Genomic DNA, 68873 nt, shown 5'->3' with positions numbered 1-68873 from the left:
GTCATTTTGGTGTGGTGGTGTACCTTATGTGTGAGAGGTCAGTTTGTATAATCATGTCATACAAAATGGTACTAATATGGTATTAATATGAATGGCCAGGATAAGATCTAATACTTATTAATAACAATTTGCAACAATTTGAGAACATTTTACAATACAGCATACAGAAAACTTGGACTTCAACATAATGTATGTCAAAGCAGCCACAGCTGCAACACAGTCAACAACATGGAACTGTTGCATTAGAACAGGAGAGACAGCGCTTGGACCTGGCCTAGATCAACATATTTTATGATACAGCAGTGCAGTGAGGATACAGATTTTTCACAGAGCATACAAGCATATAATGTGGATCTACCTGTCTGTCATCGTTAAAAGACTCCAGTCTGCAGAGTATGTCATACACTTAACTGATAAACATGCCTGTGAATATTCTCATTCATCCAGGTCATTGTAAGCTTTAGGGCATTCAATCGTTCTAGTCTCTAGTAGGACTAGAGCTGTCCTATCTAGTCTGGTTGCGTACGAACTGATGAAGCCTGCTCGGATGAGAGGCGAAACGTCTTCTGAGACAAACTGACGAGGTCCAGTTGCGAACGATTGAATGCCCTAAAGCTTAACTGATAAACCACAGAATTGTTGAGTAATGTTGGCCTTCATGATCAAAGATTTATTCTTACGATCCCTCTCCCTTGCTCATCCACATAAGTTCTCTCTCACTCTCTTTCACTCTCTCTATTAATTTATGGTTTTTATAATGCCTGATTACACAGGGTAAGCACCCTCAGCACCCCTGTCTCCCTGCATCTGTGGTTTTGATCAATGCCAAACCTGTGTGTTCCTATAAGCTTTGTAAGTAAATTTTATTTGTGTTTTCTGTCAGAATGTTAGGAAAGCAATAAGAACACACTGTTTTTATGTTTTGTTTTGTTTTTTAATTGAATTTTAGAGTTTAACTTTCTTTATGCATGACTACATTAGCACTTGCAAGTAATTTGGGGCCCCTTCCAGGTAAGTGTTCTAGCGCGGACATTGTGTAGGGAGTAGTGTGTTAAGATTAGCATGGATAGCCCCAAGTCTCAGAGGAGCTGTCAGATGACGAAGAGGACCTATCGCCACTCCTCTCTGACTTTGGTTTAACTCACATTTCAGTACAAGCTAGTTTTGACGAAAAAGCTGTTTTTGCATACAATACAGTAGTTGTTATCTAAATTTGCCCAAGTACACCATGACAAGGCCAATCCATGGCTGAGCCACACTGGGTCCCTGCTGCGTCTTTGGGTGGTTTGTGATCCCTCCTTGATGATATAGTGAACATGACACCGCTGCTTAACACCCTGAAGCACAATGTTAGGAAACCAGCTGCAATGATGGAAGCTGAAACTGTGTACTGGCATTAGACTGCAGTAGTGTGACCATTTTGCTTCATGTTTTTGCCCATCTGCACCTCACATTTTAACTGACAGCAGAATAGCTTCAACAGTAAACATGGCAACCATAGTATCCAATATAGTATCTAACTCTTGATATTTACTACCAACTCCACAGTAGACTTCCATCTGAAAAATGCAGCCTCCTTGGCAATTAGGGTCTTCCTTCCACATTAACAGAGGTAGCTTAGTTTATTTATTTTCACTGAGAAATACATATACCAGAAAGAGTATCTTTTTGTCTGCAAAGTTTGGTGTGGTGTGAGGTAGTGCTGTGGTTTCTTAGTTCCAGACACTTAAAAGTACCCCTCCAGTCTAAATTGAGTTTAGAGTTAAAAATGTCCATGGTTGACGTCTGCGTTTTGCCCATCACCTGGATGGCTGCTTAATAACCGAGTTGCCACCCTCATGGACTATAAACCCACATTTAACAAATCATTTACAGTGGTTTATGACTAGAATATAAAAATATTCAGTTTGTCTTGATACAGTAGTAAAAATCAACCAAATTAGACACAACAAAAAGGAAGTTAGCTTGACCACCTAAGCTAAGATAATGAGACAGCAGCTAATGATCTCATAAGCTTGACCACTACGGGACAGTAGGCGTTGCAAGCAACATGATTGTCAAGGTCTTAGCTGAGATTGAAGAAATGACAAAGGGCTTGATGGAAAGGTTGGACAAGATTGAAGAATCTCTGAACGGTGTGAATGAGCAAATATGGGGATGTGGACAAAGACCAGACAGGTCGATCAAAGAGTGCACAACATAGAGGATGTGTAAACAATGGCGTTCAGAAGCACACTGTAAAGAGAATGAAAATTGTTCAAGGATATGCTTGAATTCACAGCAAAATTACTGAGCGTGGCTGTCCAATTACCTGAGGAGGAACGATTGAGCAAGTGCACAGATTGCTTTGATCAAAACACACTAACCCCAATATTTCGAGTTTGATTGTGGTGAAATGACTTCACTTTCAAACAAAAAACAGAGCCTGTACAAAGGCTGAAACACAACAGACTTGCAGTTTAAAGTCAATCATATCACTTGCACCATGACTACTCCATCCCCTGCAGCATAGGTGCAGGGAGTGGGGAGATATTAAACATCAGCTGATGATTGAGCACATGGCTAAAATTCAGGTCATGACTGATCTTTTATGTTGTCAGCAGAGGCGAGCAGTTCATCACAACATGGATAGGTGGGAGGAACACTTCCATAGAAGGGACTCTAGGCTGACTTGAGTACCTATTACTCAAGCCAGTTGTAAAATAGAGCTGGGTTCCAAATAAAAGCCAGCTGGGGAAAAACAAAGGTGAATAACTCCTGTTGCAATTCCTTACTATCAGGCTGTCCCAATTCGTTGCTGAATACTCTCCAACTAATCCAGATGCTGCGGCACGTGTTCTGACAAAAAACAGGAAAGAGACCATATTTCTCTGATATTAGCCGCGCTGCACTGGCTCCCTGTAAAATCTCGAATAGAATTTAAAATCCTTCTCCTTACCTAGAAAGCATTAAATGTTCAGGCACCATTTATCTTAAAGAGCTCATAGCACCCTGTTACCCAAGTAGAACATCACGATCCCAGAACGCAGGCTTACTGGTGGTTCCTAAAGTCTCTAAAACCAGAATGGGAGCCAGAGCCTTTAGTTATCAAGCTCCTCTCATGTGGAACCATCTTCCAGCTATTATCCAGGAGGCAGACACCCTCTCTACATTTAAGAGCAGGTTTAAAACTTTCCTCTTTGATAAACAGTCAGGGCTGGCTCAGGCTTGCCTTGGACCAGCCCCTAGCTATGCTGCCATAGGATTAGGCTGCCGAGGGACTTCCAATGACACCCAAAACTATGTTCTTCTCTCCCTCTCCATCTGCATGCATTCCGGTCCTATCAAGGCATGTTACTGACTTTGCGTCTTCCCCAGAGTCTTTGTGCTTTCTCGTCTTGCAGATCCGAAGGTAGAGCGGCTGAGCCTGGACTACAGAGTTCACCTGCCAGACATCCACTGCAACCTTCATTGTTATTAGCTTTGTTACCATTATTATTAGATTATTAGTGCCGTACTATGTTCATATACTATCTGCTACTAACATGTTAATACATCACATACATAAATATTACACAAGCATATACCATGCCATATGTACTTCGTATACCTCTAAATCTATCACAGCTGTCAAAACTGTGATTTCTGTCAAACCCCAAACCTCTCTCGATATCTCTCTCTCTCTCTCTCTCTATCTCTTTCTCTCACCCAACCGGTTGAAGCAGATGGCCGCCCCCCCACCCCGGAGCCTGGTTCTGCTCGAGGTTTCTGCCTCCTAAAAGGAAGTTTTTTACTCACTACTGTCGCCAACTTCTTGCTCATGAGGGAATTGTTGTAGATAAAGAGTTTGGTCTGTACCTGCTCTAAGTGTAAAGTGTCCTGAGACAACTTCAGTTGTGATTTGGAGCTATATAAATAAAATTTAATTGAATTAAAGATAGATCCAATCTGTACAAAGTGCTTCCATGCTTAGTAAATACTTTCAACTGTAAGATAAATGCTTTTTCCTATATGGTAACACTTTGTGGGACTGCTTGTCGCTTATATATATGCCTTAAAATAAATGCAGATTTCACAGGACCATACTTATCTGTGGAGTGTAGGCTGGTCTTGCTGACGCAGATGCCCAGCCAACGTGATTTCTCACATGGGTGGCTCGCCATCTTCATACCCCAGCTTCGTGCGTCCTCACCCAGCGATCTTCATTACTACAACCTGGCTTGTTATACAACGGTGCAGTATACAAATATTTTTGGTCTTACAACAAAATTAGGTAGTTGAGGAGGACTAGCTCTTAGAGGCTAGTTGTTAATTGAATCTGAACCACACCCACCTTGTGTTACTAATGAGGCTAAACTTGGCCAGCCTGTTGCATTAAGCTTCTCAGTTTGCTTTACACAAAGAAAAAACACAAAATACACAACAAAAACTGATTTACACTATTACACTTCCAGCTTTACATTCATCTTGAAACAAGGAATTAACATGCTAATAGATATGTAAAGAATTGCTTTTATTCAGCAAATCCTTGTTCAAAACAAACTAACTAAAAATGTAGATTCGTATGCTGACAGACATATGCTGAACACAAAATCCTCCAAAAATTCACAAAGATTTCCTTTTCTCAAAACTTGCTTCTTCACTTTGTCCTCACTCATTTTTGATTTTAGTAGTTGCTAGACAAACAGCACTATTATTATCCTATCCTATCCATCTACAATTATCACTATTGCACTATTAGTAAACTACTATTATGACTGTTAATGTGAATTTAATTTAATAACTAATGTTATTTAATTATTTAATTACATTATATTTATTATTTGTTTAAGCTTTCATTCATTTTAGGCAGTATTAACCTCGGGTAGAAGGTGGTGGAATGTAAGTCAGTACATTAGCACAAGTACTGTACTTAAATACAGTTTTGAAATACTAATGTCAGTACTTGTGTATTTCCATTTTCTGCTACATTCCATTTCTACTTTAAAACATTTTGAAAGCAAATATTATGCTTCCACTGCGTTTATTTGCTAACTTTAGTAACAAGTTACCACATATTAACTTTTTGCTTTTTTTCCTCATTGAATTAGATATATGCCTAAATGTATTTCAATTAAGTGTGTTGGAGTTTGTATTATTCTAAGATTTTTATCATTACTGGAATTGTATTAGTCATTAATCATAATTATGATTCCTAATAATCAGTATTGGCCCTGAAAAAACATATTGGTCAGTTGATTATGTGGAACAATTGTGCAGAAATACATTTAAAGTAGTTTGAGTAGAGTAGGATTTGTCTGTTGCGGTTTATAAAACACAGCATTCAAAGTTCGCCTGTTCTCAGGTTCTTGGAAATGCACTTACCGTCTGGCGCCTGGTTGCGTCATTTTTACCTGCCATCTCACACTGCACACTGTTATTGGCTACACACTGACTGCTCAAAGGTTGACGCCCAGAAACGCAAGAAAATGTAGGGAGAGGGCAGGATCTCTCCAGATGCAGACACTGCCACACAGTTTCTAATGGGTCATAAGTGATGATTGAGACTTTGTGTTTATATGTTGATTCTTTTAGGATTGGAATCTTACTCCCTCTGCCTTAAATGCCTCTATAGTTTAGAGAGACTGATGTGACATAACTTCATAAGGTTTCGAGTAAAGGTTTTCTGATAGAAAAGATTTAAGTTTTATTGACCTTTGCAATTTACATAAAGAATTTGTTTACAGAGATGAAAACTAAATGAATACAGAACACACAATTTTCAGAATGCTATTTATTTGCAACTTCTCAGAATTAAAGGGATGCTTCACATCTGCACCTGTTCTCAGTGACACACTATCTCTCTCAGCTAGACATTCACCCCTTTAACTTTGTTACTGGTTTTCAACCTTTTTCAACGTAGTACAGTCATAGATTCTTCAAAGCCATGCATTTTGTGGGTTTTACCAGACTCCCCACAGCCTCTGAAACAGCTGACGTCCTCCTAATACATTTTAAGCCTTAATGGACTGCAATGCTGGGTGACATAGTCCCTGCCTGTTTGAGATTTATACTACATTCCATACTGCATTCGAAAGACAAATATTGTTCTTTTGACTCCACTACATCTAAATCAGCAGATTTTTTTCTTTTCTTTTCTGAATTGTCATATGTTATGTTTGTGGCAGGAAAAACACCTACATTTTTTTACAATCCAGTTTGAACTTGGTAATAATAGCTACAGTAGATAATGACAAGTAATGACCACCAGAGCATCCATGGCCATGTCGAAAATCCATGGTTGAAATTCATTGAAATGAAGACTCACATCATTTTTAGTGTTAACCACACACAAACTTCATTTGGCAAAATTTGCCGTCCAACCTATCAAAGCATATCGAGGTATGTAAACATTTGTTTGATTACAGAAACATTTTAAAGTTGTCTGTGCTTCCACTACTTGCAGTTTTTAAGCTTTGGTTGTTCATCTCAAATTACTTTCATGGATTTTTTGTATTTGGCCGGCAAGTTGTTGTATTGGGAAAAAAAATGCAGAGATAACATTACACTGTCCTCCACATACACGCGGAGCAAGGTCAGTGAGCGTCAGATTATTTTACAAGCTTTTTATTCTATAGGTTCTACTAGCAAGTCAATGAATTCAGTAGGTTGTTTGAGACAGTGAGTTTTGTAAATGCACTGTGGCAACAATACAATCGTGCGTTGACATTAACAAGAAAAAATACTAATGAATAAAAAGTATTTTAAAAGCAAGTACTCCAGCACGTTACTACGTGTGTTGCCTGGAGGACCCATTGAGGGTGTGGTACTGTTACAGCCAAGCCCATGCTGCAGTAGTTTTTCCTTGTGTTTTGCAGTTCCCTTGTGCTTCATGTTTGTCTCTGTGTGTTGGAGTTTCCATGGTACTCACTTTCCTGGATCCCTGCTCAACCAACACACTGGCCATTTATCAGCTCTTTGCCTCTCCTCTCTCTTAGCCAGATAATTGTCTCAACTACTGAGGATCGCCTCACATCTGCCTGCGTACGTGTCTACCTGCCTGTCTGCAAACACTAGTCCAACTTCAGTCTGAAATCCACCATCGCTCCTCTTTCCCTCTGTTTCAGCCAGCCATCTTTTCCTCTCTACTCCACCTCCATTATCCTACAATAAACCTTCCTAATTTCAGCCTATTCTTGCGTCTGTGTCCTGTGCTTGGGTTCACTTTGTAACACAGCATAGGGTGAACGTAGTCTCAATATCTGCTGATCTTGAAGTCTAATAAAGCTGAGTAATGTAGCCTTTCAGGTGGAACACAAGGGCTTCAATAAAGATGCTGCAACAACCAGTGTGGGTCATACACATGCCATTTATTTGATTAAAAACACAGGGAAGGAAAAAGAAGAGGACAGACAGTCGTACTACGGCTGGGATGCCAACCACTCACTGCCGGGACACTGGGAGTATACTACATGACCAAAGAAAGCAAAACTCAACACACTTCAAATAAAAACACCACACAATTAACAATGTGCCACCACAAACCGTATCACCATCTAAAGTGAACTCCCAGCATCAACCACACTGGCGAGTGGAGGACCCCACCAACCGCCGCACTAGAAACAAGAGAGGACAGTATTAAAAAGAGTATTAAAACTAAAACCTACACTAAAACAATAAAATAATACAATCGGTAAAAATAAAACACGTAATACAAAAACATAAAATAAACGGCAGCCAGTGCTTTGCCTGGAAATAAACAAAGCACAATTAATTAACTAGGTCAGACACAAGAGGTTTAAAATGCTGGCTGTTTTACATACCTCTGTGCTGCGTGACACTCGAGTTAGACCTAAAAACATGGTAGACCCACAAATCATTAAAATACAAATACCTCAGGGTGCAAGTACCCCTACTTTACCCTAACAATTAAAATACTAACATAACAATAAAACAATGTTAAAAACTCCACCCTACCAGAGTCAGAGGGAATCAAGCAGTCACAGCCACAGTGAGCACACACAATTTGAAGGCTGCCACTGCAGTCACACCTGCTGCCAATCAGCCCCTCCTTTCCCTCCTGATTGGTCTCTAGCCTCTGTTCTCTGCAGGGTCCTTGTGACCTACTGCTACAGTAACATAACCCATGGCTGGACTTCCAAAAAGCAATAAATGTAAAGGAAAACTTTCCCAGCTTCTATAAGTATAATGATGATAAATCCATTCATATTTAAAATCTTTTTGTGTACTTGAAAAGGCAGTTCAACAATGGACAAGAAATTTCCTTTGCCACTGTCCATTTAGGAAACCCAGGTATACATTGGTATTTGAAACTGACAGTTTTCTCCTGGCAAGTTCCAGAAGTTGAAGCCTCAGGTTGTTAATCCAGTCAACCACATGAGCAATCTTTCTAAGTGCTCTACAAAGGCAACTGGACTTGCTTTTGGTCAAGATGTCCCAGAGATTTATTTTTCTCGCAGGATTGCTGACCCATCCTGGCATCACGGGTCAACGATAGATTGAGGTGGAGGATAAATGCCTGAGCTTGAACATGCACATTAGCTAGTTGATGTTCTGCGACTCCTCAGACATTGGAAAAAACTTGTATCGTCTCTCAAGGGCACTATTAAAAATCAAGACCTACCAGTATGTTATGCCTTCTGCACTGAAAAAGAAGATTCTAAAAGGAGTGCATCATGAGATCACCAAGGGCATCGACAGATGCTTTACCTGTCTAAACAAAGGTTCTACTGGCATGGGATGGAGAAAGACAAGAAAGAGTATATATAGACATTGCATTGGTTCGCATAGACTTTTGATCATCTGAAGACTCTTGACGTACTTGTGGTTACTAAAGATTTTAAAACTAAATTGGCCTGGGTCTGCCACTGTCCCGACCAATAAGCTCAGGCTGTCATTCAACAACTCTGGAATAACTTCTTCTGTATCGAAGACTTTCCTGGGTGTGCACACTCAAATCAGGTTGCAATCTTTGAAGGCAGTTTGATTGGAGAAATGCGCCTAGTTACTGGTGTTCAAACATTGCATACAATATTATGCCACCCCACTGGCAACGGAGCTGTTGAGAGATTCAGTTGCACCCTTCCAAATAAGATCACTGCCATTCTACCAAAAGCTAAGCACAGATGGCCCCAGCTGCTGAGATCTGTTACCTTTTCCCATAATGCCATAGTGCATGAGACCACAGGGTTTGCTCCATTTCAACTGATGTTTGGAAGAACCCCAAGACTGCCTGTTGACTTGATGTTTGGGTCTGTCCTTCTGGATGATCAGGTGATGGACACTTATGTGCAGTGTCTCAGACGTGACTTGGCAGAGGCTATGAGAGTTGCTCAGATGTCTACCACAAACCAGCAGCAGACACAAACTGACCTTTACAACAGGAAGTTTAAGGGTGCTCCTGTGGATGTTGGTGACCGAGTACTGTTGGCTAACAAAGGTGAATGGCGAAAAAAGGAAACTGGCTGATCACTGGGAGAACCACCTCTACAGTGTTGTGGAGAAACACAGTAACACACATACCTTTAGGATCAGGAACTGCGCAACCAAGCAGGAGAAAGTGGTCCACGGGAATCTTATCATGCATGTGAACTTTCCGCCTGTTCTCACTGAGACTGAAGACAGTGGTTCCTGTGTCAGTAATCTGGCCACTGGAGCTACAGTCTAGTTACGACTACCTGTAGCATGATGGTGTTGCAGGGTCTGCTGCCTGAGCAGTACTGTATATCTTTTTTCTTTTTTTTCTATTTGGACATTTCTCTTGGTACCTGGTATGTTCTGTTTCATGGTGTGCTCCCACCATATGTCTCATCACATTAACTTGATTTTGGTTTACTGAATTTAATCTCTTATCTTCAAGATATGATAAAAATCTTGCAAATAAATCAAGGCATAAGACGTATGAATATGATGGGGAAGATTCTGGCTCATCAACTATCCCAAAAGAATTCAGATCAGTCAATAGTTGCAATAAACAACGAGATGGGCATTAAACTTACAGACCCCTCACATTAAAGGGTAAATACCCCATCTTTTACAGTATGTGGAGATCTTTTATGGTGTTCTTAGAGGGGAGGAAAGCATTGGAGGCATATTCCCCCTGTATGTAAATCTTCAACAAATGGAATTGCCATGTATTACTATACGTCTGTTTGTTCCCGCTTTGTTTTATTTGAAATGCTTTTCTCTAAGGTAAAGGACAATGTATGTTCTGCACTGCGCAGAATAATACATCTTATTGTCCTGTGATGTCTCTTATCGTAGATGAGCCTTACTGTGATTGTTCTGTATTGCACCTGTATTGTTTCTTGTTGTTGTATTGTGATTATTCAACCTGTAAATTAATAAACACACTTATACATAAATACATAAATCTTTGTTTGTTTCTTTTTTTAAGCAGCCTTCACGCTCCTGTAATTGATGAGGATACTGCCACAGATTTAGAAAGTCCATTCTCAGAAGAGGAACTTATTATTGCAACCAGGTCCATGTAAAATGGGAAATCCCCTGGACCGAATGGATATCCGAGTGAGTTCTTTAAAAAAAATTGCCACTGAACTTGCTCCTATCCTACCCTCTATGAGGAATCGTTTAATTCTGGTTCACTGCAAAACAATGAGACAAGCGGTCATGTCATTAATTCCTTAAAAGGATAAACCCCTCCTAGAGTGTGGCTCATTTCGCTGAGAAAGCATTTGATCGGGAGAATGGGAATGGGAGTATCTTTTCTATACCCAAAAAAGTGAAATTATGCCTATCAACCCTGCAGCCAATCAGATCATGTCAAGTAAAAATAAATTTAAATATTTCGGAATCTGGATCACGCATGATTTTAAACACCTTTACAAGGCTAATTTCCCACCACTTATATATTCTCTTAAATCAGATTGGAACTTATTATCATTATCATTAGAAGGTAGAAATAACACCATTAAAATGAATGTGCTACCTAGATTTTTATATTTGTTCCAATGTATACCTATCTTTTTTGACAAAATCCTTCTCTCTGCTCATTGATAAACTGATATCCTCATTCATGTGGAATAAGAAAAATCCACAAATACGTAAGAGTATTTTAAAGTGGCACCATGAGCAAGGAGGACTATAATAACCAAACTTTCAATACTATTATTGGGCAGCTAATATACACTGTACGCTATGTTATATTGGCTTAACCCATCACATGATAGCGGCCCAAAATGGTTACAGTTAGAGAACTTGCCATGTGGACCTGCCTATTTACATGCTTTGCTTTGCTCCAAGTTCCCACCCCCTGAACCTTTATCCAGTTACTCTATGAACCCAGTGTTTAGGCTTTCTTTGAAGGTCTGGACACAGTTCAGACAAACTTTGTCACTTAATAACATATCAATCAACACCCCTACATCAAGAAATAATATGCTTAAACCCTTGGTCATAGATGGATCCTTTGATACCTGGACTAAGAATGGATTAGTTACATTAAAAGACCTATATGTTGATGATATGTGATGATATCACATATGTTTTCGCTCTGTCAGATTTTTGGAAATCTATATTCAAATTCTTTTCTGACATATTAGTAATATCCATACAGCCTCTTGCCATAATAGCAATATTTGGCACGGTACCATGGGATCTCTGTCTCAACCAATACAGCAAAAACATGATAGCCTTTGCTACACTCCTGGCTAGGAGACTTATTCTTTTTAAATGGAAAGGAAGATTACCTCCAACTTTCAATCAATGGATTAAAAAGTTGTTATGCTACAAGAGGCTGTGCCCTCAACTTTGGCTTCAGCATTTGGCAACCAGTTCTGGATCAGGTAGTTGTACTAATTATGATTCTACTTGCCATTATTTGACATTGCTTTATCATTTTACTTTTACAATACTGTTTATAATTGATTAGTATTAGCTTTCCACTGGGATTGGTATGTCGTGTGTAACATGAGTGCCCTCTACTGGGTCCCGACAGACTTGAGGGGTAAATCCCACATACAATTTATCAATCTGCTGTACCCTGTTCCCGAGCGATTTCTGGACCTTATTACCACAAGGTTGGATGTGAGATACCTCATATTAATCTGTTCTTATAAGCGAATAAATGGCTGGTTGGAGCCAAACAAAAGTCATGGTTGTGTCTGATTTACCAAGTAGAAAATAATAGTTTTAACCCTCAAATTTCACTGTAGATATCCTCATATAGGTTATCATGTCCATTCTTTCACCATTGCCCAATCCATCATCCACAGGTCGATATTGACCTGTTCCACTCGAGTGTGATTATCAGTCAGTTCATTTATCCTCTGTTAGTAAATGCCAGTTTAATAAATTCTCATTTAGACTAAGTTGGTGTCCTGTGTATTCCTTTGAAGCGGAGGAGGACATCAATTTAATCAAGAAGTCATAACTTTCAGTATCAGACTGATTAAGTAAATTCACTGAATTAATTTGTTCATTAATTGTCCTCTTCAGAGGAAGTGCCTCAAACAAGTGTGAAACAAATAAATTATCATTTCCCTACAGGGGAGAAAGGAATATATATATAAGAATATTTCCAAAAAATCTTTGGAAGGTGTCACAATTCCTGATTCAAATCACTGTCTATTCTTTTTGGTTTGTTCATGGGAAACTGCAAAGTTACTATTGTTGTACCTGTTGCCATTACAACTGTTGGCATGTACTGTGCATTCCAGGTGCCCTGAGCAATTGTCCAGCCGACCTGTGCATGCACCGTCTCGTCTACACAACTGGCAATACTATGAACAGAGTACAGGTGAGGTAATGCAACAACAACCTGCAAAGTGTACATTATTCAGCACCATGGATAGTGCCTTATGCACATAGACATGAGAGGCGAGTTTATTCCAAGGCTATCGGGCTGTCAATTAAGAACGAGAATGGAATTGCTGGTGTACTTAGATTCTATTCATTTTGTTTCATTAACACTAGGAGCACTGAAACTGGTTACCTGACCGAAAGGGACATCTATCACATATAGAAATTAATTACAACCGTACATGTAGTCAATTTTTATAGAACATTATAAAAATAATAATAAAAACAATTATTATATCAAGGATAAAGTTATGCTTAATTATGGGCATGACTGCTTTGAGTGACAGCTAACTGCTAGGTTTCAGCAAGCTCACGTCAGCGTCAGGGACAGCAAAAAGATGGTGATGGCCGGAGCCACTGTCACTGAGCTCCACAATGGCCCTTCAGAAACCAAGGAGTGGAGTAGAGGCCCTCGTTGTCCATTTTTTATACATTCTTAAGTCTTCATCGTGCATCATGAGATTAATTAAGACAGAGCCTTAATAATTGCCTTGATTTTATTTCACACAAGTGGTGTTGAGAAAATCTGCTGTGTGAGAAAAAGCACAGTAATCAGTCAGCAGTTTTCACTCAGTGACTGTTAAATACAGGCCTATGGTAAATGGTATTCTGTACTTTAAAGGGCAACATAAGACACTAAACTCAGATGTGTCATGTCAATCAGCTCATTATCTACCCCTTTACAGTGCACTTCACAGATATGCTACAAGTCTCTCACTTTAAACTGAGATTACAAACACTGTTCAAAAAGTTTGAACCCCAACCTCCCCCTCAGAGGGGTATAAGTCAGTATAATGACTTATATTCTTTTCATGTAAACTAGCCATCTAAATATGTTATTTGGAAAAGAATAAATAATGCAATGGAAAGATATTTCTCCTACCCCATCTGGTCTGGCTAAATGCTGAGATGCTCACCGTGGCTCCTATAATGGTGCCTTGTCGTTTGTCAGTGCTTACTAACTTCTAACTTCTTCCTTCAGTGAGGTGTGTAATGAGGTTTTTGACTATTTTTGTCACAGTTGGGACAGAGAGGCTGACAGAATATGAACTGAGAATGGTCAACCAAAGGAGTGTTTTTACAAATGAGTACATCCACTGCAATTTCTTCCAACAGTGTTGTATGTCCTTGTTACGCAGTGTAAAAACTGTGCAGCTGTCTTTGCTTTAACGTGTGTTTGTGACTGCAGAGTTTATTTTCTTTATGCATATAAACTCTAACTCTAAACTCTCAGTGTTGATCTTTGTTGATGTCTTATTCTGTTAAAGTGGCAGTTAAATCAAGTCGACCATAAAATGTAATGATTTATGTTATGGGGACTTACATCCCATATGAGAGTAAACAGATATGTAAACAGATTTATGTCCCCACAGCATGAGTAACTCTCACTCACTCACTCACTCACTGTCACTCACTCACTCACTCCACTTTTGGGGATGTTGCATACTTACATTCTTTTCCTGGAAACTTAGCCCCTAACCCAAAAATACATTGTTTTCCAACTGGGGGCAAGGCTTTTGTACCCAAATGCACCAGCCATCCCCAATTACCTGCTATTGAGTCTGAAATGTGTCCCTGAAAGCACACACACACACACACGTCAAATTTAAGACTAAATTAATGACCTAGTTGAATATTTCTTGTGTGTCACAGTAGTCCTGAGTGTTGGGACAAGTAATAATTTGTAAGCTCCTTAGCGTACACTGTGTAGTGATAGTCATATCCATATGAAAAGTCTAGCATACAGAATGTTAAGTGATAAATTAGTGGATGCAAAGCTATTATTATTAAACACCATATTGAGCAAAACTTCAATGTGTGCTATGCTAATGTTAATTTCCATAGATATCTAAATACACATTTGTATCCTGGCCTTGAGAGAAAGACTTATCACATACAGTGGCTTGAAAAAGTATTCAGACAACTTGAACTTACCCACATTTTGTCACGTTCCGACCACACAAACATAGATATATTTTATTGGCATTTTATGTGAAAGACCAGCACAAAGCGCCACACAGTTGTGAAGTAGAAGGAAAATTGTACATGATTTTCCAAATTTTTTACAAATAAAAAACTGAAAAGTGTGGCATGCAAAAGTATGCAGCCCCCTTTTCTCTGAGTGCAACCAGTTGCCTTCAGAAGTTGCCTGATGATTTCTGAATGATCAAATGTTGACCAAATGATTAAATAGTCCACCTGTGTGTAATCTAACCTTAATCTAGCCATAAATATGGCTGTTCTCTGACGGCCTCAGAGGTTTGTTAAAGAGGACATTAGTCAGCAAACAGCATCATGAAGTCCAAGGAACACACCAGGCAGGTCAGGGATAAAGTTGTGGGGAAGTTTTAAGCACGGTTAGACTATAGAAAGATTTCCCAAGCTTTGAACATCTCACAGAGCATTGTGATCCAGAAATGGAAAGAGTATGGCACAACTGCAAACCTACCAAAACATGGCCGTCCACCTACACTTACACGCCGAACAAGGAGAGCACTGATCAGAGATGCAGCCAAGAGGCCCATGGTAACTCTGGAGGAGCTGCAGAGATCCACAGCTCAGGTGGGGGAATCTGTCCACAGGACAACAATTAGTCATAAATCCAATCGAGAACATGTGGCAAGATCTGAAAACTGCCGTTCACAAACGCTCTCCATTTAATCTGACTGAGCTTGAATTGTTTTGCAAAGAAGAATGGGCAAAAATGTCAGTCTCTAGATGTGCAAAGCTGGTAGAGACATAGCCCCAAAGACCTGCAGCTGTGTAATTACAGTGAGAGGCGGTTCCACCAAGTATTGACACAGGGGGGCTGAATACTTTTGCACGCCACACTTTTCAGTTTTCTTATTTATAACAAAAAATTTGAAAATCATTTATAATTTTCCTTCTACTTCACAATTGTGTGCCGCTTTGTGTTGGTCTTTCACATAAAATGGCAGTAAATATATGTTTGTGGTCGGAACGTGACAAAATGTGGAAGAGTTCAAGGGGCATGACTTTTTCAAGTCACTGTATACTTGTATTAAAAACAGCAAAAAATAAATAAAAATACAAGAGGCTACAAAAGAACACTTCCTTTCCCATACAGATAATGTGCAGGAGGTGAAATCAACTCTTATGTTCTCCAATGAAACAACTTTTAATCATTTATCATGCCTCATGCCCCTGTGTACACAAACATCTTAATGAAATGATAGAGAAACGTAACAAGGAACAGTCACTTTGTGTGTCTTCACAACATTACAACATTTTGTGACTGAATTAGCCTGAGTGTATAATGAGGAAGTGGCAATCAGGATTAGGGATAAATCAGGCCACTATTAGCCTGAAATTAAATTAGCCTGTACATGATGGAGCTTCCTCACTAACTGCATTCAAACAGTCTCAAAAACCTGATAGAAACCTTTATTTATATGTTGTATTAAGTCTATTATACATAAATAATGATTCTGTGCATAAATTCTTCAATTTAAAAAAAAAGTAATGTGACCTATTGTTCCCTTTACCACTGTCTGGATGCACTGGTTCACCCTGTGTTCAAGAGCTATTAACTACTTGGTTTGATGGACAGCTTTAGCATTACCAAAGTCCAGGCATGTCAAACCGATTCCTTAAAGGGCCGTGTGGCTGCAGGTTTCCGTTCCAACCAAGGAGGAGCACCTTGGTTGGAATGAAAACCTGCAGCCACACGGCCCTTTAAGGAATCGGTTTGACATGCCTGCCATAGTCCATTCTGTTGGGATGCTATTCCACGTTGAAAAAGGACATAATTATAAGGGACAGTAAAGGGAATAATTTATGAAAAGTATTTGGATTTACATATTAACTTAAATTAACCTGACCTAACCTAACATAACATGTGCCAGAGCTTTGGGGCTATGGGGAGGCAATGTCATGACAAAGTCTGGGTTTGGCTTTTAAGAGTGACAAAACCAGTGTGGATAATGCTGCAGGAGCTGCCACCTCGTGTAAAGGAGTAAGATACAACTTTTCAGAGAAGCCTTTAAAGACTGCACTGCAATTCTAGTTCAACAAAACAAAGACAGATCCAAATTGGTCCTGAGGATACAAATGCATGTCATTGATCCTGCACATTTCATACTTTCCATCCATTCCTTGTAATGATGATAAATGCAGATCAGAGACCTGCAGCAATACAATGGGAGTTTGCCTGAACTGATCATTTTGACCCAGCTTGCCTCATGTCCATTGACAGGTACCTGTGAAGAGCTCTACTACAGCAGATGACTGATATTTAAACCAGAGCTTCGGAGTAGTCCTATAAGCATTTGTTGGGTTTTAAATAGACTAAATTAGTGAATTTTGACTAAATTTGGGATAATGTTGGCAACTTCTTGGGAATATTGAGAAATTTAGCATTTAATGAAAAATAGTGAATCTGGTCGATTTCCTGTGAATGTCAAACATCTCCAAATGTCTGCCCTTTAAACTTCAGGGAATGGTCATTTAACTCTCTACTCACATATGATCCCGAAGGGCCCAGTGCAGAACATTTTTTCTAAACAGGTCCTCAGTGACCTAAGCATGGTCAAAGCATAAAAACAGAAACTCAACTGAAACAGATGGAATGGCTCTTATTGAAATAAATGTAGTGCAGTGGAAGATGTCTGGTCTTTAACTGGATTTTGGAAGTTGGGTAGAAAATAAGCAGCCCTGCAGCTGTCACTGTCTCTTTCTGTGAGCTACAGGCTCTCAGCCAGCTGCACTGTTTCCCTCCAGAGGGCAGCCGCCATGGCAGATGCCACACACATCAGGTCTGACCTGCTTTAGTGCGTTAAGTTTGTTGCATCCAGCATCCAGCTCCTTGGATTAGTTGACACGAATGCCTGAGATGAAGGGCAGCCCAGTGGGAACCTTCTTCTTGTACTCTACATAGTCCTCAGCAAAGAAATGAACAAGGGAGACCTCCTCCTCTTCAATCCGCTCCCGGAAGAACCGCCAGCTGGCTATCGTGTAGCCCAATATGCACACCGGGTTACACAGCATGACCTACGACAAGTCGGCAGTCTCATCAGTCAACAAAACAGAATATGTGGGAGCAGCAAACCATTACTATAATTATTTTCATCTAGCAATTTCTGTATTAGCGGTCTAAGAACCAACAGTACTGGGACAGTTCGGCTTTAATTTTGATCAATTTCAGCATGAAGTCATTCTGTGGCCAAAACCATTCAAGGAACTTATGTGACATTGCAAAGGCAGGTCATACCGGAGGAAATCTTGCAAACTACAACAATGACACATCAGCCATTACAGGGGATGCTTTAAATTAACAGACTTGTTATTAGTGATACAGGCCACAGCCTGAAGATTTGGCAGGATTCATGAATGTCATTATGATGACAGAGTGTTTGATAAATACCGACATGCATGATGTGAAACTATTAGACAGCAACACTGTATATGGAGAATGAATTGAACATGAGGCGAAGCAGTGTTGTTGTAGCTCACCTGTGTTCCTGTGCTCCAGTAGAACCAGCCCACATAAGAGGGGTGTCTGAAGTACGAGTACACACCGCTGGTGACCAGCACGTGGCTCTGGGCCTTCTCATTCTGTACAATGTGGTTGAAGTTGGACCCTGCCGTCAACATGGCAGCCTTACGCAGGCCCTCACCACATAGCACCATGAGCAGACCCACGAAGCTCAACCAGTTCAGCTGCTTCAGTTCTAAAGGGGAGGACATGCTGATAAAACACTGGTGGACAAATGAAAAGTCTCACGATGCAGGACCACAAGATTGTGTTTACGTCATCGTTGTATATCAAGATGAAGGTCGTGTAGACAGACAGACAGACAGACAGACACAGACACACACACAGACACACACACAGACACACACACACACACACACACACACACACACACACACACACACACACACACACACACACACACACTTTAGGGGCCACTACAAAATTATCAGCTTCTCTTCCTCTTCTTTACAATTTATAGGTGTTTAAGTAAAAACAACATTTTTGTTTTATTCTATAAATTCTGACAACATTTCTCCCAAATTCCAAATTTAAATATTGTCATTTAGAGCATTTATTTGCAGAAAATATCAGACCTCAAATACTGCAAAGAAAACAAGTTCAGAATCATTTCTAAACAACACAATACTAATGTTTAAACTTTAAACTTGATTCAGAAATCAATATTTGGTGGAATAACCCTGATTTTCACAGCTTTTATGTGTCTTGGCATGCTCTCCACCAGTCTTTCACATTGCTGTTGGGTGACTTTATGCCACTCCTGGTGCAAAAACTCAAGCAGCTCAGCTTTGTTTCATGGCTTGTGACCATCCATCTTCCTCTTGATTACATTCCAGAGGTTTTCAATGGGGTTCAGGTCTGGGGATTGGGCTGGCCATGACAGGGTCTTGATCTGGCGGTCCTTCATCCACACCTTGATTGACCTAGCTGTGTGGCATGGAGCATTGTCCTGCTGGAAAAACCAGTCCTCAGAGTTGGGGAACATTGTTAGAGCAGAGGGACGCAAGTTTTCTTCCAGGATAACCTTGTACATGGCATGATTCATGCGTCCTTCGCAAAGACGAATCTGCCCGATTCCAGCCTTGCTGAAGCACCCCCAGATCGTCACTGATCCTCCACCAAATTTCACAGTGGGCACGAGACACTGTGTCTTGGAGGCCTATCCAGGTCTCCGTCTAACCATTAGACGACCAGGTGTTGGGCAGAGCTGAAAATTGGACTCATCAGAGAAGATGACCTTACTCCAGTCCTCTATGGTCCAATCCTTATGGTCTTTTGCAAACCTCAGCCTGGCTCTTCTTTGCTTCTCATTGTTGAAGGACTTTTCACGACTTGAGCCCTGCCCCTAGAAGGCTGTTTCAAACTGTTCTCTCTGTGCACTCCACCCCAGCTGCCACTGGCCATTCTTTTTGTAGGTCACTTGATGTCATTCTGCGGGTGCTGAGTGGAATTCGAATGAACTGACGGTCATCCTGGTCAGTGGAGAGTCGTTTTCGCCCTCTGCCGGTCTGTAGCTTTGTTGTTCCCAATGTCTGCTGATTTACCTTGTTCTTATGAACGGCCATCTTAGAAATTTTAAGGAAGGAAGCAACCTGACGCTCACTGTATCGCTCTGTCAGTGAAGCCAGAATTGAACCCTTCTTTTCCTCACTCAAAACTTAGTTTGCTTTTTGCATGCCAGACACTACTGACTATTGCGTAGTGTCAAAAGAATCAGCCACTAAAACTAATAAACATCTGAAACTGATCATCTTCACTGTTGTGAATCAGGACCTTCTGTATTTGGATTAGATATGTTGTAAAAATAAGGCGTGGCTTAAGCAACAAGTTTCGACAATTACACTGTCAATATTACCCTAGTATTTCTGCCTTCTCAGAAAGTCAGTGCAGACCTAGAGATTGAAGAGGATGCTGCCCATGTTGGTTAACATTCCAAACAACATCTTCTACCTCCTCCATGACATGCTGGGTGAGAAGAGAAGCGTCTTTGGCCAAAAACTCAAACCCCCAAGGTATACCTCCAAACAGCACACAGCTTTTTAGCTCATCTCCAATCTGTTGCAGTGTGGACACCAGTGGACTGAAAGGCTGCTGGACTCAAACTGCGCGTACCTCATATGCCTGTACTCATGTTTTTGAAAATAGCTTTTTGAAATTTGTTGAATTGTGTGGTTTGTTTGTATACTGCTACCGTTTCACCCAGGTGGAAAATAAAGTATGCATGTACATACAGTTTCATGAAAACATTCGGCACTCCTGGTCGAGGTTTATGATATTGTGAAGAGTTAAGAGAATAGAATAGAAAAAGGGCATAAAGTTAAAGATGAGACAATCTCTTTCAACGTTTTAAGCACGATTACTGCTTTAACTTTATGTCATTTGGAAATCAGGTCATCTTTTACTGAAGGGCAGAAATTTAGACCAGGGGTTCCCAAACTTTTGCATGCCACTATATGTACATATCTACTGAATAAGATGAGTTTTAGTTACGTATAACTTAGGTTACTTGCAAATGTTAAAAGCTAATCCAAATTAAGTGCCTAAAGACTCTAAAAGAGGCTTGGGTAGCCACTGGGACATGTTCAGAAATTTCACAGACTCATAATGTGACTTAGCCTTTACGCTATTAACTCGTCCATGCTCTGCATGTCCAGTCTGCACATGTCATGAGCCACATGTTACTTCATCATAGGTTACACTGACAGGCAAACCTTTTGTGTGCCATTAACAAAATACACATGGCAGTTCCAAGTGGACTCTGTTATTAGTGATGAGAGCAATGACTGACCAACCTGGAACTGTCAGCTTCTCCACTGTGAACTCCACCCATGACGAGACAGCAGCCAGGGTGTACTCCACACTGTGGTTGAGCAGAAACGAATCCAGTGACAGGCTGCGAGGGTTGATGATGGCCGTCACCAGGTACTCAGAGTAATGGAAGAATGACAGGGAGCACATGTACCTGCAGAGAGGCGCATTACTACACACCTTCAACGGCAGCATGCCTGGGTTACATAACACACACTGCTGTCAAAATATGATACATTCCCTGATTCACCGTGTTTCTCTGTAGAGCTGAACAATTAACTAAACCCTATTTATCAATCAGACATTTCATTTAAATTTAATTCACTGTGATTCAGTGGTGTTATATTGTACAAAATAAAGAGACTGGTGAATAATATGGGGTGGGTACTGTTTCTTAACACTGATATAAATAAAGGCTAAACTTTAAAATACCAATTTAATAAAGAAAATAAAATGAAATATATATCAGCAACATCATGTCGCTTAAACTGATCATACTAAACAACAAGTGACATCTGAACATATTTACATACCAGCCAAAATGTGTCCAGGTGGTCTCAGAGAAGCTTATAATTAAGCCACAGCCAAAAGTAACCCCCAGAAAACAGGCTCTCACAGCAACCTAGAACGAGTTGGGACACTCAGGTCATCCCTGGTCAAACAGCCAACGTTCACAAAACCCAGCTTCTCTCCTGCTAACCAAAAGACCAGTTGGCCACGAAAAGCATGTTTCAGCGGCCTACACGGTGGATCCCCCTATCCAGTAACGCAGGCTTAATACCTGGCATTTTAATTATGTGCTACCTGTTGATAAAACTCCATACCTAGCATGTAAGATGTTTTACCTGAAGAGAATACTTTTAAATTCAGTTGCTTTTCCCACCAGCCACCAACAGCAATTTAGAGCAAACCAATTCCAGAAGTTTGACTACGTCAATTTGAGCTAATATGCGTCACTTGTGACTGTTTCATTCAGTGGATCAACACCGAATTTCTACCTTGCTTTATGCTGGTAAGTCAACTAATGTCACCTCAAGCCTCATTATACAAGCAATTAACATTCGGCACAAAGCAAGGCAACAATGAAACAATATTTTTTGAATTGGGTCAAATTCTTTCACAGCTCATCGAGAACCTGTCAGGGCTAATTATATAATTAAATTAAACATACAAAGAGGCAGGTAGGGAGTTAACGGGAGCCACTGCATCTTTACTTGGCTTAGGCTTCTATCTTTAATGCATCAACACCAGCTGTCTCAATCCTCTTTAGCTAATAAGATGAAGCAACGCAAACATAAATAGATAGCTAATGTTAGCTAGCTCGGGTATTCAGCTAGCCAACTTTAGCAGCACAACGTTCAAGTTTAAATGGCGAAATAAGTTGTGTCAGACTCAGCGAAATGAGTTTATGGTGGATAAAACACTTTACTGCTGTATAGCAACTTACTACAACTCGCGTTCGCTTTACTCAAAATGAGATCAAATCAGACATAAATCAAGAAATGCTTACCTTGTATAGAGGTCCCCTGTATATGATTAGCAAGAGGCCGTTGATAACGGCAATATGGACACAAATCGCTGTTTTCCCCGCAGTTTCCGTTAGATAATCAAAGACCCAGTCAAAATGTCCAAACCAGGTTCTGATCAATGGGATTAAAACCACGCTGAGCCCTAAAATAAACGCGTTTATACTTATTCTTCCTTCTAGCACCAACTTACCGCCTGCCATGATTAGAATACTGTGTTGAAGGAACTCTCGCGATACCTAAATGACAACCTTGTGACGTCATTTTATGGCTTTTTATAGTTTGCCAGCAACAATGCATAGTGACAGGATTCTTCGTGTTTGTATAGATTATTTTGGAAAAGGTCACGGTCACCAAGTGAAACCAATTAATTTTCTTAAATTAGATGGTTTGAACATGCATCAGTGAAAACCTCAGTGGATTTCTAACAACTCGGTCTGAGTACAGGGGCACTCCTCGTGGAACCTGCCCTGTAGTGTATGCGAGAGGATAAACTCCAGTGAAATGTCCTTATACTATAATTGGTGCTGAAATATTTTACCACTGTTCAATTACTTGTGGTGAAAATAGTGGCAAATAAACTTTTGTCCTGTCAGCCCCAACTGGGTTATTTCAGCCCTCAGTTTGGTGCAACATAGATGGGTGTGCAGGGTCATCAGAATACATGAAATTCAATCAATCAAACCTAATATTGAAGAGTATATGAAAATAAGGTGTTGCCTAGTTTGAAGGTGAGAAAACAAACACAAGTCTGTCAGTTTGGAAAAGGAAGATGCCTCTCATCCATAAATCGGCAGGCTAGATTATAGAGAGAGTAAAGCACTGTGGTTACAGAAGAAACTGAAGGCATATTTGTTCATCCTTTTTTTTATTTTATTCATTTAATTACCTTAAAACATTCATTAACATTTGATTTCGCCATAGTACATTTTCACTTTTCGTGACATTAATCCAACACAGAACAGGCTTTATTTAGCCATCACAGCCCTTGTGCCAAATTTCATCGTAAATTAGTGATCTACTGTTTTAATTGGGTTTACAGGGTGTCACCCTCTCTCAAAAACACACTCTTGAGTGTTGAGTTTATGAGACATCAATGTTACTTCAGGTTGCTTTGAAATAAGTTTTTCTGCAAGGATAGTGTGCAGGAGTTTTCTCCTCTCTTGTACCTGGATATTTCCTCCTATGCGCCTGTCTATAACAAACTGAAGGTATGCATGACTTTTAATGGTTAATATCATTATTTCAGAGTGCCAATGCACAGTCCATCCCAGTGTTCAGACACCTACACAGCCAGATCACTGCACCAGAACCAAGTCTAGCTAGTTAATGGTTTTGTCAGCATGAAAAGTTATAAACTTTTTAAAATACATAAACAATGAAGCTGCAGTTCAGATTCTACTTTCTTTGGCTGCTTGAGAAAAAACTGGAAATCTTGCTTTGCGTCTTTAAGGTTGAGGATGAAGCTGAAAAAAAAAACATGTAAAATTAGATGTAAGGTCTCATAGGTGTCATCATTGTTGTGTCTGTGGAAATTGAAACCTGTGAGAAATACATAATCTTCACTTTTTTCACCCCAAAAGTTGAAAATATCCAACTTTTGCCCCCAAGTGATAATGTAAAAGAAAACAGTGGCAGAAAGCAATGCAGGCTGATGTACAGTGCATCTGCAAAGTTTTCACAGTGCTTCACTTTTTCTACATTTTGTTATGCTACAATTTTATTTCAAAATGGAATAAATTCATTTTTTGCCTGGTGATGTGTGGTGCCTGCAGGCCTGAGATCCTCAGAGTCCTTTAGGTGCATTTTGGCAAACTCCAGACGGGCAGCCATGTGCTTTTTACAAAGGAGTGGCTTCTGTCTGGCCACTCTACCATACAGGCCAGATCGGTGGATTGCTGCAGAGATGGTTGTCCTTCTGGAAGGTTCTCTTCTCTCCACAGAGGAACCCTGCAGCTCTGGCAGAGTGACCATCGGGTTCTTTGTCAGCTCCCTGACTCTGGCCCTTCTCCCCCGACCGCTCAGTTTAGGAAGAGTCCTGGTGGTTCCAAACTTCTTCCATTTACGGATGATGGGGGGGGACCTTCAGAGCAGCACAAATTTTTCTGTACCCTTCCCCAGATTTGTGCCAGAGGTCTACAGACAATTCCTTTGACTTTACGCTTGGTTTGTGCTCTGACATGTGCTGTCAAGTGTGGGACCTTATCTAGACAGGTGTGTGCCTTTCCGAATCATGTCCAATCAACTGAATTTACCACAGGTGGACTCCAATTAAGCTGTAGGAACATCTCAAAAAAACTTTTTCACATCATCATTCTGGGGTATTGTGTTTAGAATTTTAAGGAAAAAAATAGAATTTAATACATTTTGGAATAAGGCTGTAATATAACCAAATGTGGAAAAAGTGAAGCACTGTGAATACTTTTCGGATGCACTGTATGTCTTTAAAAGGATACAGTAAATCTGGCTATTTTTCATATTTTTCTTTTTCTAAAAAATCTCTGGAAAAGACCCAAACCAACACTGAATGTATGTAATAGTAAGTATTGTGTGTGTATCAATGCCTGATATATCCCCTTCCTTTGTGGCATAGAGCTACATTGTTGTCCAAAACAATTAAAAAACATCAATGAGCCTGATGGTTTCAGTGACCTGTAGAGGCAGATACAAAGAGTAGTAGGCAAGATATGACAGAAATACAAAAATGTTTCTATCATACTATAATACATCAGGTTTACCATGTCTTTGCTGATCTTCACTCACAGCAGGAACATCAGCAGCAGAGACTGTCTGACCTACCAAAGCATCCAACATCTGTTTGTACTGCGTCTTATGGTGAGGACGAATAAACATGGCAAATCCTTAAGAAAAGAAAGATAAAAGATGTGTGTGAACAGTGACAACCACTGACAAGAAATTCTTGTTCAACTCTCCAAAACTAAACAGAATCTTAATATATAGAGTGATTTGAAAGAACGTACTGACTAGAAGGTTGAAGTCCTCATCTCTCTCTGTGAATAAGCTCACCACTATGGTCACCAGGTTTTCATAGTTGTCTGTCTTTTTGTAGCTGTAAATGGCCTGAAAGAGCTGAGCTGATTTTTCTTCCCCGAGGGATTTTTTCACATCAGCCAGAAAGGTAGCGTGGACTTCACTCTTTGGAGCAAAACCTAAAGTGAGTACTGGAGTTTATTTCATGCTTTATAACCATTCATTCAATACATGGAATAGACTTTGTCTTGGTATGCTAACAAAACTACATTATTCTTCAACCAAAGTATACTCAAAGTCACTAGTGCAAAGTAATGTGCATAGGCGTATTAATGTTGTGTGACATTAAACAATATGCCACGTGTAACACATTTTTTGGCTGTGTTCACTGTGCTTGCAAATATGCATCTGTATATAAAAGATCGACAAGACTTATTTCTTCATGCCTCAATAATATCCTTGTTATGTGCTCAGTATACTAATTTAGAACATGAGGAGGGAAGTTTAATTGTTTTTTGCCTTTATTCGCAATAGTGACAAGGCAATCAGGAAACAATGAGAGAGCAGGAGAGAGTAGTTTGATATCCAACACAGGTCCCAGGCCAGAATAGATCATGGACCATGGCCGTGTGGCATGCGCTGCAAGCATTTGGCCACCTGCATGGATGTTTAGTCTTTGATGTCAGTGTGTGTTCAGAGTGCATGTCCTTATCCAGACCACTACAAAATGGTAGTTCGCCAGTAGCGAATTTTCTCCATCTGTAGTGAGAGCCATGTCATCCAGCCAAGCAGGCAGACAAGTAGGTTTTCAGTTCTTTAAAATCAGTTTTCCAGTTGAAACAATTACAAGCATATAAGTTTTCTATGCATTAACAGGCAGCAACAAAGGAAAGAACCAATTCATAGTCAACCTTTATCTTTCTATCATATACATCAGATACAAGAACAGCAGTAAAAATGTCCTCCCAATATTTAAACAGGCACGTTAAGACATACAAGTATGTGTGCCTTTCAATGCTTGACCTATATCACAGATTGGCCATACTGAATATGTAAACAATGAACCACTTCGGGTAAGGTTAATTTAAACACAAGGTACTTGTGCTCAAAAAGAGGATTCATTCTCAGTGAAGAACCTTGGACCCCTAATCTGTCTCTATACATGCCTACATGAGCAGTGATTCCTAACACTTCAACTGTGTTTCGCCTACTTAGTCCCACGACACCTCCAGGAGGCTAGGCGGTGAATTCCGGCGCCCGAGAGTCACCCCCCCTAGTGCCAGTTCACACTGCTCCTACACAATCCAAACAGCACTGCCACTGCAAACAAAACAGGAAAACAACCAAAAAAAAAGAACTAAGAACAAGCCAACTCTGTATCTTACAACACAAACTCACCTGAGCAGGCCACATGGTCCCAAAGAGAGACTCTAGCTGGCCACACCCCCACCTTATCTACCTTTCCCCTTCCTGGATCTCTTCCTATTGGGAGAGGGAAGATGGGACGGGGAAAGCAGAGCAGAGGAGAGGTGTCTTGTTCAGACTTCTCCTGCCGGATTAGGCATGCTTGTCCTCTGCCCCCCCACCCTTCCTCACCGCCCCTATTTCACCCCCCAACTACTATTATTTCTCCTAATCCATATACACTGACTAGACCTAGCAGCCTCATCTGACATCTCCCTCACTGTCTTCCTTAAATTTTGCCCATGCATCCCCAGCTCCCTCAACAGTGAAACAGCTGACCCTGCAACAAAACCTCTACACCCCACTTCCACTGGGCAAACCCTGGTCTTCCATCCCCTCTGCTCAGATTCTGTCTTTAAATCTGCATACTTAGTCTTCTTCCTTTCATAAGCTGCCTCCACTGAATTTTCCCAAGGGACTGTTAGACAATGTCCAGCCTCAGATTACTATAAACTATTTCCTGGGGCACAACTAGCTTTCCTCCCAAGTCGACCTGCATTTGCCAATCATCAGCCCCTACCAGGCAGCCACCTACCTGCCTTCTCCCTGACTTAGCAACTCTATTTTTCTCCCCCTCTCGAACAAACTGCACACCTAACCTCTCCTTTCTAGAACTTCCAGAATTCACCTGCTTCCTTCTCTCTTCAATGCCTGTGGCTAAGCTTCTCAGCACCTGATTATGCCGCCATGTATACCGGCCTTGTGATAAGCTAATTCTACAACCTGACAAAATGTGCTTTAAACTTGCTGTACCTGAGCAGAGTGGGCACGATTGGTTGCCCTGTACCCAGAGACTTAGGTTCTGGTTCCTCTCTAAGGATCAAGCTGAGAAGTGCGACACAAATCCGATTCGAAAAGATTTCTGAGCTGATTTAGCATCGCACTCTTCCAACATTGCCTGACTCACGATGGACAGTGTAAAAACAGGATCAATGCAGCAGAAACGGAGTTCCCCTTCAAATTCTCGGCAGCTGGTAGCCTATATCTCAATTTGAACACCAACCACTTGAAATATAAAGATCAGTGTGTGGCAAGCCATTTCAACATTTAATGTTTAATAAATTTCAGACATCTACAAGTGCATCATACATCTGGACTAGTCAGAAATCTTTCGCAGATATTTATAAAAGAAACCATTGCATCATTTTATCTTTCGTTGGACTGACAGGATTTACATGACAGATTATCACTAGTCAAAACTTTATTATGAGACATCTCTAATTACATAGTGATATATATCTTTGTCATCTTTTATGATATCTCAAACTACAATAGCTTGAAGCTATAATCTGGCATGGTGCATAAAATGGTGACACTTACGTATGAGTTGTATGCTGTACCTTTTAAAACTGCTAAATCAATTCAAAGTGTAGACATCTGTTATGACAAGTAAAAACTACAATAGAAATACTTTGAATATAAGTTAGTGATAACTAAGTTATACTATGCATATTTTTCAGTGATCAAACAAACACTAAGAAATAAGGAGAATGTCTTCACTTGGTGAATGTCTTATGTTTACCTGCAAGTGCACTGAATACTTCATAATTTGGGAAATGTAAAGGAATAAGGATGTAATGCCCTACCAGTCTGAGGTTCTCTTAATCCTTGCTGGTTTAGGTGGTGTCCTCCTTTGTTGAGCTGCTGTGTATTCAGCTGACAGCAGGTAGACATCCCACCGGAGGATGTTAGATCCACAGCTGTCGGTCTGTCTGTAGCTTCAAGAAAACAAAGCATAACAGTAACAGAATTTGTCTTCCTTTCCTACTGTGCTGTCAGCTAACTCTTATGTCAACAGAAATCAGTTAAGAAGAGATAAGCCCTGTTAATCTGTTCTGCTTTTAACAATTAAGAATGTTCTATGTTCTACTATTCAAAATTAGCGACTAGGAAAATGACAGAAAATTCCAAAGCTTAACTTACAAGGCATGCAAATTCTACAACAACAATTCAATTCTCAACAACATACAACACTATGGATCTAACAATAATAATGGAAGTATATATATATATATATATATATCATTATATAAACATAGAACAAAAAGTAAGGAAATCTGTGTTTGGTAGATTATTTCAGAAGTGCTGAGTATGTGGGTTGCGCCCATGAAAATTTGCCAAATCTTCTCTGTCGATGTCAAACATCTTGCTGTTGACTGTTGTTGGATGATTCAAGTCTGAAGAAACAAGACATGTTGGCAATTTAACAATTTATTCATTTTACAAACCGGAGCCTCAGTAGCATGTGGGAGAACCATGATCATCCACAACAGCCTGGCACCTCCTCCTCATGCTGGTCACCAGCCTGGTCACACTCACTGGTCACTGCTGTGGGATGGCATCTCATTCTTCAACCAGCATGTGTCGCAAGTCATCAACACGTGGTTGTGTTGGTCACTCTGGCACGAACAGCATGCACAAGCTGATCCCACAAGTGTTCACTGGGGTTGAGGTCAGGACTGCTGGCAGGCCATTCCATCCTTTCCACTCCCAAATTCTGGAGGTAGTCTCTGATAAACTATGCTCTGTGGGAGTGATAGAGTTCAGTCCCAGACTGTGGAAATATGGGACTGCCACTGGTTGCAGAATCTTATCTCAATATCTTTGTGCGTCGAGATTGCCTCCAATGATGACAAGCCTTTTTTTTCCACACTATCACAGTACCTCCACAAAAGATGTTACTCTATCGGTGCAGCAATCAGCATAGCGTTCTCTGTATCTCTCCACACTTTGACCCTATGATCCACCTGCCGTAGGCAGAATCTTGACTCATCGCTGACATAACGTTCCTCCACATGTTCAGGTTCCAGTGCACATGTCGCCGACACTGGCGCAAACAGGCCTGATGGTGAAGGGCAGTCATGGCACGCCTCCTGGCAGCGAGACTGGAGGTTGGCTGCGTGCAGTCTGTTCCCGATTGTCTGGGCCTGTCTCTGACATCCCTCCTTATATGGAACTTGGCCTTCAGTTTGGAGATGGTACTAGGGCTCACTTCAAATAATACCGCAACTTGGTTTTGTGGAACAGCATCTTAAAGTTGTCGCATAATATAAAATAAGCCGTCTGGCAATGGCAAAGAAGATTGGCAAATTTTTCATGGGCACGACCCACATACTCAACTCTGCTGCTTATCCTGCAAATGCATGTTCCTTACAAACATGGCACCATTTAAAAGGGAAATAAACAGGCTTTCCAAAGGTGTAAGATTTATTGCCAAGAAGCAAGGTTACAACAAAGAAATAATCTACCAAACACAAAAATCAATTAAAAGTCAAACTTTCTCTGCAATGTGAGAATTTTCTCCTCTTCTGCGTTTTATATTATTGTATACTAAATATGATCATTAGAAATTAAATATGTTTGTTTTTGTATATGTTGTTAGGACAAAAGAAGTAACATTATAATATCATCAAAGACTTGATGAAGTAATGCTCATTGTTTACACATTTATGAAACTTTAAAGACTCAATTATTAGGAACTGAATTGAAGAATTAGCTGACAGATTACTACGTCTTTGAACCAATATTCCCTGTGAGACACATTTCTAACATATAAAGTTGAGTACAGCATTTCATACCACCGTGCAGCATGAGTGCTTTTTTCTTGTCCTTAGCCAGTGAGTGATCAGGTTTGTATCCACAGCCCTGCCCGGTCATCTCCTGGCATTTCTCATCAAACCTCTTCTTGTGATGTGGGCGAACAAACTGGTACATGCCTGACACATGACACAGTGGCAGAAGAGATCAACTAATGACAAAGTAAACATGGAAAGATGCACACACACTAAACATATCACTATTATTTTTAACCTGGAGAGGAGAGGCTCTGTGGGCACAAATACCAGGTAAGGTGTCCTCCCTGCTTCATATACCCATGTGAAAACTTCACACAGCCTGCCCATCTATCCATCGGAAACCACAAACCAATGTGCTCTGAAATCAATCCAACACAACAGACGAGGAGGCTCCTTGGCTGAATAACAGGCACAGTGTGGTACTGGGAGCTAAATGCTAACACATCTGAGTTTAGTGTCAGGCAGGCCAACACTGCAAGTATGAGTCTTAGTAGTCTGTTATTTATCACAATTTAAAGCTCATTGATTGATTTATAAGCACATGGTTTCTATCAAAGTGTAAAGGTGCATGTTACATACATCCTTACATACTGTATATACATATTGCGTTGTTGAGTAGAAGACTTACCCCGGAGCAGACTGTGAGTATTAGCATCTTCAGTTAAGACAGCTGTCTCAGTCAGCAGGACTTCCAGGATGTCAGTCTTCTTGTAGGTCTGCAGAGCCTGTACGATGCGGTCAAAGCTGACCTGGCTCAGTGACTTCTTCATCTCTACAAGGAAAGTCTTTGCCTGGCTGGCTTTACCTTCCTCAGACACATCCTCTGACCTGCTCATTTTCTTCAACAAGGAAGGAAAAAAATAAGCTTTTGCAATGGACATGTTTTTTATAGAAATAAAAATAATTAAAAATATATCTGTAGCACCACAAATATGAGTTATCACAGAAGATTATGCCAATTGTAATTTGATCAAGACCATAACCATTTCATGTTCCTTTAAACAACAAGGTACTAAATTATATAAAATGGAAAAATCATGCATATGTACATGAACTACACTGAAACAAACTTAAAATGTTTTCCTTGAAATTATTATATTTCTATATATACACTCAATAGGTCTGTCAGTGTCAAGTCAACCTAGCTAGAATTACATTTGGTTCAACAACATATAATCAAGAATCAGGGGCTTGTGACTTCATCTGATACATATAGTGTACAACACACATTCTTGTGCTAGCACGCAAGTGACAAAGTTAACTGAAGGAGCCACATGACTGTATGTGTTTCATAGAATCTTGGGCCTGTCTTTTACTGTGGGTTAAGGAAGACTGACAATTTGTGTTGGTTTGTGTTATAAAGTGAATTACATGCTTTGAATAATATAGTATTCTATAATACATTAATTTAATCACTGAAGCCCTGAGAGGCAAGTAAGAAAAGACATTTGGATGTTCAGTTTCAGATCTAAATTGTTTCCTCTCCTGTGTTTATGACTTAAGAACAAGTGAAAAAAGGGTTTTGCCATAATTATTTTCTCAGCGTTTGTTATTGTAATACTCATTTTAGCCAAAAGAGGCCGAAGTGCACTACTCTGCTGTGTTCTAAATAGGACTAAAGTATTCATTTTGTATTGGAAAGTTGTTTTATCTCTTGGGAAAGGATGTAAGGACAGCTTTGTAGATGATTGCAAGTGGCTGCAAGTTTTCATTCCAACCAAGGAGGAGCACACCAGGCTGGACTCATTTAATCAGCTGATCTCAGTCTTCAGCTGATAATTAGATTACCTCTTGACTGGTTGCAACAAAAAGTAGTTTGGACATGCCTTGATAACTTCCATGTATTCTAAATCGTTCCCCTGTGATACACATCCAAAGATGGCTGTATCATCAGAAAACTTCTGGAGGTGGCAGCTGGTTGTGTTGTGTCTGAAGTCCGATGTGGATGCATCAGTCTGTGGCTGAAGGAGTTGCTGAGGGCTACCCCAGTGTCATGCAGGGGTTGCCAATGATGGCTAATATCCTCCTCTTCCTATGCCTTTAATGTTATGCAGAGGGCAGTCCAGGACAGAGCCAGCTCTCCTGACTAGCTTGTTTAGTCTTTTTCCTGTCCCTCTCAGAGCTTTCACAGCCCCAGCAGACCACTGCCAAGAAGACTGCAGATGGAGATAACTTTGGCCCTTCTTGTACAGGGCATCTTTGTTGGTGGTTCAGTCCAGTTCGTTGCTGAGGTGAAGTTTCACAGTTTCTCTCAGCTGTATTGTATTAAAAAGGGACAGCTCATAACGCAACAAATAAACATAAACAAAGAAAAGAACAAGAGAGCAGAGTACCGAGGCAGCCATTCGTGGCGCCAGCTTGGATTTCAAATCAATAATATATTGAGGTTATATCATAGAATGCTATGTAAAGCATGTAACTCACTTATATCACACACGTAGAGGTGATTCCATATAATGACAGTTCTTAACTGAACTTCAAAAATGGATCAACAGATTTTTTTTCTCACTTGGGCTTCCACATTTAATTGTAAATAATTTAATCTAGTAATTATAGAGGATTACCATGGTAACACAATGGATGGAACACATTTGGACTTTTAATTTTAATATTGTAATTAACTAAACTTGTATTCAAACTAGGCAATAAAGTGGTATTCCAGTAACTTCATATTACACCTCCATATAGCTGTGGGTCTTTCATTAGATCGAAACTCCATGTTTGTAACTTAAACTTTGTGTTGGAAATATGTAGTCTTCAAAGATGACTTTCTACCACTGCCTTTATAGTTACAGAAGCTGGGTGGCACTCCTGATAACTAGTACAACTGACCTGTACTAGACTTTAATACACTCCCCATTAATGGAGAGTAAATCCAATATGCTAAAAATGTTATTAAATGTGTCAGTTATTATTATTAATTATCTTGAAATAGAATCAAATATAGATTCTAATGGGTTTGCCTACCGTGTTCCATCTCAGTTCATTTCTTTCCTGCTTTAACATTTACAGTTTCCATGTTGTGATCACTTTCATTACAAAAAGTAAATATGAGGTCCAGCCCACAAAGCAGAGAGGAGAGGAGCAGCAAAGAGCTATGATTGGCCAGCTGCTAGGCCACCAATCCAGTCACTATTACCACAGAAATTTTGTTCGACAAGTCAAATTTGAAGCTGAAATTGATACATAAATGTGCTCAGAAGTGAACATTTTCTTTCTGTGTGAGTAGAAATTTTGGCTTAATGATAACAAATTGGCTAATAGTTGTCAAGGTACCTGCATGTCATCTTCTTAACTCCATCATCTAAAACCAGGAAATTTAACACCACAAAAAACGGTTGCCCTTCGTTAACTTAATATGTACCTGTTCCTGAACCAATTTGATTTTACGTCTGACTCCCCGCAATTCATCATCCATCCTCTTGTCATGCTGAAGAGACAGTGTGGACAAACGATTTGCCTTCAAAAGAAAATGCACAATTGAACTTAACATTGTTGTTTCATGGCATCAATAAGAGTTGTATTGACCCACTTCACACATGGGCTCTTTATACACAGTATGAATCTTACTGAAAATGGGACTGTACCAGACATTTACCACAGTTAAATTGGCTACTGTGTATAGTACACAGGCCTTCTTTTTTCACAGACCCTCTCTTTTGCCGAGTACAAACAAGGGACATGTCAAGAAGAATGGACAGGCCACAGTGTCTCACAGATAACAAGCTACCTTCTCCTCTCCCACAACAGCATCATTGTCCTCTCCACTGCAATGGTCACCTCGCTCCAGAGCATCCAGCAGGTTGAATGGTTTCCTCTGACTCTCCTGTACCTCACACTCATACTCGAAACAGATCCTGGCCATCCCATGGTCTCCAGTGGGTTCATCTGACCACAGAGCCCAACATATCAATGAAGGACTAACATTTCCTTTTTTGAAAAGAAATTTCAAGGTGGTGTGGAAATGGTCACTTTATCTTTTTACTCACTGAGCCTCCTCCTCTTCAGGCTGGGAAGGTGGGCCTCCAGCACCTTGGCCTTCTTGGTATGGGAGCTTTGGGAGGATGAGCAGGTAGTTAAAACTGAGGATTGAGTGTCAGTCCCACAGGTCTCTGCTGCAGACTTCTTCTCTACCACAGGCCTCTGGCACAAACACAACCACAAACAGTAAGATGACAAATTAAATTGTAATCACCTTACATAATGCAGTGCCAACAGACAATCAGGTCTGATTTTTGGAGGGTTTTGTAGGCACACAGCTTTTCAGGTGCATATATGATACATTCTACCACAGATACTTGCAGTATTGATCAAACACAGGCGCCAAGCTTGGAGTCACACTTAACATTCTAATTCTAGTGTCTGCAGTGTACAACTCTCTCATTGCAAATACATTTTAGTGACAATTGTGTCAGTTTTACTAACAACACAACTGAAATTTGCGTGAGCAAAAAGGGAAAAAAAACAACAAAAAAAACATGAGTTTATCATTATTCTGCAGGTATCTCAATTACCTCAATCAGAGACAAAAATACAGCTGCACTGTATCAGAAAACAGTGATGGCAGAGATTTGCTGGATCTCATTTTCCCTTCAGGTATCTTACTCCTACTGTATTAATGGCATAACTAGTGCTAAAAAGACTATAGGATTATTATTATTTTTTAATGTTGGGGACACACCACATGGATAAACAAGGACAGGACTACATGTACAATCTGAAGATTCTGATCTGATTAAAAACCTCGACAACGAACAATCAGGCCTCGCAAATCACACCTAAGTGTCAGATTTGGCTTGCATCCAAGTCCTGGTTTCCCACTGGATGAGACCCAATGAGACTCAGAAGAATCCCTACGACACAGCCATGACATCATCAAGGATATAACAATCAGTGCTCCCTGCCACACCTTGCCTTCCCACTTGAGTTGCTGCAGAAGGTGCACAATTCTGCTGCTTGCTGCTTGTTTCTGATTTCTTGTTGTGTGTTGTGTTGTTTCTGACTGTGCCCCGTGCTGTCGTACTTTGTTTCGTTTAGTGTTAGTTTTGCCACTGCTGTAAAGCCAGTAAGATGCACTTTATCAGTTAAAAGACCAGAGCCACAGCTGACACTGAGCAGAGTTTGCTCGGCGGGTTTCTGTGTGATAAAGACACAGTTATTGTGTACACAACCAAGGACTTGAGACCAAATTGGACAAACAGGCACATGTATTTGTGTGCACAGGGATAAGGCAGTTGATGGGTGTACTTCACCCATCTGAGGGTCTCAGGATTATTCTAATAATCTCAACATATTACCGTAATTGTAATTTCAAGGTTGCCTATTTTATGTATTTCTTTTTGGCTCACCCTTTTGTAGTCACACGACCTGTGAGATGGCATTCATTTTATGACAAGAAGGGCTTCCATCTGAAACCTCACATTGTGGTATATTAATAAATAATACAATTTTCGCGGGAGCATTATCAATAAAGCATTATCTAGTGCGCAGACTATATTTTTCTGTTTTTCATGCGTACTTCTGTCCAACTCCTAGTAGTTACTGCATATGGATGGGCGTACTTTTGCCAACTTCAATTACTGTTGTAACAACAACATGATTTGTTGGAGCAGATGTTGATGCTGATGCACTAAAAAACAAATATAACAGTCCAATGATGTCACAGCACACATCAGCAACCCATGCAAAATCATGGCAAAAATATCCATTAGTTTTGTGTTGTTACAGCAGGACAGTAAGTTACAAAATAGTTCACATAAGGAATAAGTCAGCATTTTTGTCAACTGTGTGAGTCGAACCTACCATTTTCTGTGCAACCCTGAAGAACTGAGAGACATCACGGACAACATTCCCAAAGCTTTCATACAGACGCAGGTATGGTCTCACCCACAATGGAAGCTGAGCCCTGGCATCAGGGTTTTTAAACCTGAGGAAAAAGTCACATATTATTCTAGACATCTGAAGCTGTAAAGAAGTGGGCATTTAGGTGGCAGGACTGAGTGAAAGCCACTATCCAGTTGCACTGATGCAAATATAGGTTGCAATGACACACACAGCAATGACATCATGTCCAGAGTGATGGAAGTGCATCAGACTGGCAAAGCAAATTCTATTCTGCTACTACAAGAACGGTATGGATGACAAAACAGAGAACAACAGTCCATGGACCAATGCTGAAATTATTTGTTTGCTGGCACTTTGGGGGGAGAGTTTGTTTGGAGGCAAGATGATGGATCTCCATTTCACATGCTTCCATGTTGGAAATCCATGTCATAAACCTACATCATAGTAGGTATAGTAGCATCAGAGGAATATAACAAACAAAAGAACAATAAAAAATATTAATAGTAGTATGGCTGCCAATGACGTGTCATTAGGGCAGCGATGTACTGAAACAGACATAAAGAGGCAACAATCTGTTAGACGTTAAATGAGTAAAGCAAAGTGTTCTATGACTAATAGCAGAGGTGGTCATGTGACATGCACAGAGATATCAGGCTGTTGGTAATGACACTGGATAGAGACCTGCATAAAGACCCAGGACAGCCAGCTGATGGAGTGAGAGAACGTCCCTAACCACCACAGTGACTTGCCATGTCAAAATATGGTCATAAAATCATGAAATCAAAAACTAGTAAAACAGCAGCCATGATGATGATGATATGGTAAACAGAATATCAATTTTCAGTTATAGTTCCATATATATTAATTTCAGAATAATAATTAACCTAAATTCATTCAGATTAAGATATTATGATATCAGGTCAAATGAATGTTTTTTGCCCGTTTGTATCTGTAATCTGTTGGTAAGAGTGGTTCTTGCATGGGGCCTGAACTTCTATGAAATGCCTCAGGAGAAGTAAAAATATGACTGACAGCTCCATGTCTGACCTCTGATCACACAGGAAGATGGCTCCATAGTCCTCCTTGTGGCGAATGACTCTCCCGATGGCCTGGTTCACAGCTCGGAAAGCCTGCTGTCTGTACCACTGCTGCCCAGACAGGTACTGTATACACACACACACACACACATACACACATACACACACACACACACACACACACACACACACACACACACACACACAGAACCACAGCAACAACATCAGGTCTGTTCAGTAACTGGGTGAGCAGTTTCCCTTCACCTTCAGCCCAGGAGTTTTCTTCTTGCTCATCTCATCCAAGAACTGCATCTTCAGGATGACTCGTGGGTCCATCTTGGGAGGGTAAGGAAGGCCAGTGATAATGACACCCCGACCAAAGGCGTCTGCAAAATCCAGACCCTCGCTAGCCTGACACAGGAACACAATGACAGAAGTGCTATCAGAGGGTGGCATTTAAATAACCTTATATGTCATGCTGATGATGATATATATATTGTATTTATGTATTAATAGATGTATAAATAATATTGTTTATTGATACTGTGTGTCTGCAGTTTATCCTCATAAGCCATAAGTGAAGCCATAAACAATTAACCACAATAACTGTAATCATAACTCATAACCATAAAAAATAATAAACATAACAATAATCACACACACAATCATTGTGGTAATCACAATCTTAACAGTAACCATAACCACAACAATGATCTTAAATACAACCATGATCATAACCATAGCTGCAAGCAGGGATTCCCAGAGAACCAGGAGAAGGACGCAGCTCAATGGGTCAAAATTGACACAAGCAGCAACAAGCAGCTTTTAGACTTCACAAAGGTAAGTAAAATCAGTTCAGCTTGTTTAATGTTGTGAAACCAATCACACACATTTCAATAATTACATATTCAATGGAGTTTTTTTTTCCTTCATCAGATTGGCTTGAACCCCAATAATTTTTACCATAACTGTAACCATGACTACAACTATAAACATAACAATAACCAGAAACAGAACCATAATCCTAACAATAAACAGAATCCTAACAATAACCACAATCATAACAACAACCATAATCATTACCCCAACCATAACAACATAACCATGATTATAACAATAACAGAATAGTAATCATAACAATAACCGTTGTCATACCACAAGGAAAATAATAACTACAATCATAACAATGGCAATAATAAGAACCATAACCACAATCACAATCACACAGCCTACAATCAATCAGAAACTGTTGGATGAAAAATAGCATTGTGACAATCTTTGTGTACTTAAAGCCTGTCCAGAAGCAAAGCCAAAACAATGTTTAGCCTCATGGTGACATAAGTGACGGGACCACTCAAGACATGATGTCTTGAACTCTTATTTTGAATTTTTATTTTCCATTGCCTTTACTCTCGTTATTTTTTATTGATGCTACCTGTAACACCAAAAATCCCCAGCTTGGAATTAATAAAGCTGATCTGATCTTGTCTTAAAATGCTCCATCTGAACATGTTGGAGACTGACTTATCAGGAAACCTCTAATTTTTAAAAGATTTAAGACTTTTCCTGACTCCATGGACACACATTATCCTCACCTTCCCTCGACACACAGCAAAGAAGGTTCCCCCTTTGGATGCTGGATCACTGACTTTGTTGTAATATCCGTCAATAACCTGAGAATAGAAAGAGATACAAGATCAGCTGTAATTAGCAGTAATGACACCAACATTCCCTTTAAGGACATGTTTCTAGCTCATACCATAATTGGCTCATGAAATACTGTGAGACCTGTAAAAAAACCTGGCAATTGTGTCAATGGAGGTTCACAGTTGGAGCATGAATCTAAGTATCTTTAGTGATGAAATTTACCCCCCTTGAAGTTGCTGTCCATGTGGCCTCTGGGTCAAGGAACAGGGCTGCAAGACTCACGGTGGATGAACACAGGAATATTGAGCCCTTATTTGGGAGGGGGGACCTAAACCAGTTTATTAATTCATGACCTGCTTTCACAGATCAGTTCTAATACAAACCTACAACTGACCCTTTTAAGAGCCAATATTCCATGATACGGGTTTTATCAAGGAATCATGTGAAACTAAGGACAAAGGAATTCACTTTGCGATGTGCATTAATTGATAAGCATGTTTTTCATTAACTACTTAAAAGGAAAGTAGAAAGTTTTGTTTTAACATGTTAACTTTAGATGCAGGGACAACAAACCTCCTGAATTGACAGGTCCTATTTCCTTCAATTAAACCTATTTTTCAGTGACACTGCTGATAATTTGGGAAACACAGTTTTATTAGGGTAAGCCCTTGCTTCATCAATATTCTAAATTGATGTCTGTTTTTTCTTAACCTCAAATATATACTCACTGGCTGGTTTATTAGACACCTGTCCAACTGCTCATTAACTCAAATTTCTAATTAGCCAATCACATGGCAGCAACTCAATTCATTTAGGCATGTAGACATGGTTAAGGCGATCTGCTGCAGTTCATACCGAGCATCAGAATGGGGAAGAAAGGTGATTTAAGTGACTTTGACCGTGGCATGGTTAATGGTGCCAGATGGCCTGGTCTGAGTATTTCAGAAACTGCTGATCTACTGGGATTTTCACACACAACCATCTCTAGGGTTTACAGAGAATGGTCAGATAAAAGAGAAAATATCTAGTGAGCGGCAGTTCTGTGGTCGAAAAGGCCTTGTTGATGCCAGAGGAGAATGGCCAGACTGGTTGGAGCTGATAGAAAGGCAACAGTAACTCAAATAACCACTCGTTACAACCGAGGTATGCAAAAGAGGATCTATTAACGCACAACACGTTGAACCTTGAGGCAAATGGGCTACAGCAGCAGAAGACCATGCCGTCCTGTCAGCTAAGAACAGGAAACTGAGGCTACAATTCGCACAGGCTCACCAAAATTGGACAATAGAAGATTGGAAAAACGTTGCCTGGTCTTTTGAGTCTCGACATTCAGATGGTAGGGTCAGAATTTGACATCAACAACATGAAAGCATGGATCAATCCTGCTTTGTATTAACAGTTCAGGCTGCTGGTGGTGGTGTAATGGTGTGGGGGATATTTTCTTGGCACACTTCGGGCCCCTTTGTACCAATTAAGCATCGTTTCAATGCCACAGCCTAACTGAGTATTGTTGTTGACCATGTCCATCCCTTTATGACCACAATGTACCCATCTTCTGTGGCTACTTCCAGCAGGATAACGCACAATGTCATAAAGCTCGAATCATCTCAGATTGGTTTCTCGAACATGACAATGAGTTCACTGTACTCAAATGGCCTCCACAGTCACCAGATATCAATCCAATAGAGCACCTTTGGGATGTGGTTTTTGCATCATGATTCGCATCATGGATGTGCAGCTGACAAATCTGCAGCAACTCCGTGATGCTATCATGTCAATATGGACCAAACTCTCTGAGGAATGTTTCCAGTACCTTGTTGAATCTATGCCATGAAGGATTAAGGCAGTTCTGAAGGCAAAAGGGGGTCCAACCCGGTACTAGCAAGGTGTACCTAATAAAGTGGCCGGTGAGTGTATGTGTATTATTATCCCTATGAAAGATGTCCTCACTCCAATTATTGTAGCGTAGAAGGTGTGTTTAGACCCGTGGAGTAGATAATGATATGAAAATCATTAATATCTACATGTTCAACCAGGAAATACATAATACATTCTACTTTCATTCATCTTTTGTTATTTGTAAAGGTGTTTGGTTTCCTTCAGCAAATGAATAGGCAAAACCTCTGAACATGGAAACAATCAACATGTGATAAACCTTTTTAATTCTTTAGGAAAGAAATTGGATCAAAAGAGAAGGTAAACAAAGGCCCAGAGAGAAGAGTGGTGAAGTTTTGTGCCTCTGAAACTAGACATCTGACACCAAACAATGCCCTCTCTCCACAGGGGACGATAGCAAGCAGAAGCAAATGCTTCTTCCGTACATGTTTCATGTGCTATTCAGTTCATTCTACTGACTTCAAAGCTTTTCAGCCTTGTCCCTGGCGAATGGGCTGCTGACCCGTTCATCCAGAGACAAACTTCCACCGTGCATAGATCGGCTGAATCCAAAGCCACACCAGGCAAGACAGTTAACAAGACATTCGGCTAACTTGAAAGGAAGAAACCTGCTTTGCCAACTCTGCTCCAGTCAGATTGAATTTCAAACTTGATCAAAGTTTAAAAAGTCAGAACTGTGACATTTTAAAAGCTGTCAAAGCTGACACTGCATCTCCTGCACACTCAAGTTGGTGCACTGTGAAGAGGTAGAGGTTATCACCCTGCAGCCTGTTGAGAGACAGCCAACTTAACCGAAGACCATCCATTACGTCAAAAAAAAAAATAAAGAAATAAAAATAAAAAATACTGGAGAACTCCAAGATGCTCCAGATGAAAGAACTAGCCAACAGCTGGCCAAGCTGCTAAATGGGAGCAGACAAATCCAACACATCCTCTCCTCCCTCGAGAGCAACAGGTGAAACAATACTTGTCCTGTGATATTGGGTTGATGTGATAGATTAATAGGAATAGCGAAGAACCATTAGATCAAAATTGAGGATTTTCCATCAATAAAGTAACAATGTCTAATTATTTTAGACACGTTCTTTTGAGCATCCCATCCCTCTCTGTTGCAAAATGTTGCCGTAAGCCTTATTTCACAGTTTAATCTTAAAAGATTCCATTGACTTGTTCTTTGGTGTTTCCACTAATTCTTCCCAGTCAGTGTTTTGACACCACCGACTGGGCAGTGTTGTGCAGTCCTCACAGGGACGACACTGACAGTTGACAACATGCATCACGGACTACATTAATGTCTCTGTGGACAGCACTGTGCCTACCAGGAACGTATGGTGTTTCCCAAACAACAAACCATGGGTGTCCCCTGAACTGAAAACACTACTGAATGAGAAGAAAAGGGTTTTTAAGTCTGGGGATAGAACTGAGTTGAAGAGGGTGCAGAGGAAGCTGAAAAGCAAGATCAGGAGAGGCAAGGACACCGACAAGAGGAAACTGGAGCAGCGCCTGCAGGGGAACAATGCCAGAGAGGTTTGGAACAGCAGGGGCCCTGAATCTGGAGACTGGGAATGGGCAAATGAGCTGAACCACCCAACAGGAGCCACCCGACCTCTCCATTACAACAGATCAGGCGAAAAAGGAGCTCAGGAGGACAAAGGCAAGGAAGATAACTGGCGAGGATGACATCAGCTCCAGACTGCTCAGGGACTGTGTAGATCAGCTCTGTGCGGTCGCTCAGCACATATTGAACATGAGCCTCAGCCCGGAGAGAGTTCCTGCCCTGTGGAAAACTTCCTGTGTGGTTCCAGTGCCAAAGACTGTGGATCCCAGGGACCGCAACCACTTCAGTCTGGTAGCCTTAATTTTCCACCTGATGAAGAGGATTATACTTAACCACCTCCGTCACCTGGTGAGCAGTGAGCTGGACCCCCGACAGTTTGCATATCAACCAGGCATTGGTGTGGAAGATGCTATCATCTACCTGCTCCATTGCTCTCTTTCCCTCCTGGAGAGCACCGGTAGCACAGTGAAGGTCATGTTTTTTGACTTCTCCAGTGCTTTCAACACAATCCAGCCATCACTGCTGAGGGGGAACCTGGAAGGCGCCGGAGTAGACTGTCCCCTGACTGCATGACCATCACCTACCTCACCAACAGACCGCAGTATGTGAGGCTTCGCGACTGTGTGTCAGATGTGGCAGGGTACTGTGCTCTCTCCGTTCTTCTTCACCCTCTACACATTGGACTTCAGATACAACACAAACAGCTGCCACCTGCAGAAGTTCTCAGATGATACAGCCATCGTTGGATGTTTATTTGTTTATTTAAAAGGATCCGCATTAGCTGACGCCAAGACGACAGCTAGTCTTCCTGGGGTCCACACAATACATACAAAACACAATAATTACAATATCAATTGCTCACAATCTCGGTTAAAAGAGAAAAAAACACCTTTTTCGACTGGTGTGGACTAAACCACCTGCACATAAACGCAACCAAGACCAAGGAGATGGTGTTTGACTTCCGCAGGAGAGCACCACAGACTACAACAGTGTGCATCCAGGATCTGGACATTGAGATCGTGGAGGAGTACAAATACCAGGGTGTCCACTAAACAATAAACTGGACTGGTCCACTAACACTGATGCCCTGTACAGGAAGGGCCAAAGTCAGCGCCATCTATTGAGAAGATTGAGGTTCTTCGGAGTGTGTAGGACATTACTGAGGACTTTCTACGACTCTGTGGTTGCATCTGAAATCTTTTACGCAGTGGTCTGCTGGGGCTGTGGAAGCTCTGGGAGGGACAGGAAGAGACTGAACAAAGTGGTCAGGAGGGCTGGTTCTGTCCTGGACTGCCGTCTGGACACCACTAAAGGATGTAGGCGAGAGGAGGATGCTAGCCAAGCTGACACCTACCACTGACAACCCCTCCCACCCCCTGCATTACACAGTGGGGGCCCTTAGCAGCTCCTTCAGTAACAGACTGCTGCATCAACTGGCAACACTGTATTCTCCTCCTTCCTTAGTCGACTGGACAGACGCATAAAACAGTCGCAAAATGTCATTGAGAGTAGTGGCAGTGTAGCACTCAAAGTTGATGTCCATGTTAACATATGTTCTGAGTTTCTGTTGCCACGGTTACCAACTAGCGTTTGAGCCAGCGCAGTAACTTAGAACAATCAGGCTATTTGACCGGAACTTCTTTTACAGGTGTCCTATAACACTTTTTAACAGACACCCTGCAGCCAGGACACCTCGTCGGGCATTATCCCTTACCTATCTTATCTTATCTTATCTGATTAAAATATGTTTGATTTGTTTGTTTCATTCACAAATTTGGCATGTTGCTGCATTCGCAACTTCAGTCATCCAATCATTTATTCATTAATTGTTCATCACTGTATTCTTTGTATTTATTCAAGGCAGTCTAATTAATGGTCTCATTCATTTGTTCATTTATTTGCATGTGTACTAGTCACCTGTGTGTGTGTAGTCTGTAGTTAGTTTTTGTGCTTTGCATTGTTATTGTGTGTGTAGTTAGTAGTAACAAAGATTTCATTTTTAAAGACCCTGGTTATATAAGCATTATGTGTTTGTTAATTAAGCATTATGGTCACTGTACATGAGTCAAGAACTCCAAGAACATCAAAACCTTGGAGATGAAATTACATATCAATTTTCAAAACAATAAATTTTTCTCCCCTCAAAGGGAAGTTCCCCAAAGTGAATTTAATGTAATTAAATTTTGTTATTTATATAAATACTGGCTATTTCTGATAGCTGGAAGTGTGTGTATTTCCTCTTAGCAAAATAAGGTTACTTGCTACATGCTACATAGTGCTGTATCTACATCATGGGTTCTCAAAGTCATTCCTCAATTGTATTGTACCTTGTATTTAAGGTTAGAGGTCTGGAACGACTGGTGATAAAAACATAATATTTAATCAAATAATTAACATAACATTTCTTGTGATTGGGCCAGCTTGGAGCTGAGGCATACAAGGCTCAGACAATTAGTCCATAATAATTTCTGACTCAGACATATTCTTACAACTACATTTACACTAGTTATTGTGGACTAGAGAAAGAGAGACGCATTCTGTATCTGCAATTGAGGAGCTGATAGCAAAATCTCTGGTGTAACACTAATGTGTGAACTCAGGAGCAACAGCCCACAACACTCTCTGCAGCAGTTAACATCATCATGACAACGTGATGACAACATGTAAACAATAGGGAAATCAGCTACATTAAAATCACATTCATCTGGGGAGAGGATCGCAGTGAGTGATCTCCAGCTCCACTGAATATTCAACATCACTGACAATTTATTGCTCATTCGTAAATTTATTTCAAAATAGAAAACATTGTATTGTAGCTTAATCATAACACAAGGTGTGGTAGTGGTCCTCAACCTGTTGCTCTGACCCTGGTTATCATGAAGTGCTTTGAGCGGATTATTCTCAGGTACATCAGAGGCTTCACCCCCTCGGACCTAGACAGCCTTCAGTTCGCCTACAGAGGGAATCGGTCCGCAGAGGATGCTGTCTCCATCACCCTGCACACAGCCCTGACCCACCTGCAGCAGCCCAACACCTACGTCAGAATGCTATATGTAGACTTTAGCTCAGCTTTTAACACCGTCATCCCAGACAAGCTGGCACTGAAGCTACACGCAGTGGGTCTGCCTGCGTCTCTGTGCCACTGGATCAGAGACTTTCTCACCAACAGGCCTCAGGTGGTGAGAATAGGGAACATCACATCATCCCCTCTGGTCCTCAGCACAGGCACGCCACAGGGTTGTGTGCTCGGCCCAGCCCTCTTCAGCATGTTTACTCACTACTGTGCTGCTATCCACCCCACCAACACAGTCCTGAAGTTTGCGGTGGACAATACAGTAGTGGGTCTCATCTCAGATAACAACGAGACCCACTACTAGGAGATACACCAGCTCACCCAGTGGTGTTCAGCCGACAACCTGGTGCTGAACACAGGGAAGACTAAGGAGGTCATTGTGGATTTCAGGAGGTCCAGAAAGACGGATCACGCCCCCCTCCTCATGGACGGAGAAGTGGTGGAGCGTGTGGACAACATCATGTTCCTGGGCCTCCACATCACATCTGATCTTTCCTGGTCCATGAACACCTCCTGCCTGGTGAAGAAGACACAACAAAGGCTCTTCTTCCTCAGGAAACTGAAATGGGTTGGACTCTCCTCTCAGTTGCTCATCAACTTCTACAGGGCCACGATTGAAAGCATCCTCTGCCTTAGTGTGACAGTGTGGTATGGCAGCTGCACGGCACAGGAGAGGAAACAGCTGGCACGGGTGGTTAAAACTGCACAGGGCATCGTGGGCTGCCCCCTGCCTGACCTAGACTCTATATATGAAGGCGGGTCAGGAAGAGGGCGAGATCCATCGCCACGGACCCCAGCCATCTGGGCCACAGACTGTTTGCAGGAACACAGGAACATCCGCACCACCACCAACAGACTGAGGGACAGCCTCTTCCCCAGAGCTGTAAGAGCTATCACCCCCAGCAGCCCCTCACTGGAGTGAGAGACTGTGAGAACTATGAGCCACTGCACACCGCACTTTTACACCTACACCTCCACCTGCACCTGCACCTTCTGTGTACTTAACATTTGAGTAAACACACGCTCAACTAAAAAGTCAGCCATTTGCACTCAGTACATACATTTTAGTATATTTCAGCTGCTGTTGGAATATTTTATTGTTTATTGTTTTAGTACATTTTCATTTCTGGTATATTTTTATTGCATTTAAGCATATTTTTATCTGCATGTTAGTTATTCTAGTATCTTTATTTTATATTATTATCTTTCTTATCTTTCGTGTAGTTTCTAACATGGGGGTTGCAATGCAAATTTCATTGACATGTTATGCTCAGTGACAATAAAGACAATCTTAAATCTTGAATCTTGAAAAAACCGAAGTGACACCTTTTGTGTCTAATAGACAAGCTTTGTCATTCTCCGTGTCTATCCATAGAGCAGGTGAACTATAAATTTGGGCTTTCTGGCCAGCTGCCAAGGCTTAGTGTGAGGGAGTGGATCTCTTCCACTGGTGAGTAACATTCAATGTGCACATTTTCTGAATTCATTAATTTTCTGTGGTGCGGATGGCAATGTAGCAAGCTGTCTGGACTATGAGAAGCCCTGATCTACAACACTTAACTTACACTTAACACTTACTTCAGTGAAGCTGCCCTTTCGTTTAGGTTCAACAAACATGGGCTTTACAGTCTCAATGCGATCTGTATGTCCGTTGGCCTGGTGAGAGAACACACACGTACCTGATTTTACACAACAACATTCGATCCAGAAATCATTTGGAACATCCAAAATAAATATATCAACAAAAATACACAACAGTATAACGATAGTGATTCTGCTAAGTCTCCACTTACTCTCCAGAAGTCCAGGGTTTTTTCCATTGAAGGGAAAGAGGGAAAAAACACTAAGAGACCATGAGGAACCACACGGCTCAGGTTGGCTGAGGAGAGAACACAGCAGCCAACACATTAATGTGACGACTGGGACAGAAATGATGAAAAATATCAGAGCCAGAGCCTATGGCTGTCAAGCTCCTCTCCTGTGGAACCTTCCTTCCAGTCTTTGTCTGGGAGGCAGACACCCTCTCAACATGTAAGAGTAGGCTTAAAACTTTCCTTTTTGATAAAGCCTACAATTAGGGCTAGCTCAGGCTTGCCTTTGACCAGCCCCTAGTTATGCTGCTATAGATTAGACTGTCAGGGGACTTCCAATGACACACAGAGCTCCTCTATTCTTTTCTGCATTGCCATCTGTATGCCTTCCTGTCCTAACAAGGCATGTTACTAACCCGGCTTCTTTGTACTTTCTCCTCTTGCAGGTCCCCATGTGGAGTGGTTGAACCTGGATTGTGGATTATAGCTATATCTCCTGCCGTGGCCCTGCCTGACATCCACTGCAGCTGCTATTACTATTTGTTATACTTCCATTGTTATTATTTCCATAGTATTGTACTATCTGTAACTAAGATACAGCCAACATGGCGGCGCGTGCACACGCAGCGGCTTCTCTCTCTCTCATTGTGACCATGTTTTTGTGTTTTTCGCAGTGCGTCGTGGTTTTTATTTATTTCTTTTTAATATATGTCCTGTCACAGAGGTTCAGAGTAACGAAATTTCGATTCTCTGTTTGTCTTGTACATACTGCAGAATTGACGATAAAGCTGACTTTGACTTTGACTAATATGTTACTACACAATACATAGTCAGCTGAAACACCCACCCAGCAAGTTCTTCCTCACCACTGTCGCCAAGTGCTTGCTCATGAGGGAATTGCTGGGTCTCTGTAGATAAAGAGTTTGGTCTGTACCTGCTCTATATGGAAAGTGTCCCGAGACAACTTCAGTTGTGATTTGGCGCTATATAAATAAAATTGAACTGAATCATACTATCATTGTACAGGCACAATTCAAACTGATGGTAAAAAGATAATTAGCCTCCTGTTCAAATCGGACATGTGTAACATGCAACTAATTAGATCTCATTATTTCACCACAAAGTTAAGCACAAACAATGATGGTAATCATGTCAGATAGAAAAACACACATCTTCAGACACATGGTCAAATGAAAAATCTTATCATACATATTTTACACATGCTGTCTGATCTTACCAACAGTGTTGCCTAACGATGCCATGTTTTCAGGAACAAACCTGTTACAGAATAAAGGATTATTGGTTTTATTTACATCATCACAACCACCAGATAAACAATCTGTAAAGTAAACATATTTTACTATTAAAGTTACTGCTCCACGTCAGATGTAACAAACCTAACACATAAGATATGGTTAGTATAGAAAGAGATGGCTATTTCAATTTGAAAGTCAGGCAAGCTCAGAAAAACTAATTAAAAGAAAAGATGAGAAGAAATTTAAATGATATCAAACCCCACAAGAGGACAGATTACAAAACTTTTTTTAACCATGCCCAATAAATTGGCCACTTGTTAGCCATGTGACTTCACTCGCAGACATACCAAAACAAAAATACAAAAAAGAGTAACTACCCATATGTATAAAAACTAACCTTCTATCAAATGCTGAACTTAACTGCACTCCATCTGGGCCTTGGTCAATGATGCTCACAAAGATCTGGTCTTGTCCAATCACATGGCTGTTCTCCAGACTCACTGGGAATTCTCTAAACCAACAGCAGCAAAACACACTGGCTCAAGGTTGACTTGCTGTTAAAACAGCAAAATGAATAATGTCTAGGTTAGGTTCAAACTTTAAAAGATGATATTTTGGAAGACATTTCCTAAGATATGTTTGGTTAATAAAGCTTTTCAGTTGTCTCTGATGTGAACATTCTTTGTATTCAAAGCATAACATAAAGAGTTTAATCAGATTTGGTTATGAATAAAAATAACTGACACAAAAACATAATAAATAAATAGTTTCATTAAGAGCTGCACATTTTGAGATATTTCAATCTGGACCAATGTGTTGGACTACTAGATGAACTGACATAAGGATGGCCGGGCAGAACATCACCACCATCTCTTGAGCTACCATAGCTAAAAAGCACACTGTACTTAGCATCAGCCAATAAGGCAAAGAATAACTTAACAGTAAATCCACTCTGTAAAATAAACTGTATACACAGTCCCTTTATTAAAGGTGCGGATGTTCCTGTGTTCCTGGCCCCAGTCTATAGTGTTCATTGCAATGAATAAAAATGAATAATAATTTTCTTTTTTCAGAGGACATCCAGAAAATTTTGTCCTCTTGATGTTGCCTGGAACTCCACATGCCTCTCCACATTCAAGGACAAGACAACAGGCCGTGTTTTCTTTGTGAAAGCACAAGAAGGGTGCAAGGTTGTATGTCTGTGTGAAGCATTGCCAACATCATGGTCAGGAAAATACCTGACTGTTGGAGCCCTTTTTGCACTGGTTATGAAGAATAGGACCACGTGTCTTTTTATACCATTCTGGGTCAGTCCAACTTATCAAGACATAAAGAAAGAGAATCCAGCCCTAGGTTTTCCATTCTTCCTGACTGCTACAGATGGAGGAAATCCTTCTTTAACATTCATAAGCAAATCTACCACACATACCAATCAAGTCAGTGGTGAAGAAATGCAATTGTGCAATGTGAGAGGTAACTTACATCCTCATCTCAGAGGTAAATGAGGACAGTGGAGAGAGGGTACCACTGGTCAGAATGATGCAGCGAACACCTTGATTTACCAGATCGTGCATGCTGAAGCCAGGAGAGAAGCACCAGTAACTCAGAATGTTGCCTACAAGGTGCAAAGAAAGACATAAGGCCTTCAGTGAGAGAAAGTAAGACAAAACTAAACACAAACTTTGAAGGGTTCAACCTCTGAGTCTGATATCCACACAGGGAACTTCATGGCTGTATGGTCATGAATTGATTTGGAGATAATTTAAAGAGAGGCAGATGCATGTCACAGGCTGTGTATCATTACCTTGTTTCTTTAATGAAGATGAAGACCACACGTCAGTGCTCTGCTTTTTCTTGTGACAGCTGGTGTCTCGATGGATATGAACCTGAGGCAAACAGACATATATCATAGTAAACACTGTCATTGGATTCATAATGAAAAAGTGTGTGGAGATGCACAAACATTTCAATATGGCTGCCCTTGGCTGTAAATGAACACACACCTTAAAATGAGCCGTGTTAGACTGCATCTGCTGTTGTCTGTCCTTTTCAGATGATTCTCCACAGAACACCAGCTACAAGAAAAGGAAAGAAAGGAAGAATTATTGTTGCTACTGTAAAAGTTTAAATAAACAGCTGTTTATGCAATGCAATGGATTAATGATGTGTTCTACCATCAGATGCCATGTAGTGCAGGAAACCCTGCAGGCTATAACAAGACATTTTCAAAAATATGTGGCTTTTCTCCTCCCAGAGAGTGAGATGAGAAATCAATATCAGCCTCATAAAAGAGTCTTAAAAAGTTGTGCTTTCATGCAAGTCAATTTCTTAAAAAACAATGGTGTACCCATCCACCCAGCTTTTCTGTTCAGTGTCTCTGGCTAAAGTGCAGGTTACCAGATACACTTAAGCTACAATAGCATGCTTTTTTTTAAATGTATTTATTGTATTTTATTTTTTTCCCCCCTTATCTGTCTTCAAAGTTGTTTTCAGCTGGTGGTATTATTGTTTTGCTCCTTTATGTGTGTGTGTGACGAACTCTGAACAAAGCCAGGCTAGCTGTTTCCCCCTTAGCTTCTAAGGTAGGCTAACCATGGCCTGACTCAAGCTCTGATCTAACACAGACATCAGATCCATCTGGACATGAAAGGAATGAATGTATTCCAAAAATATAAAACTATTCCTTTAACTTCACCATACATCCTACCTGTATTATATCTGCCAGCTTCTGCAGTCCACTTGTGTTCAGGAATGTTCCTGGTTCTGATGAAAACAACACACAATTTCTTTTTTAAATTATACAATGACTACAAATTATTTTGTACTGTCACAGGGTTTGTATGATATTCAGACTCAGACAGTGAGCCCTTGTTGTGTATGCATAGGTCATGACTAGGGATGCTCTCATCACATTTTATTGCTACCCATACCAATTGCTGATTGTCTATGAGCTATATAGTTCAACATGGGGCTGACACAGATTGCTGTTTTGTTATGTTATAGCAGCTGGTATGGCAGTATAGATGAGTTTGAATGCTTTGTGGTGTATTGGGATTACCACCCGGTGGCAGTGTAACCTAGGCTATAAATGCTGTACAGTACGAAGTACAGAACCACAAAAAGTCAATCTTGTTCAGAGGTGTTGTTTGTTTAAGTACACCTATGACACGCACATGTGTGCACATGCACGGTTAAGTTGTTTTGAAGGTTATGTAACATGTTCATATAGTGGCAAGCTCACATACATTAGTCAGCTATAACTGAACATATGATCAATCATAAATGACGTTATGAATAGTGTCATCATGCTGAGAACACTTTAATTAAGGTCTAGACAGTATATTCTCTTACTTCATATTTTGTGGCACAGTGTTTTGCAAAAGAGGCCCTACTGACTGACACAAGATTGAAAACATATGATGTGTGAACCATGAACACAGAAGGAGCGAGGCCTACATCCTGTGCATATAAATGTGAAGTAAGGGGTAAAAGGCTGCCTGATCAGGACACGATCAGAGCATGACTTTGTGGCAGTTGGCAAAATTTTGAGGTGTAATTTTCAATAAGGATATAGAATATGAATATATGCTAAATAATAGGCAATTATCACATGGTTAATGTGATTTCTGCTCCTGAACCTCAGCACACAGCGTCTGCACATCAGCGCTGTGCGCTGTCACCTGCATCTTTACGCAGGATAAGCTGTCATCTGTGAGCGCGCGCGATGTTTGTTTCAAAACTAACTAACTAAAAGAAAATACATTTCTATTAAATGCTCAATAATCATCTTCAGGAGAGGCATCAGAGGGATGAAAGAGCCGCGGGTTGCCAACCCCTGCACTAGTCCATGCAACACACCCATTTTACCAATCCCAAAATTCTATTCTAGCTTCACTGCGGCCTGAGTCAACGCACTACACAGTCACTGATTTGTGTTTAGCATTTTTCTCCATCCAATTGCATCCAGATAGCCAGTATCTGTTTGCATTCACATTCAAAGGGAAACAATACACCAATAGGTTGGTCCAGGGTTTCATTGAGAGAATTCAAATCATAAAATAAAGGATGCTTGGGTAAGAGTATCTGTTCACGTGCATCATTTTAGGGGAAAACATCTAACACCACTGTCAAGACAGTATGTATTAGGTCCAGGACTGTGCAAAAATGAGGCACAGGGTGCGATCAAAGAGAGAGAGAAAAGAAAGAAAGACAGAGAGAGAGAGCAGTTAGTAGCACACAATGTTAAGGTTTTTCTATTTTGGACAAGAAAGGTCCGATTCAGTTGTGCACAGTTACACAATGTAATCTCTCTACCTCTCCTCTTGCAGTGTGCACAGGCAGTCAGAAATAACAACCGGCGGGTAACCTATCAGGGCATCCCTAATCGGGACATAATAATATAGCTTTACATAATGTTCTAAAGCTAAAAGCTGAAAATGCAACAGATGCTTAAACAAGTGACATGTCCTTGTATGAACAAAAAATATGAAGAAATCAAAGCATACTGACGTCCTGCTAAGTATCCACTGATCTGCTCCAGCGCTTCATAGACTGCTGTCTTAGTGCTGTAGGTCAGTTGGGCTCTTTCCAAAAGCTCATAGATGAAGCTTAAACAGGCAGAGAAGAAGATGGACAGAACTTGACTATCGACAAACTTTGACAGTGCCTACAGTATCTCCCTTGGACTTGGAATTCAAATAAATTTTTTTGGTGTTTACAATTTGATTAACACAACATGCATAGTGCTTTGAAGGTGTAAAATACTTTACAATTACATACAAATGGACTGAGTGAATACAACAAATACCACACTCTCACACACATTCCAGGTTTTGTGATGCCTCTGTCACTTGGAACATCATAAGAATCGATGGCAGCTTCCAGATCCAGCAGTATCTCTGTCAAAGCAGAATGGTCAAAAAAATCCAGCATTGATGGATGGATGAAACTAGTTTATGAGATACTTAAATAAGGCGTATTTATCTTCTTTATACCTTTAAGAATACTTACGTTTGATCTTAGCAATGGTGGCTACGTCCATTTTCAAACCTGAAACCAAACAATATTAAATGCTGAAATACTGGTTGGACAGCACTGTAACATATATGGTTTAACAGATATGGTTCCAGTTTTGTATCAAAGTCTATAATAAAATCAATTAAATGCTTTAATTCCCACCCCCATGAGTGTAAGCTTAATGATGGACACAAACAAGCATTCTGACCAAAGCTGAGGGAGTCTACATTGAGGTCTTCAGTGACAGTGTCTGCATGGCTGACATTTTTAGCCTGCTCCACCAGCAGCCTGTCCACAGCATTGATGGCTGAAGCTACATCATAGGGAGTCAGGTCAAATGATGTTGATTCTTCACATGTCTTCTCCTGCAGAAAACAGAAACATCATCCTGGGGTTTTGGTTTGCATCTCCACTCCAATATAAAGCTCTGGAAAAAATTGAGAGACCACTACAAAATTATCAGTTTCTCTGATTTTACTATTTGTAGGTATGTGTTTAAGTAAGAACAACATTTTTGTTTTATTCTTCTTTAACCTCTCTCCCAAAATAAAAATATTGTCATTTAGAGCATTTATTTGCAGAAAATAACAAATGGTCAAAATAACAAAAAAGATGTTTTCAGACCTCAAATACTGCAAAGAAAACAAGTTCAGAATCATTTCTAAACAACACAATACTAATGTTTAAACTTTAAACTTGATTCAGAAATCAATATTTGGTGGAATAACCCTGATTTTCACAGCTTTTATGTGTCTTGGCATGCTCTCCACCAGTCTTTCACATTGCTGTTGGGTGACTTTATGCCACTCCTGGTGCAAAAACTCAAGCAGCTCAGCTTTGTTTCATGGCTTGTGACCATCCATCTTCCTCTTGATTACATTCCAGAGGTTTTCAATGGGGTTCAGGTCTGGGGATTGGGCTGGCCATGACAGGGTCTTGATCTGGCGGTCCTTCATCCACACCTTGATTGACCTAGCTGTGTGGCATGGAGCATTGTCCTGCTGGAAAAAACAGTCCTCAGAGTTGGGGAACATTGTTAGAGCAGAGGGACGCAAGTTTTCTTCCAGGAAAACCTTGTACGTGATTTGATCCATGCGTCCTTCGCAAAGACGAATTTGCCCAATTCCAGCCTTGCTGAAGCACCCCCAGATCGTCACTGATCCTCCACCAAATTTCACAGTGGGCACGAGACACTGTGTCTTGGAGGCCTATCCAGGTCTCCGTCTAACCATTAGACGACCAGGTGTTGGACAGAGCTGAAAATTGGACTCATCAGAGAAGATGACCTTACTAATAGATGTGGCGATCCCAGCTGACGCCAACATCAGGAAGAAGGTACACGAGAAAATTGAGAAGAACCAAGGGTTGAAAGAGCAGCTGAAACGGATGTGGAAGGTCAAGGCTAGCGTGGTCCCTGTGGTAGTGGGGGCACTCGGGGCAGTAACCCCCAAACTGGGAGAGTGGCTCCAGCAGATACCAGGAAGAACATCTGAAGCCTCACTCCAGAAGAGCGCAGTCCTGGGAACAGCTAAGATACCACCCCACATATATATATATATATAAATATATATATATATAAATCTCCTTGTATATATATATCCAACACAGAGACTGTGTACAAGAAGGGGATGAGCAGACTCTACTTCCTGAGGAAACTGAGATCCTTCAACGTGTGCAGCAAAATGTTGGAGATCTTCTACCAGTCTGTTGTTGCCAGCGCTATCTTCTTTGCTGTTGTTTGTATGGGCAGCAGCATCAGAGCCAGCAACGCCAACAGACTTGATAAGATCATCAAGAAGGCTGGCTCTGTACTTGCATGGACTCAGACTTGAGTCTTTTGAGACTGTGGTGGAGAGGAGGACGCTGAATAAACTGCTATCCATCATGGACAATGATCAGCACCCTCTCCATCACACAGTGGACAGACAGTGGAGCACCTTCTCCCACAGGAAATCTTTCCTGCCACATGCCATTGGACTGTGCAATAACAGCTAAAAAAAATCTTTTGTACAATACTTCTTATCACTACTGTTTGCTACTTTTGATATTTTATTACTATGTATATATTTTTTACTGCCTGCTATTTTCACTAATTTTCACTTTTTTCACTGTGTTATGCTTACAGTCACGGTACACTTTATTTTCTACACACTGCCATTTGCTGTAGAAATTATTTTTTGTGCAATACTTTTCATTACTACTGTTTACTATTTTATTATTATGTATTTTTTTTTACTGCTCGCTATTTTGCTATTTTATTATGTATAGTCTGTTCTTTATAGTATTATTTCACAATTTTTCACTTATTTCACTGTGTGTAATGCTGCTGCTGCACTGCAAAATCCCAGCTTGGGATAAATGAAGTAAGTCAGTCAGTAAGTCAGTCTGTCTGTTGGTCTGTCATATATCTTCAGTGAAGTGTGAATTCCAAAATTCTGACATTCATAGTCTTACCACGTTGTGAGCTTCATCAAAGACAACCACAGCTCCCTTTAGCTCGATGTTGTGTGCCCTACGGCTCTGCGGAACAACACACATGCATTTATTTGGATATGTAATGATAACACTAAAGTCCATGTTAATGGACATGTTAACGTTGCTAAATACTCTCCAACTAATCCAGAATGCTGCGGCACGTGTTCTGACAAAAACAAGGAAAAGAGATCATATTTCTCTGATATTAGCTGTGCTGCACTGGCTGGCTATTATTGCAATCCAGGCTGCTCCAATTCATTGCTAAATACTCTCTAGCTAATCTAGAATCAGATTTCTGATCTGATCTGGCACTGGCTGGCTGTAAAATCCAGAATAGCATTCAAAATCCTTCTCCTTACCTAAAAAGCATTAAATGGTCAGGCACCATCTTATCTTAAAGAGCTCAATGTACCCTGTTACCCCAGTAGAACATCACGATCCCAGAACGCAGGCTTACTGGTGGTTCCTAAAGTCTCTAAAACCAGAATGGGAGCCAGAGCCTTTAGTTATCAAGCTCCTCTCCTGTGGAACCATCTTCCAGCTATTATCCAGGAGGCAGACACCCTCTCTACATTTAAGAGCAGGTTTAAAACTTTCCTCTTTGATAAAGCTTACAGTTAGGGCTGGCTCAGGCTTGCCTTGGACCAGCCCCTAGCTATGCTGTCATAGGATTAGGCTGCCGAGGGACTTCTAATGACACCCTAACCTCCTTTGTTTTCTCTCCCTCTCCATCTGCATGTCCAAGGCATGTTGCTGACTTGGCTTCGTCCCCGGAGTCTTTGTGGTCTCGCAGGTACAAATGGAGAGCAGCTGAACCTGGACTACTGATTACACCTGCCGGACATCCACTGCAACTTTTATTGTTATTAGCTATGCTACCATTATTATTAGATCATTAGTGCAGTACTATGTTCATATACTATCTGCTATTAACATGTTAATACATCACATACATAAATATATCACATAGGCATATACCATGCCATATGTACTTAGATATTAGAAAAGTCTCACGGCTCCCTTAAAGGTCGGTACTGTCCAGACAGTTTGCTATTGGTAAACAGTGCAACTTTCTGTATCAAAGTATTGCTACCTTGGGTAAAGGCAGTGCTTGAGACACATCTGTGTTGTTTGGGTGATACTACTAGAGTCAAAAGGTAAAATCCTACACGATGCAACAATTTAATTCCTGCAGCAGAAGTAGAGAAACACAAATCCAGCTTTAGCTTTAAGACTGTCAGATGTGATTTACCACAAATTTGTCATTATTACCAGAAGTGGACAGCATACTATTCACAATTGTAGTGTTTGTGAATCTTTGAGTTTATTCATGACATTTAGTTTAAACCAACAAAAGAAGGAAATAAGCTCTGCCTCCTTATTCACAGCTATTTAGCATTTGTGAGTCAGCTCACCTTTGGATCCAGCAGATAGTTGTATGGCATAAAAATGACATCTGCTTGCTGTTTCAAGGAACGGGAGAGGTAGTAAGGACAGACCCTGCAGAAAAATGTTCAACTTTGAATTGAAATGTACACACTGCATGCAAAAACAAACACTGATTTTAATTTATTTCATTTGTCTTGACAAGGAAGCCACTGCACAAAGGAGAATTTTTATTGTAGGATGGGATAGAAATTGCTACTTTTTTTTACCTCATTTGCTAGAACAATTTTGAGGTGTTTGTTGGATTCAGCAAGCTGTTTAAAAAAGCAAGTTAGGCTATGGAAAATGTGATACTTTCAGTGTTTTCTGACATTTTATAACCCAAAGCGAAAAAAACATTTTTTATAAAATTATTTATAGCTGCAGCCCAATACACTGCACAAAACTATGGAACATTGGACTTCCAATGAATTAGGACTGGTTAATTAAATAGACAAGTAAGTGAACATGAATACATAAATCCCACCTCTGTTTGTTGCCAAATTTGACCAAATCTTCCACGTCAAGGATAGAATTCACCAAGTCTCTGTCAGTGCTCCTCTCTAAAGAAGACCGTACAAAGAGATACAAGTAGGATATGTTATGTCATTACCAGATGTTGAAAACACTAACTCTTCTGGAAGAACACCGGTTGTGTTCCTATTGGGGTACTGCTATTGGTGTTAAAATAGTACGTGTAGCCTTCAAATCATCTTGTGTTGCCTTTTCAAATGTCACTTATATTGGACTTGGATGAATCTGGTTCATCCAAGTGCTAAACCTTTACCTTCAACGTTATTATAGAAGACACATGACCTGGTGGAAACTTTTCTTCTGCACATATGGACCTGAAAAAGAGAGTTAATACCATCTAATCAACAGTGTAAAATATCTTCAGATCTGTACAGAATGGTTCATAACCACCTTTTCACCTCCAATGAAGAGCTACTATTTTTTTGTATCTGACTTACTTTTTTAGAGAGAAGGCACAACACTTCCTCACCATGGATCATCTCTCCATGGATCACAGCATCAGCAGTTACAGTTCATTGGGAATTTACACATAGTCTTGCAGCATGAACAAACTAATGTTGTTGTTTGCTTACCTTGACATGGTTGCTCTCCTGACGAATCACTTCCTGGTTGATACACAGCTGCTCTCTTGATCCCAGCACACACACCTTTGGCCTGAACCAGAGACACTGGGGTTACATTGATATAGGGGTTTAACAAAAATGGCCAAAAACTCAGCTAAAAGGTGTTGCAATTGATTCAATTTCAAACATTTTAAGGTGGTTAAGGATCAGTAAGTAATCAAAAAAGCAGTGTTGGTATCCTGATTTTCAGTGTTTAAATGTCTTATACAGGTCAAAATATTGTTTCTAAAGTAATCTAGTCCGATCCTGTCAATAGCATCACTTAGTACGAAATGTATTTGATCCTGTCCACAACACACATTGACAATTATAATGGATAACCAAAGAATATTTTTAAAATCCTGTATGGTTTAGAAATTACATAGTTCACCTGTATGAAGTGTTCTTTAACTCACTGATGACCTGTGCAAGCTGAGAGTGTGTCCTGGATGCATATATGATCTTTGGAACATCTGTGTAGCAGGCTGGATAACAACAAGGAAACACAATAATTACATTATATTTCATACAGTTATATAAATCATAACAGTGTAGAGAAGTAGTTGTGTCAGTGGCTGAATAACCAATTCTGTCCCTGTGATATTAGTGCATTAGGCTTATAAAGGATTTTTAATTTAACTGGAATTCTATGGAGAACTGAAACATACACAATGACTTGGTATAGCATCCAACAGTGACTTGGGACGGTGTAACACACTTCATCAATCTGTTTAAAGTACTAAAGTTTGAAGTAATGACCATCATGGGTTCAAGATACACTTAACCCGTTTCTCACAGTGACTTACCTGATAAAACTTTTCATCAATTTCATCAGTTATTGGAGAAATCAGATGCCTATTTTATAATGTCGGACGGTGCACAAGCATAGAATGACAAAATCTCAAGTTGGGACAATTCTTACTTTCTCACAAGCTGTATGTAATGTGCTTGGCTTGGTATCCAAAATTTGCTCCTTGCAGTTTGCATAGATTCAATTGAAAATGAAGAGAGGGAGAGATGGTCACAATAAACCAGGGCTTCTCAAAGTGCAGACTGAATGGCAAGTCGATCGAGACATAGGCCATACCATCAACTGCCGGCCCGCAGGTCACATCCAGCCCTCCACATTCCCACCAGGCCTGCAGACTATGTGCAGAAAATGTGCGAATCCAATGTTACTCACCAGTGGAAGAGGCCCACTCCGTCCTGAGAGTTTTGGTTGATAAGCTTGGTAACCCAAAAAGCCTTTAATTCATACTTCACCTGCTCTTTCAATAGTCATGGAGAATGACAAAGCTAGTCTATTAGCTGCAAGAGCCATTTTGTTTGCAAACTGTCGTATTGAGTCCAAACTGAGTATATTTGTCTGCTTTCTGCTATCCTAAAGAGTAGTCTTTTGTTGAGATGAAGACTCATTCATTGGTAGATATTTAATGTGTGTTTTGTAATAAAAAAGTATGTAATTCATACTTCAGAAATGGATATTCACAGAGAATCACTAAGCGTGTTAGAAGCAAGAGGTGTGACTTGGGTTTATTTTTACTGGCCAAATGTCGTATTGAGTCCCAGAAGAGGAAACTTTTATTCAGATAAGTACTCATTCAATGGAATTATGGATTTTCCATTTTCATATAAATCTAGGCTAATTAGGCTACACACACACACACACACACACACACACACAAACACACACAAACACACACAAACACACACACACAGTGATGTTAGTGTTGAATATACAGGGTAGCTGAAGATTATTCACAGCGAGTCTGTACCAATATGAATGTCGTTTTAATGTGACTTATTTCCCTAAAGTTGACATCATTGTCATGGTGACGTTAACTGCAAGAGGGTGTGTTGTTGCTGCTGAGTTCACACATCAACAATAAACCGGAAAATTTGCGATCAGCTCGTAAATCGGACAGAGAATATGTCTCCATTTCTGTAGTACACAATTTCTACAATGAGCATCATAAGGCCATAAGGCCATATCTAAATGTTTTCATGTTCCAGTGGCTACAGTGCAAAGTATTTGCATGTAAAAAGCTGCTCAGCAATTATAGGAAGCGTTTGGTTGCTGTAATAGAAAATAAAGGCTTTTCTATTGATTATTGAGAAAGGTATGATTGATTTTGGACATACCACTTTTTGTTCAAATGTAAAAAAAAAGCTGAGAGATATTTTTTTTCTACAATGATGCCTCTTGTACATCGTCTTATTATCTTCTGGGAGACGCCTGTGTCACCTTCAATCAAGAAAAAACTTGCCAGTTGAATAAAAGTAACTTTAAAAATTTGCCAGGGGTACGAATCATTTTGGGCTTGACTGTAGTATATTTCTACCATATGACCATACTGCCATCTACTGTTCATGTATAGTTAGTTCTCTCCAAAATTGGCTGTAACAACTATTACCAAGCTGGCAACGCAGTCAGTATTCCCTGTGGACATAAGCAGCGGATGTCTTTTTTGACGTCTTCTGTGCTTCTTATTTTTCTCTTATTACTGTTCTGTATTTTCTACTCTTTCTCAATGTCTGTAGCCAACTGAGCGTTTTTCTTTCTTTTGCCATGTGTCAAGTGCTTTCCCTTGTTTTAACAAGCCAAGCCACTGCAAAACTGATTAAAACCCATTATAACATTTTTATTTTTTTTCCATTATCGCCGTTTTGCTTCATGCCCTTTGAAGGTTTTGTCTTTCCAAAGTTATCTAGTTAAAGACTGTAAAATGGTGGGAAATTTCACCATCAACCAGCAAAAGCTCCATGCACACTATACATCTTCCTATGACTGCCAACATGACCCATTAAGCTGTACACCTTTTGAAAAAGTTGAAGGGCAAACTTCACTCGTCAAACAGCTGAGAGAGAGAGAACAATGGTAGAGCCCAGACACGCTGGAGTCGGGTGAGAAGAGGTTGCTGGCTGCAACTTGCACTGTTGTGGGTTCCTACCAACCTCCAGGGTCGGTCAGCCCAAAGGAGGAAAAATCATCTTACTTCCTGCTCATGATTGGGTTGGTGTTGAAATAATAGTTTTAATCCTCAAACCTGACGTTAGTTATCCTAGGATTAGTCAGTTGCATAGTTTATCATCCAGTGATCAATGTTGCTTGTTTGTTCAACTTTTACAATTAGAGTGTGATTATCAGTCGTTTTATTTACCCTGTCTTAATAGAGAGCAGGGTAATAAATTCTAATTGGTACCAAGTTGCTGCCCTGTGTATTCCTTTGAAATAGGGATGGAGGTCAACATAAACGAGAAGCCACATCTTTTCACTGACTAGGTGGATTGACTCAATTAATTCAGTTATTATTATGGTGGCCCAAACAAGTAAATTGTGTTTTCTCACGTAGGGAAAATACCTAATAACTGCCTTAAAATTATCTATATTGTTTTAAGAACAGCTACCTGACACAACATTTTGTCACCACATGGAGTGTTGGTTGCAGTGCTGCTGTTTTCACGCCCACTTCATGTACCTTGCCATTGGCACTGAGGTGCTAACCCTATACACTGAGTTTGTCAGGCAATGCACAAGCTCAACATTTTCAAACCGAGTTGTGGTGTTTACTTGTGTAGTGGGTCCTGCAGAAGACAGCCACTGAAACAATTCAAACTACACTGAGCTGCCTGGTCTGATATGAACATACTTGGTGCATCACCATCTGCAGCAGCCATCCCCCAGGATGACAGCGGTGTGGTTGGGAATAGCTCCTCACTGCCCAGCCTCTCTGCTATCTTGCCGGCAGAGATGGTGTCCTTGAAGTGCTCTCTCCACGCCAGGGTAGCACACAGAAGGCACAGGGTTTTACCAGTACCTGTGGGACTCTCCAGAACCCCATTCACCCTCTGGAAGAAACAGGCAGACGTACATTGGTTTCATCTTTGGAGCGAGATTCTACCAAACTCTGTGATGTTTTCTTGCTTATTGTCAGATGTTAACTCCCAACAAGGAATAAGATGTTTCATAAATTATTTTCTTATTTGGCATCTTTCAATGGCCTGGTAATCCAACAAAAGTCACACATTAAAATATACAAAAGTACACTGTCACGTTTAACTCCCGCCACCCTCACAATAGCAATAAGTGATAATTACATATTATGAAGACAAAATGGTATCCAGTCAACAATCAGGAGTCAGTGTATTAAAAACATTACTGAGTTTATTAAAATTGCAACCTACATGTTATTTTCAATAAAATGCTGTCTGATTTTTTTATGTTAATTTAATAACTCATTATATTAATTGTTATTTTCATTTTCTAAATATGAAATTAAGTATATAAATAGACTTATCACAGAAAATATTACACCATACACCCTTTAAGAAATCCGACATATCCCCAAAAACTCTCGAAACACAAGACAAAAGGTGTCATATGTTGACAGTCTTCTTGTCAATTCAGAATCAATATACTAAATAAAGATGTGGAAGCTGCACTATTTTGGGGGAGATGACTCTGGGACAAAGGGGGGAACCATTTCAAAAACGAAAAAAAAAAAGGTTTCTCGCTAAAATACGGGCTGGTTGGTGTATCAGATATACACCGACTTAAACATCCACTCATAATACCGGTAATTCACCATGTGTCATCAGGGAAAAAACAGGGTGGGTCCCCTGACAGTAAATTTACTGTGTCCTATCAGATTTTAACACAGGGCGCATGCCTATTGACATCACTGCCCACAGTGTAAAAGAAAATACACTAATATATACCAAAAATTTGTATACCGAACATACATTAGTCTACTTGCATCCAGACTAGTGCACTTCAAGTGTGCTAAATTGGAACAACTAATTTTGTACTTATTACACTTAAATAGTATCTAAGTTTGACAACAGAAAAACTTGGAAAACTTAAACTATATTAAGTATACTTGACAGTGCTAAAACGGGACTAATTTAAGTATACTTAATATACTGCAAATATACTAATTATTTAATTTCATTTGTTTGGTCCTGCTATTCTTCAATTTAAAGTACAGCTGAAATACATTTGAATGTAAAATGTACTTTGAGTGTACAGTGTAAAATCAAATGTGTGCACTCAATAGATTACAATTACATCTACATTGGGATACTTGTGTATTTTTACATACTTGAGCATTTTCAATACACAAAGTTAACTTTAAAAACTAAGGATGAACAGGATATACTGTACATACATGTCTTCAGACATATTATGCTTTCAAGAAACATTAATGCCTGCCTGTTCTTGGAATATATGCATTATTATTGTCTGATCCTTGGAAAATATTGGTCAGTTCCTATTTTTCCTGACATTGACAGCATGACACAGCATTCTGGATGTTTGATAAGATAAAACAAAATAAGATTAGACTTTACTAATCCCCTGCCTGGGAAATTCAGGTATTACAGGCAGCAGGTAATAACAGTTGGGAAAAAAATAGCGACAGAACAGAAGAAATGGCGTAATATTTTGTGGACTGACGAGAGTGAGATTGTTCTTTTTGGGTCTAAGGGCCACAGACAGTTTGTCAGACGTCCTGCAAACACTGAATTCAAGCCACAGTACACAGTGAAGACAGTGAAGCATGGTGGTGTAAGCATCATGATATGGGGATGTTTCTCATACTATGGTGTTGGTCCTATTTATCACATACCAGGGACCATGGATCAGTTTAAGTACATCAGAATACTGGAAGAAGTCATGTTGTCGTATGCTGAAGAGGAAATGCCTTTGAAATGGGTGTTTCACCAAGACAATGACCCCAAACACACCAGCAAGCGGGCAGAATCATGGGTTCAGACAAATAGCTCAAATAGGATCACTCCTCTTAGAGTCTCATATGTATTGCTTATATAGACCATATTTCTCTGATATTAGCTGTGCTGCACTGGCTGCCTGTAAAATCTCGAATAGAATTTAAAATCCTTCTCCTTACCTAAAAAGCATTAAATGGTCAGGCACCATCTTATCTCAAAGAACTCATGGTACCCTGTTACCCCAGTAGAACATTGCGATTGCAGAATGTATGCTTAGTGGTGGTTCCTAAAGTCTCTAAAAACAGAATGGGAGCCAGAGCCTTTAGTTATCAAGCTCCTCTCCTGTGGAACCATCTTCCAGCTATTATCCAGGAGGCAGACACCCTCTCTACATTTAAGAGCAGGTTTAAAACTTTCCTCTTTGATAAAGCTTACAGTTAGGGCTGGCTCAGGCTTGCCTTGGACCAGCCCCTAGCTATGCTGCAACAGGATTAGGCTGCCAAGGGACTTCTAATGACACCCAAACCTCTGTTCTTCTCTCCCTCTCCATCTGCATGCGTTCCTGTCCTACCAAGGCATGTAACTGACTTGGCTTCTTCTCCGGACTCTTTGTGGTCTCGCAGGTACAAATGGAGAGCAGCTGAACCTGGAGGACCCCAGGAAGAATAGCTACTGCATATTGTGGTATCTAATGTGGTATCTAATAGAGGATCCAAATAAACAAACAAACAAACCTGGACTACTGATTACACCTGCCAGACATCCACTGCAACTTTTATTATTATTAGCTATGCTACCATTATTATTAGATTATTAGTGCCGTACTATGTTCAGCGAGGATTCATGAGTGCATCCTTCCCGGAAGTCTTTCAACTGAACGGTATGAAGACTAAGCCCCCACAGCTGTAACGTTTGAACGAGGTGGCGGAGAAAGTGCGCAAGTGAGCGCAAGTTTCCTGCAGTGAATTAGTGAAGTAAACACGTGCTTTGCCGAGCAACAGCCTCTCACTGTGCAGGCCAGCAGGCAGGATAACTTATTTCTTTACAGTTATTTAGAGAAATCATGTCAAATGTGGAGAAGTGACGGGATATCCCAGACCTGACAGAGACGTAGCTGGAAACAGAGTTTGGTTTACCGCTATTATTTCAAACTGATGGATAAAGTCCCACAGCAGCTGATTTCTGTGTTCAGTGTCATACATTAAAAATCTGTCTCCAGTTGTCTCCACTAAGCAGTATTTTATCTATAACCTGTTTTGTTATGTTAGAAAATTGTAGATTTCTCTTCACTGACAGCTCTGTAATGTGTCTCGTTGAACAGGGAAAGAAGACACAGCGAGGCTGATAAAGTTCAGGTCAGAAAATGACCACCTTTTCACCGGGAAGAGGCATCCAGCCAAGAATGAACTCATTAATTCTCATGTGCACTAATAAAAGTGTTTCATACTTATTTGCTAGTGCTGGAGACTTTTTTCTAATAATGTAAATATAGGTGAATGTGTCTAAGCAGAGTATTGAGGGCGGGGGGTGGTGGAGGTGTAAATACAATGGGGAATGCAGCAGATCCAGCTGTGTCGCGTCATCAGAAACAGACGTCGCTTCAGGTGACGCTTCAGAGGAAAGGACTCAATTCTCTTAAAACATGTTTCCTCGTTTATTCTCTCCTTGCGTCCATCCATGCATCCCCGGTGGGACGGAAAAGACGAGGGTGAGGGAAAGTTGGCTCAAGACAGAGAATGACGGGGAGGGTATTGGAGCACAGCAAGGCCTGCTTCATCAAACGATCACACAGAGTACTGTCAAAGAAGAGCGGGCTCTTACTCAAAAGAAAGCAAGAATAATTTTTTTCAAGCACGACTGTCCAAATGAGAAATTGTACAAAATCCTATGGTAGCCGACAAGGGCAAACGAGCTGCAACGGACCGAAAGCATTTCCTGTGTACGAAACGTGCTACAGCTTCAAAAACGATGTCAATCAGAATACAATTACAACGATGTTAACGTGCTGCAGAGTACCAAAACAAATACAATAACATAAAACACGCTGAGAAAATAGAACAGATACGAAGTCTAAAAGACACATATTCAGAAGACAGAAAAACGTTACATGTAAATACTCACCCTCTGAAGACATTCAATCACTTTGCTCATGTAGTCCTTCTGACAGTCGTATGGAGGAAAAGGGAAATTGACCGTCACTCCATTCAGAGTTAGTGAAGACATCGTGTCAGCAGCAGCATTAATTAATGTCGTGCTCAATGACGCACTTAACGTTGGGTTGACTGTCAAAGTGTTAAAAGGTTGCGCAAAGTGGTCTTACAGGTAAAGTGGATGTCGAGTGAGACTTTCTCAAGTCTCTGGACTGTCCTGCGTTTGCCGCCTCACACCCGCTTTCAGTCCATTGCTCGTGCGCACTGTGATGACGTACCCTGTTGCGTTCAAATACACACATAATGACAAATTTTCTAAGAGGGGGTACATCCAATTTCTCTTATTTGCATCCACTTTTTCCTCACTTGCGTCTTACTCCATCCCACCGGGGATACATGGAGAGACGCAAGGAGAGAAGAAACGAAGAAATATGTTTTAAGAGAATTGACACGTCCTTTTCTCTAAAGCGTCACGTGAAGCGTCGTCTGTTTATGATGATGGGTCTGCTGCATTTACCGTTATATTCACACCCCACCACCACAACTTATATTTACATTATTAGAAAAAGGTCTCCAGCACTAGCAAATAAGTATGAAACACTTCTATTGACGTACATGAGAGTTCATTTTTGGCTGGATGCCTCTTCCCGGTCTCGCTGTGTCTTCTGTCCCTGTTCAATGGGACAGATTTCAGAGCTGTCAGTGAATGCACACCTAGAAGCCATGAAACTCTGGGTGCATCTCATTTCTATTAATTGTTTGTTGTTGTTTTTTTCCCTTTATTTAACACAAGGTGGTTATACAGAGTGTCAACTGAGAGTGAACATAAAAAAATAAAAACTGATAAATAAAAAAAAACACAAAATGCAAAAATCAACTTATTCAAATATCAGTGTAAACACAAGGAGTCATGTAAAGGCAGTATAAACATATATGGGGTAACAAATCATATTCAGTTGTGATCGAAAGAGGGTGAACTAACTAAGAGGGTAATCTAAACACATTCTATATTAAATTGTATTCAATTAAAAAAGGGATTTTTAAGTATTTAATAAACAAATTTGATATTTTTATGGCTTTCTTGTTTGAAGAAGTCATTATTGTGTTAAAGTATTGTTTGAGTTCATTTTCAAAGTGTTTTCCATTCGGCTTTTTCTTTGTCCATTTTGTTTTGTGAATATGAAATTTGCCCAGCATGATGATCGTCTGTAACAGGAGGGAAAACGTGAGGTATGGAGGGGTTTTCAATGGGAAAGAGGATGTGGCTTTCCTGAAGGCTGATCCTGTGACCGGTTTTGTCATGTATTAGGTTTTGTGTATAAGTCCAGAGGTTCTTACTGGAACAGCACTGACAAAAGAGGTGAATGATGGTTTCTGTGTCTGTATGGCAGAAGTCGCAGTTGTAATCAATGTCCAGTTTAAATCTCTCCAGGGTTTTTTTTGCCGGGTATACATTATGGCAGATTTTGTATGATACTTCTTTGACTTTGTTGTGAATGAGCAGCTTCTCGCCAACCAGCCACACCCTTCTCCAGTTTATTTCCCCATAAAGTGAGTTCCAGTAAGAGTTGGCTGCCGATCGATTTGAGGGCTGAATGAGGTTCCTGATCAATTTATTTGAGCAGATTTTAGTTGTTATATCTATGTTATGGATGAATAGCTTGGTGTCATTTTTCTGTGTAAGAGGATGGAACGATTTCTATTAATTGTCGTGTCCTCGCTCCGCGATCCTCGCTCGAACCGGAAGTACTGCTGGTCCGCCATCTTGCCGGCTGTCCCAAAGGGCATTTTTTCTTTTTTATTTATTTACAATACAGAAATACACAGCAGATTAGGGCACACTGTGGTATAGAGTCATAAACAGAAAAAGATGGGGCTTTTGCATAGAACCACATATGTAACATAGTGAGGTAGAACATATACATTAAAAGAAAGAAGACATAATCAAATAAGATAAAACAACATAAGAGAAAAGAGAAGAGAGAAGAAAAAGAGAAAAAAAACAAAAACAAACAAACAAAAACAAGAGAAAAAAACGAAAGAGAAGCAAAGAAGGACAAACCTTAAGGGGTAAAAACCGCCAACAGTGGTTGTGTTTTGATTCATTTACATTTGTGGATAAAGGTTTTCCCCAGAATAAGT

The 68873-nt window shown here is 40.4% G+C and overlaps 2 protein-coding genes across 3 annotated transcripts; both read right to left on the bottom strand.

Moving 5' to 3' along the window:
- Nucleotides 1-15705: 15705 nt before the first annotated feature.
- On the bottom strand, nucleotides 15706-22852 carry icmt (isoprenylcysteine carboxyl methyltransferase). Its single transcript, XM_041946684.1, has 5 exons — nucleotides 22632-22852; nucleotides 21655-21743; nucleotides 21106-21275; nucleotides 18271-18488; nucleotides 15706-17808 (listed from the first exon to the last, which is right to left on the bottom strand). The coding sequence occupies exons 1-5, from the start codon at nucleotides 22848-22850 to the stop codon at nucleotides 17629-17631; spliced, it is 876 nt and encodes a 291-aa protein (XP_041802618.1). The 5' UTR covers nucleotides 22851-22852; the 3' UTR covers nucleotides 15706-17628.
- Nucleotides 22853-23507: 655 nt separating this feature from the next.
- Nucleotides 23508-66958, bottom strand: rtel1 (regulator of telomere elongation helicase 1). Of its 2 annotated transcripts, XM_041945947.1 has the most exons (33): nucleotides 66703-66958; nucleotides 62502-62700; nucleotides 59243-59336; nucleotides 58822-58903; nucleotides 58503-58563; nucleotides 58203-58278; nucleotides 57706-57790; nucleotides 56270-56335; nucleotides 54024-54180; nucleotides 53810-53848; nucleotides 53622-53697; nucleotides 53309-53406; nucleotides 51507-51562; nucleotides 50803-50874; nucleotides 50604-50685; nucleotides 50282-50414; nucleotides 49197-49310; nucleotides 48781-48821; nucleotides 47526-47611; nucleotides 47311-47388; nucleotides 39154-39231; nucleotides 37823-37969; nucleotides 37569-37684; nucleotides 36480-36603; nucleotides 34667-34820; nucleotides 34408-34565; nucleotides 34042-34137; nucleotides 31306-31516; nucleotides 30681-30818; nucleotides 28689-28820; nucleotides 25629-25817; nucleotides 25386-25508; nucleotides 23508-24113 (listed from the first exon to the last, which is right to left on the bottom strand). In XM_041945947.1, exons 1-33 carry the CDS (start codon nucleotides 66802-66804, stop codon nucleotides 24046-24048), a joined length of 3531 nt encoding a protein of 1176 aa, XP_041801881.1. In that variant the 5' UTR covers nucleotides 66805-66958; the 3' UTR covers nucleotides 23508-24045. The 2 variants fall into 2 exon arrangements, with proteins under 2 accessions (XP_041801881.1, XP_041801882.1); XM_041945948.1 differs by lacking the exons at nucleotides 58203-58278; nucleotides 58822-58903; nucleotides 59243-59336; nucleotides 62502-62700; nucleotides 66703-66958 and having other exon boundaries at nucleotides 58503-58549.
- Between the last annotated feature and the right edge of the window lie 1915 nt (nucleotides 66959-68873).

Source organism: Chelmon rostratus, chromosome 10, assembly GCF_017976325.1.
Source record: "Chelmon rostratus isolate fCheRos1 chromosome 10, fCheRos1.pri, whole genome shotgun sequence".
Classification (NCBI taxonomy): Eukaryota; Metazoa; Chordata; class Actinopteri; order Chaetodontiformes; family Chaetodontidae; genus Chelmon; species Chelmon rostratus.
The sequence above is the reverse complement of the archived record's forward strand: the minus strand, read 5'-3'. Positions and strand labels throughout refer to the sequence as shown.

What these genes read in the sequence shown, in the direction of transcription:
- rtel1 (XM_041945947.1), bottom strand. Translation starts at nt 66,804, where the DNA reads ATGTCTTCACTAACTCTGAATGGAGTGACGGTCAATTTCCCTTTTCCT. An exon ending in CTAACACGGCTCATTTTAAG is followed by an intron (nt 50,686 to 50,802) that starts GTGTGTGTTCAT and finishes TGTTTGCCTCAG; the next exon opens with GTTCATATCCATCGAGACAC. An exon ending in TACTCACAGTCTGCTCCGGG is followed by an intron (nt 30,819 to 31,305) that starts GTAAGTCTTCTA and finishes GTCATGTGTCAG; the next exon opens with GCATGTACCAGTTTGTTCGC.
- icmt (XM_041946684.1), bottom strand. Translation starts at nt 22,850, where the DNA reads ATGGCAGGCGGTAAGTTGGTGCTAGAAGGAAGAATAAGTATAAACGCG. An exon ending in ACAGGGGACCTCTATACAAG is followed by an intron (nt 21,744 to 22,631) that starts GTAAGCATTTCT and finishes AACTCGTTCTAG; the next exon opens with GTTGCTGTGAGAGCCTGTTT. An exon ending in ACTGGAGCACAGGAACACAG is followed by an intron (nt 17,809 to 18,270) that starts GTGAGCTACAAC and finishes GACTTGTCGTAG; the next exon opens with GTCATGCTGTGTAACCCGGT.